Consider the following 72,089-nt stretch of genomic DNA (forward strand, 5'->3'; position numbering starts at 1 on the left):
CAGTAATTTGTATCGTAATGTGGCATGATCTCATGGACAAATGAATTAGCGAGAAATGATAAGGTACATGCCCATATTGTGATTGAGGACCGTCGTCTATATTTTCGAAGAACACTTGTGGACTAAAATTTAGAAAATAGGGTCTTTGTTATTTAGACTTCTTTATTGGACTCCATTTTATGTGTTATGTGGACTTCATTTTAATTTTATGAAGCTCATATAAATAGGTGTCTGTATAACATTTGAGGAGGGGTAGCTTTTGCTAATTTGAGATATTGAGATTTGTAATTTGAATATTAAAACTTCACTTTTGGGTTTTGACTATTGAAATTTCATATCACTTTTTGAGCTTTTATTTTGAAATTATCGGTTTTAAATCACTTTGTTGTTTGAAAATTTTTATTTTTCCAGTTTTGAGATTCAGGAGGTATTTTCATTTATCAAGATTGGGCCTCAATTTTTTGAATCTAATTGCAACTTTGTTACTTTGATATTGTCTGTACATGGTTCTCACCATGAGTGATTGTACTTAAAATAACTTACGATAATAAATGGTTCATTGATCATGTTATTTTTTAATCAGTTGAGATATTGCGATTTGGCCTATGATGGCCATGAATTGGTTTTTGTTCTTTCTAATAGCATCCCTTTTTCCTATTTGCTGAGCGTTTCTTCTGGCTTAATTTTGTTGAGTTCATTTCAAACTTTACTGTGATTAAGTTATTATGATTTTTTTTGGGTGGGTAGGATTTGATTTAGAAAAAAAATGCATGAGAAGGATTTTTAAGGGTAGTCTTATGTTCTTTGTTCATTATAAAATTCAGGAGTGTTATTCATTTACCAAGATTAGACTCTAATTTGTCAAATTTAGTTGCGCTTTCTATTACTTACGGTTTTTAAACTCTGCATGGTTTACTTCAAAACTCATTGTACTGGATAACATATAAATAGCAAAAGGATTATTGATCGTGCTGAATTTGAATCATTTGAGTATAATATTTTGGCTTATGACTGCCACAATTTGTTTTTTATCCTTTTCAACAGTCTCTACTTTGTTTAGTACTGTAGTTTCATTTGAATGAGTTCATTTAGAAACTTTAGCATAATGACTATTGAATTATGGATTTTAGAGTGGCAAGCCTGACTCATACCCGAATCACCCATGCAATACCAAGCTTATAACTCTATACAAATTGATTTAAAAGGCCTACCTGAGCCTGAACCTCATTGTCAACTACAAGGGACACTTGAAGCGTCCAGATCCTAAGCAAACTGGACTTTAATTGATCCAAGGTAGACCTGACAAGAGCTGCTTGTGTGCTACCTTCAATGAGTCTGATAATGATGTCTTCCAAATACACTTAGACCAAATTTGGATGCGTCATTTTAGAAGGGATTTCGTTTTGAAAGAGGATTTTAGATTTTGAGAATTGAATTGCCTTATTCAGGCAAAAGACGAGGGAGAATTCTAAAATGTTTGTAGGATTTTAAACAAGTGTTTTAGAGACCTAAAATACATGATTCATTTTGAGGCTGAATTACACAGATGCTTCATTCTTCATGCTGCACACCAAATAGTATGATAGAGAAACTCTCCCTTCACTGGATTCTGACCTCCCAGCTACCTCTCCAGTCAGCAACCTTGTCCTTTAATGATAAGTGGTGTCTTCCTCTCTCTGTGGCAACTTCAACCAATATCCAATTTGTATATTTCTCTCTGTTTCCAGTGACTTTCCTAGCAAAATCACTTACTCTTATTTCTGGTGTGTCTCTTTCCTACTCTACCTGTCATCTTTCTCTTTACCTTTCTTTTCTTACAGATTTGCATCTTAAGCATGGGAATTTTGATTGTTTTTGTCTTGATTTTGTGGAGAATATGATGGGTTTTCTTTGGGTCTTGGTTTGAGGATTTGAATGTGGGGGTAAGGTTCACAGATGCCATGGGAGAGGATGATTGTTGGATGTTTGATGGTTTAGAATTGGTTTTAATCGACATCATTTCTGAAGACCATAAGGCGGAATTCTATTTGGAAGAAATACCAGCCAAAGAAACAATTTACCATTCTAGAATTTGCAAATACTGTACTTTGAATTGACTTCATTTTAAAATTCTATGGTGCTTCATCCGAACACACAGGTGGGATTTTAACTTTCTTTGTTCTTTCTATAGTTTTTCTTGTGCAGAGAAACATCTTTTCTGGAAGAAGGGGTTACATGTTGTGGGATCTCAGTGGCTGGAGGATTGCTTAGAGAGGGGACAAAAGTTACAAGAAGACCTATATAGTTTGAAACTCAGTGAAGTTGAAGAAACAAACTTGTTAGAATGGTTGGTGCAAGTACACTTTAAATTCATTTGTGTTCATGTGCTTTAAACATGCTATTGCCTTGTGATATGTATTTAACTTCTAGATATGAATGTTGAAAATTTTCCAAATTAGATAGTGCATAACTTCTGTACTAACTCTGATGAGATGAGATATGATTTGGGGAGATAGGGCTCTCAGCAATATGAGAAATAACACTAGCAAGTTTTGCATCTGTCTTAATATACATAGCCTTTGTTCAAACAAGTCTTTCCAGAGTTGGTAGAATCCAACTCAGTCATACTTCACACGAAAACCATATGAGATAGTGTGGTATAACTTGGATAATGAGAATATATCAGTCATTTTCACTCTCCACACCACCAATCTTTTCTCCGCTTACTCTCTTCTCCTTTCCCCCGAACTCTTCCTTCATAGAAAGAGTGGGTGCCACAAAGACTAGTATTATTGTATGATACTTGTGCTCGTCCCATGACAGAATCTTAGGATGAAACTTTTGGCTTTGTAAACTCTTTGGAGTGAGCCTAGATTGGTGTTAGATGTGTATGGGTGATCCCACAATGCAAATTACCAGCGAAAATGGCAATCAGTTGCCAATAAGGATTGAGGGTAACATAGTTCTGAGATCGAAATGTTAAAATTGACCTTATTAATGGCTGTAAGGCTTGTCTTGATTGCTTGGCATGGTTGAAGCATTCATCTATAGATCATGATGTTTCTATCGGATGGTCTGTTAAAAACAATAATGTTTTATTAGTCATAATATTTCTGCAAACTGGTCACCAGAAACCAGTCATCCAAGGAACTGCATGCATTATCTCATTTACTTGGAACTTTTGAATGGACAAGGAATTGTATGGTTTTGGCTTTGTATGATACCTTGTTCACGTGCATCACATACGTTCCGATATGTTCTAATGAATAATTGCTTTATGTTATCTTTTTGCTCAGTGAATTAGACCAAAATCTGAAGGAAGCCATACCAGATTTCAACAGTGTTCAAAACCAGGTTATGCCTGTTTCTTGTGAAAGTCCAATAAAACAGAGAGGCTGCAAAGTTCACCTGCAAGAATCAATGCCATTGGTCACTCCTAATTATGGCAACAGGAAAAGAAGACCTGCTGGCAAGAATGCAAAGAAAGGAAAAACAGTGGTAAGCCAATGTCGAAGGGTACCGAGACGTTGTGGAAAGATGTCTGTTAAGATAAATGAAGATGAATCAGAAGAAAGTGGTTCTGACGACAAAACAAATGTGGAAGAGATAGAAAAGGGTGAAGGGAATACTGAAGGCTATGGAATCGTTGGTAGGGAAAATTCTGAGATTCGACGAAATCAAGTAGCAGAAGATATAGAATTATCATGCAGCGCCAAGCCAGTTGAACTGGAGGCTGCAGAAAATATGAGTAAAGAGTGGTCTGATAAAGCTCCCGAGGTTGAGATGTGTGAACCAAATAATGACCAAAGCTGCAAGAAAGCTGAGAAGTACGACCTTATGGAACTGGATCAAGAGAATTGTGGTGCGAAGTCAGAAAAGCTAGAAGTTATGGTTGATCCGGTTCAGGCCATGTTACTGGACATGATACCAAGCCTCGGGATCAAGCATGTTGAAGCTACAAACTCATTCGTTGAGAATGAAAAGCCACCTGCAGATAACAATGCTGAGATTCCAGTGGTAGAGGATGATAAGCTAGATGCAGATTTTATTGCACCGCCAGTAAAGAAAAAGAAAGTAAGTTACAAGGATGTCGCTGGAGAACTACTCAAGGATTGGTAAAAGGTTGTGCTTTGCATGGTTTTGTACATAGCTGTCTTATCAGTCCGTGTGCAGCATGTAAATCGTGGGACGACAATAGTTTTGTGTTATTCCAACCTTACTTGTACCCTTCATGTGGTATACTTATTCCATGTGTATGCTTGCATTCCTAATCATGCTAGAGTGCTAATCAGGTTTTTGGTTAATATCTCCTTCCCGGAAAACAAGGGAATGTGCTTCCCTAGGACGAGGTGGGACAGTAGTTTTTTTCAAGCTGTGGTATTAAACAAGACAAATTTGCCTTTCGGGCATCTTTACTTGTTCCAAATGTTTTGACAACTTAGATATGGAGAGTATAGCTGGGAATCTTAGATATGGAGATGCTTGCATTAGGTATAGCTGGGAAAAAGTGGGAGAGAAACACTTTTACTTAAAGAAAATGTTAAGAGAAAACCTCTTTAACTATCTCCATATCTAAGATGTCCAGCTATACTCTCCAAAACATTTTGACAATTACGTATCCCTATATATTTCTCCCTATCACAAGAATTCTTTTATATTTTGACAACTTCACTAGGAAAGAGTGCTTGCATTAGGTGAAGTCTCATTGGAAAAACTTTGCGTTACTGGAAGAGATGGATAGTTCTACTAGCAATCAAAATGCACTTATATTTCCACTTACATCCAAGACTTGATGAAAATGATCAAAGCTTGTCAAGAGAGGATGCCAAAGTTGGAAGACAATAATAAGTGAATAATGGAGACCATATCTCAATTTGTATCATCTACTGCCACCACTTTTTAAGCTTAAATTGCACATCTTAATGAGAATGCACTTGATGCAGACACTCTATTGGTTGTAAACACAAATGGGAATGGAGGAAATAGAGAAAATATTATTGATGTGATAGGTATTTGAAATCCCAATTTGATCAATGCCTTTGTGATAGTTACGCTAGCAACTACTTCTACTATAGTAATCACAGTAGCCACTGCTCAAGGTTTCATGACAAAGAAAGAGCTCCAAAGGTTACTAGATCAAAAGAATAATAGTTTAAACCTTTCTAAATTTGATCTTAAGTTGTCTTACTTAGCTAGTATAGTTGCTAAGCCATATACTAAGGATTACATTAGCTCCAAGTTCAAGCAATTCAATGGAAAGACTGTCGATGCATAGGAACATGTCATGAAGTTTGTGGAGACCCTTGGAATAACAAGATTGGATGATGACTTGAAGTTGAAGGAGTTCTCCAAATCTCTCACTATAAAAGTTTATACATGGTATGTTAATCTTACCTTTAGTTACGTAGAATCTTGGAGTTAAATGTGTTGGATGTTTGAAGAGAAGTTCTTCTTTATTCAAGAATAGGATGTTTGGAGTTAAATGTCACTTTCAATCTCTTTCACATTAGGTTTAGTGTTAACCACCCTAATGTAAAGTTAAGAGTTCTCTTTTGGTCACATATGACAATGTGAAGTGCAAATAGTATGAAAGATGCATATAACTATAATATTATTATTAAAAAAAAAAATTTGAGATATGATATATCAATAACAAAATGTTAGCTCACCCAAGCTTACAAGATAGAAAAATAAATAAATTAAAGCAATAAAAAAAATCCGAGCCAACTATGTGATCCCATGAAAAGGAGTCACTATTCTTAAAATTGATAAAGGCATATAATTTTCCTCGCATTTTGATCTCATGGTTTCTTAATAAAGCAATCTTTGCTGCAATATCTTCTAACTTAGCTTTCAACAAAGGTTTTTCATCCTCTACTTTAAAAAAAGCTCTAACTTTAGACACACAATCACGAAACACTCAAGTTTGAATTCAATGTTATAGACATCATCTATGTACTGTAACATTAGTTTCAATCTTTAATGAAGAAATTATCCATGGAATATGGACAATCACTAAAATTTTACTTAAAATCTCCATCATGGAAGAAATGGCATTTATGCTTTTGAAAGTGCAGGTACTTCAAACTTCCCCATCTATACTGCAAATACACTTTAAATATTCCACATGTTGCAATGAAACTTGAAAGCTGTGGAAGTCGACTTTTGTACCGCTCTGCTCAATATGTGCCATATGAGTGCCAAAGCACTATTGACATCTCTATGCTTTAGTATGAGGGAAAAAGAAGCACAAGGATTAGGATCAGCATTGGGAATAACCTTAACTTCAAAAGTAGATTCAACATCCTTAGTAACAGTTTCAGCACCAAGAATAACCTCAACATCAAGAATAGCCTTAGTGTTAGGAATAGCCTAGCTTGAGTAGCTATGTGGAGCACGAATAGTGTTAGTTTTAGAAATATTTGGAACAACATTAGCTTGAGTAATATTTCAACATTTTTCTGCTTGATTTATATTAACATTTCAACATTTTTCTACCTGATCAATATTTAGAAATCTTTAACCAAGTTGACTTCTACCCTTGTAGGTACTATTAAAAATAGAAGAGAAAAAAAATGAATACAGTAGAAAAAAGAAGCAAATGGTAAACTTACTCCTCAATACACATATTTCTCTTTTATTCAATGAGTAAAAACAAGAAGAACAATAAAAGTTGTAACTCTTTCTTCATCTTCTTCTTTATTTACATTTTTGTTCTTTCGAAGAGTATCAAGCATAAGGATATGTCATTGTTCCCAAGGTGAGGAGTGTAAAGATGAGCTTTGGGATTATCTAATGGCATAGCAAAAGATCTTTATCCCTCAACAGACTCCTTCTAGTAAGCAAACCATCGAGAAGTATGAATACTAACTATATTAAAACCTAGGACAGTATTCTTTTAAGTTTATCCAAACAAAGTTGACATCTTGCCATGAGAAATAAAGAAACATAAGAAAAAAAGCTGATAAGTGAAGAAAGATCAAGTGAAGTTGATTAGTCGTACCTAAATTGGTGCACCACTGTATAAGGTGAATACACTTCTACAGAGAGTGAGTCTTTATCTCCACCTGGACTAGCACTCTCAATCATAGAAGGCAATAAGAAACTATGAACCCATACACTAAAGTTAACTCCTCGTGAGTTCATTATTCTAGATTACAATGGATGGCGGACATAATAAATCCCAAGATCACCAAATCCATTATTAGGTTACACATAAGGTTTGGAATTGAATTCTTTTGTCACAACTATCACTTTAAAAAATTATCCTTTGAGGTATGATTATGTCATGCTTAAGATCTGTAGTTATTCTTGGATAAAAAGTTATTCATCAAACAAGATGCAAGAGGGTTTACATTAGGCACAAGAGTGCAACTACTAAACCTTTCCCATAGACACATTTGAATGGAAAAAAGCATCCACATTAAGCTAAAATTTTGTAATGCCCAGCTAATTGTGCAGTCTTGAGTTAATACAAGTCTAACGTTTTATACATAGATTCTAAATACAGTAGAGCTAGAGGAAAATTCATTCCTTTGGCAATCTTCATTGTGAAAGCAGTTACTTCTAAAGAGATCTCATCATCTAGACGCCTTGAAAATACATGTTGAGCCAACCACAAATTAATAAAGTCACTAATTCATGCTTATGGTTTGGGCATTCAAAAGGGCTGTTCTTAACTCCCTTGATCTTGAACTTCTTATAAAATAACCTGCCCAATTGGATAACCATGCAACCTTCAAAATTTTATTCAAACTTTTGAGTAGATCAAGATAAAATTCTCAAACACACTCCAATTTATCAAAAAGCTTGATAGAGTGAAAATTATTTTTCCCCATACAAGTAAATTTTAAGAGAATACACACATCCTCCAACTTCAAGGTAAATTCCCTCCATGATGTAAGCATAGTACGAGAAAAAGTGTTTCACCTTGCAAGAATAGCATGCCATATATCATCCATCCTTTTCTCTTTATAAATGTTGAACTTGGAGTTGACCTATACAGCATTAAGCACTCCCACAGTTGAAAGAATTTTAACATAAGTAGGATTCTTCAACATCTTGTTTACTTACTCATCCCATTCAAGAACAAATTGAGAATTGGAGTCAAATTTAGTAACAGAAAGTTAAAAGTCACCATGTTCAAACCTGAACTTCAAAATTGATTGCCCTAGAATACAAAGTCTTTCATAAAAAGGTGTTTCAAAGCATAAGTGATTCTAATCATATCCCATGGGTTTAGAAGGATGTTCATCAACCTAACTAGCATGAACTTCTTCCTAAAATAATATTCTCCTTTTTCTCTAATAACTTCATCTTCTCAATTTTTAAGAACATAAGGATTTCAACTAATCTTTCCTGCTCGAATCTTTTTGGGAGGAAAAACTTTAAAAGCAATATTCTTTCTTTTATGTGTAGTGGTTTTTTTCTTTATTGCAACAAAAGCATCCTAATTAGGTTAGCATAATGGATATTTGGAGTGAAATGTATTTTAACCATAGAGGAAGAAGAAAAATGAGGCATGTGGACATAGACAAAAAATGAGATAAGTACACGTGCAATAATATTTTTATTAGCATAAATATTTATTATAAAAACTTATCAAAGAAAGGTTTTTTTTTTTAAAAAAAAGGGTTTCAAAAACAAAAGATTTTAAAAAAAGGCCATTCACTCATCAAGTCCCTTGCATAGGTGATCTTTGCTCATAAGGGGACTTCCACTCGACAAGTCTTGTGTGTGTAATACTTTTTCTACATGCAACAATTTGTCAAAAGAAAAAAAGAAAAAAAAGGGCTATGTACAAACAAAAAAAGTATTTGATCATAAAAAAAAACTTCATGCAAGTAGCAACCAATGAGAAGTGTTTTTTAAAACAAAAACGAAAATGTTTCGGTCCTAATGATTTTAGATCAAAAAAATTTAAAACTTTTTTATAATCTTATCAAAATAAAAAAATTGAGAAAAAGAAGAAAAAAAACTTACTTGCTTGAAAAGATCCACAAAAGATCAAAACCACTAGTTTGCTTTAAATTTTTCTTTACTCTAAATTTCAAAAAGAAAACCACTTTTTAATTCTAAATTTTGCTTTACTTTAAATACTCCTTTAGTCTAAATGAAAAAAAAGTAATAACAACTTTGTATTTATAGGGCATAGATCAAGGTTTTTATGAAAAGATTCACTTTTCTTTTACAATTAAATAACTTTTACCTTGAAAATCTTATTTTATCTTATGCATGGAAAATATATTATTACGTAATCAATGAATTATTATGCAACACATTACACAAGACATTAGTATGTTACTATCTAAGGTGTACATATTACACCGGTATGACTATCATGCGCAAGCCATTACAAGTCCTTAAATCAATACATAAAAACTTCTCTAGCAAGAATTCTTATGTAGGGAACAAAATATGAGACTTGATTTTGGTTACTAATTTATTATTTTTTTGATAATTGTTTTATAAAAGGTGTACGTTTATATGGAGAATAATGAGAACAACTAATTAAAACAAGTGGAACAACTGTTTCACATAGATAAACATGAAATTAACTTGGAAAAAGTGATAAGGTTCATGGGTTATTTTTACTTTAGGATGTTCTATAAAGTTTGATTTGATAGCTTAAATACGGAGGTAGTTAAAAGGTATTTTTCTTAACCTTTTCTTGAAGTACAAGGTTTCTCCCTCTTACCTTATTCTCTTATACTTTTTCTCATACTTTCTCACTTTATTAATGGTCAGAAAACACTTATTACTTCAATAGCGACATAATGGATTTCTAATTGTTACTCATTATGTACAATGAAAATACTACTTCAATAGTCACATAATGGGTTTGAGTAATTGTTACTCATTATGTACTTCAAATCTCTCTCAATATTGTTACTCATTAAGTGCATTGAAGCCCATTCTTGAGTAACTGCTTCTTGTGGCTCTATATATAGAGTTGTGACAATTCATTTTGATAAAACAAAGATTTTCTTGAGCTATTGCAAACATATTTTCACTCTTATCTTTTTTCTCTTATTTTCTTCTACTTAGTTCTTCTCTACCCTATTCTTAGTTTTACTCAATTGTTTTGACAATACTATTACTTTGCTACTTGCCTCTTCTCTACCTATTTTCAACCATTAGTCTAATACCTGTTGGTATATTTTCAAAATAAACGATTGTCTCTTCAAATCGAAAGCTATCTTAATTCAAAGGTTATGTCATATAGTGTGACTATTGGATTATCAGTATGTCTTTCATGTGAATAGTTATATCTTTTAGTAAAGTGACGTGTTGAAAAAACATCTCTAAATCCAAAGGTTATGAGACAACAAAAAAACCACAACAACTCAAAAGTTTAGATATAAAAAGTTATATTTTCATATTATAGCTCAAAGATTATATCTTATGTAATGAATGGTTGTCCTTTTATAAAGTGATTATTGAAACAATAACTTTATCCAAGGATTGTGCTTTACAAAAATGCAAAGGTATCTTTAAGACAAAGAGGTGCCTTGATGAAATGGTTGTGTTGTTAAGAAGAGACTCTTGCAAGCCTATATAAAGGACTTGTTGCTAACCATTTTGACACACAAAAAGACAAACAAGGCAAGTAGAAAAATCAAGAGCAAGAGAAGTGTTATGTTCCTAAAATTAACATAAGCTCTTAAGTTTCCATCAAATACCAAAGGAGTCCAAATTCTTTTTAATCTACTTCCTGTAGAAAGTAGGCTCTAAGGTTGAACAACATTGCAAACCCTTGAGTGTATCCAGTAGTCTACTCTCGTATAATGCATTTACAAAGTTAGACATTAGTTTCATTGTATCTCTAAGGCTATTCGTATAATTTCCTTTTTGTGTACTAAGTGTTGGGGGCAAAAGAAGTCTTAAAGATGGTGTTTATTGAAAGGTTTGTCTTGGAGTCAATTTTTTCAATTCTTTGAATTCCATTTAAATTCCATTTGCACCAACACTACCCACCTATTGTCTTCCATTTGCCACAACGCTCAGTACTTAAAAGATTGCTCCAATCTTCCTCTTTGTTGTCTCTAGTACATTCTTTTACTTATTTGCAACGTTTCCTTTCTCCTTATCACAAGATTCCTTTTATAATGTGATAAGAAAAAAATGCAAGTAGTATGGATCACATAAAGCCTTCTAAAGGAAGAACATTCAACAAATAAACCAACAAACCACAATGTAAATATAAGAATCCAACATAAAGAAATTTGAACTCATTGAATTTAAAAACTTAATAATTCAACTTGTAGGCCCTCCATTCGACTATTGTGACAAAATCTCACTAGTTTTGATTTAATTGCTACAATTAGTACATTAGTACCTTGACAAACAATGAACCTTCTATAATTCTTTGATATTTTGAAAGCAATTATGATTAGATTAACTCCATTTAGTCCAAAAAAACAAATATTTTATAAGTGAGGACATAGAAAATGATAACCAATCCTATTTGACCGATTTTAGGATAATCTTGTGACAAGTGGTTACGTTTCAAGTTTGTTACGATAAGCATTTTTACAACGATTCTTGGTTTTGAACACTTATCCACAGCCTTAGATCGAAGGGTCGAAAACAGCATGACCAAATATTGTTTAGATTCTAAAGTAACAATTATTTAAAATTCCTATATAAAATAAACTAAATATTTACACATATTAAGACTCAAATCCATAATAAAAGGATTATTGTTCCAAGCTAAAGAGATATTTATGTTAATTGTTAACTTAAAACATTTATATCAAATACAAATAATAAATAAAAAATTACCAACAAATTAAAACAAATCAAAGAAAATATTAAAAAAATTAAACAAACGTTAAAATTTTGAAATAAAACCTAACAATAAATTAATAATAATGTCTATGTATCACTTTTTAATAATATTTTTGAATTTGGTAACTATTTGATTTTCATATACCATTATGATGATGATTGTAATTATAGTTTTTTTTAATTATAGAATCAAGGGTTCAATCATATGAAAAAAAAAATGTTACCTTTTTAAAGATTTTGATCACTGAACTAATTAAATAGTTATTTACATTAATTGTTAACTTAAAACATTTATGTTAGATACAAACTAACAAACAAATAAAAAAAAACTACCAACAAAACACACAAAATTAAACAAAATATTAGAAAAACACTAAACAAAAAACAAAAATTTTGAAATAAAACCTAATAATAAATTAATAATAATGTGAATGTATGATTTTTTAAAGAATATTTATTTGAATTTGATAACTATTTGATTTTCATTCACCTTTTATTATAATGGTTGTAATTATAACTTTTTTTAATCATAAAACCAAGGGTTTGATCTTGGATCACACCAGAAAGTAAGTTCAATTTTATGGATTAATGGATTGATTGATTCATGATCTAAAATTTTTAAGATCAATCTTACACAAGTGGTTAATAATCTGATAAAATAAAAAACCACCGTTCTTCCTCTCTCTCACTTAAAACCCTTACTGATCTTTGCTTTATCTCTTTTTGTTGTCGCTCCACTACTGGCCGATGTTGAAAAACCCTTTTTTCTTTTCCTTTCTCTACCATCTATATTTCTACTGATTTGTTTTCTTCCAAATCCTCTCTTTTCCCCTAAAAAAGGACTAAAACTGAAGCATCTTCCCCACATTTCTTGTTGCAATCACCGACTGCCAAGTAGGTATACTTTTTTCTTTTCTTGTTTTCCCTTCATTCCATAATCCATTGGTTGATTTCCACCAGAATCAAATTACCTTCTTTCCTTATTTGAAAATTTGAGACACAAAAATCCCCTAATCTCACTTATTCCTTTTTATTTTTTGATGATATTTGGTTTCTTGGGGTTTTCATAAAAATGATTTAGAGTAAAAGTCATCTTAATATATATAAAAAAAGAGTCTCTCTAAATTGGAGTTTATGATAGTGGTGTCCTGTTTTTAGAAAAAGTGTTGGTTAGGGCAAATTTCATTATTCATTGGCCTTTAGTTTTTTATTGTGTGGTTTGTTTATTTTGAATAAGTTGTCAACTCTGAATTCATGGAGGACATTAATGATAGTTGGAAGAAATTCAAGTTGTTTGATGAAGAAGCAGACTTTGTTAGGTTAGGTATTAGAGGAGGTTTAGGCGCTTCAAATAATCACAAAGAATTTTGCTTGTTGGGAACTGTATGGTAAAGATGAAAAGTCAATCTACACGTTATGATCAAAACGTTAAGCTCTTTGTGGACGATTAATGGTTAAGAAAATTAGAGATAATAAGTTTTTATTCAGTTTCGATGTTAAAGAGGACTTTGAGAGAGTCAAAGATGGAAGGCCCTGGTCGTCTGAAAGATGTTTGGTGGTGTTGAAAGATTTTGATGGTGAAATTATGGACCCAGAAGAAATCAAATTTGGAATGGAAGAATTTTGGGTTCATGTTATCGAATTACCGCTTAAATTGATGACAAAGGAGATAGTTGTTACCATTGGCAAAAACCTAAAGGTTGATGGTGAAGGAGAGAATCTCAAGGATAGTTTCACGCGTATTAAGGTTTCCATTAGTTTGGTTAAGCCATTGAGATGAGGCCTTATGATCTCTATGGAAGAAGGTAGAGTTAAGGTTGGAATTTCAATATGAAAAACTACCATGTTTTTGCTACAGGTGCAGTTTGATTGGGCATGTTGAGAATATTTGAGAAATAACTCGCATTAATGATTGTGGAATAGAGGTAAAAAGTCAATATGGTAACTTTCTTGTAGCTCCAATTTGATGGAAGAAAATTGTGGTGATGATAGAAGGGGTGAATTAGAAAAAGAAGACAAATGAGGAAGGTAATTCAATTGAAAGTGAAAATCAGACGAAGGGGAAAGAATATGAAAAGTGTAGATTCACATAAAAAACTTTAGATAAAATTCTAGAGGAATCAAACGTACAGTCCAGTTGTGCTAAGTTTAATGATATATTGCGAATTGCTCTTGAGGTGCAAGATAATTTTGATGGTAATAAAGTTAGTAGTAGACTTGAAGATCTTCATGGGCTATCAAACAAGGATGGTCCACCTAGTAGGAACCAAGAGGTGTCATCACCTTGTAACATAAAAAGGTCTGACTATGTGTAAGAAAGATCTGCTAAGTTGGTTAAAAAATCGAAAAGAATGATTGACTAGCTAGAGAAAGTATTAATGGGACTAGAAAGAAAAGCAGAATGGAGAAAGAGTTTATTAATGAACAAGAGGTGCCAAAGGGTCCAAGGGACGTATACCACTCATTGATATGAGATTGGTAAGCTAGAATTGTCGAGGTCTCAGGATTCCTCGTACAATTCATATGCTTCTCGATTTTTTGAGGAGTAGAAATACCCATGTGCTTTTTCTAATGAAAACAAAAAAGAGCACAAACGAGAAGGAAAAGTTAAGAGTTGTTATGCATTTTGATAGCTGTTTAGCAATTGATTTGGTGGGGAGAGTTGGTGGCCATTTTATGGAGAAAGGGTGTAATGGTGGATGTTAAGTCCTACTCAATGAACCATATTGAAGTGAGACTAAGACTAGGAGTTTTAGGTGGCGTTTGACTGGTTTTTATGGGGCACCTAAATAGATAGATAAGTAGGATAAATGGGACTTGATGTTATTGCTTAAATCAATATCATTGTTACCATGGATGTGTTTTTGGAGATTTTAATGAAATATTTTTTCAACATGAAAAAAAAGGTGGAGTTGACAGATGTAAAGCCCGCATGAAAAACTTTAGCGAGACATGTGAATGTTGTGGGTTAAGAGACCTTGGTTTCAGAGGCCCAAAATATACTTGGTGGAATAATAGAGAAGAAGGTAAATTTATCATATGCAAGTTGGACAAAGCACTGAGAACTTCAAATTGGATCGATAATTTCCAAATGGTGTTCTAAACAAAGCTCTAGGAGTGTCTGATCACTTGGCAGTATGTGTGGACCTTTATTATTAGCAACGCATTGAGTGGCATCACGAGTTTCACTTCGAACAAGCATGGCTTGAAGATAGTGCTTGTGATAATTTAATATAAGAAATTGTTAGCATGATAGAGTCAAATCAACTAGATTTTTTGCAGATGGTGGGTACGATTAAGAAAAAATTTAAATCAATTAAACTGAATCCTATACAAGACTTAAGAAGAAAATTGAAGTGGAAAAGACAAGAACTGCAATAGCTTTATGAAGGAACTAGTCACTCGTCAAAATTAAATCTATTCAAAATGAGATCAATTAATTGGTAAAAGTGGAAAAGATGATATGGAAACAGAGATCCAAGGTAACATGGTTGAAAGAAAGTGACAAGAATAACAAGTTCTTCCATGGGAGAGCAAAGGAGACGAGGAGGAAAAACACCATTTGGGCCTTGAAGAAAGAGAATCATGAATGGACAGATTCTGCAAGTGAATTGAGTTTGGTTATTAATGACTATTTTATTCGCTTGTTTTCTTCAAGTCAATTATAGATAGATACAGCCTTGATTGGAATATAGTAAAAAATAATGGGCCAGTTGAATGTTGATTTAAATGCTAGTATTTCAATAGAGGAAGTGAACAATACTTTGTTCTAAATGCATCCTACAAAGGCTCTTAGACCAGATGGGATACTTGCGTTGTTTTACTAGAAATATTGGCATAAGCTTGAGAGCCATATCCATAAATTTGTCATTGAATTTCTGGAAGGTCATATAAATTCCTTTGAGATTAATCATACTCATATTGTGCTTATTCTAAAGGAAAATCAGGCAGAAAGGGAAAGCTAATTCCACCCTATTAGTCTTTGCAACATCCTCAATAAAATTGCATTTAACGTACTTACAAACCGTTTGAATGGTATATTGCCTCAGGTGATTTCTACAAACTAGAATGCATTTGTCCCAGGGAGATTGATTTTGGATAATGTGATAGTAGTCCAAGAATTTATTCATTACCTGTACAACAAAAGACAGGGCCAATATGGTGATTTTGCTTTGCAGCTTAATATGAGCAAAACATATGACAGGGTTGAGTGGAATTTTATGTATCGAATTATACAAAAACTAGGGTTCAGAGGTATGTTTCTAATTCAATTATGAGAGGTATCTCCTCTGTTTCTTACTGAATTCTAGTTAATGGAATTCCAAGTGAGTCTTTTGTGCCATCTAAAGGGCTACGTCAAGGAGATCCCCTATCTCCATTCCTTTTTGTTATTGCATCAAAAGCTTTGTTTGGTCTTTTGAATATAGTTATTGTAAATAAGAGATTAATGGGTTCGAAGGTTGGAAGGGGAGGTCCTAATGTCACTCATTTTTTATGGATGATAGCATGATTTTTGGCAAGGCAAAGGGACAAGACGCTTTGGTTTTAAAAGATATTCTAGCGACTTATGAACAAGCTTCTGATCAGAAGATTAATTTGGAGAAGTTAGCTGTATTATTTAGCAAAAATATAAAGGCGAGTGATGTCCAAGAGGTATGCAATATCATGGGAATCAATCAGGGATAGTTGGGTGGAAATTATCTAGGTATGTCGTTGATAAGAGGAGGAACGAAAAAATAGATTTTTGCTTATGTCAAAGAGAGGGTCCTAAAACGACTATCAAATTGGAAAATAAACTTTTGTCAGTAGCAGGTAAGGAGGTATTGATTAAATCAGTTGCACATGCCATTTCTACATATGTGATGAGTTGCTTTAAGCTACCAGATTCTGTTTGTCAAGATATTGATTCTACAATTGCTAGATTTTGGTGAGAGGCGGTGATGAAAAGGATACAAAGATTCACAAGAAGAATTGGAACTCAATGTGCAAATCTAAATTTTTTGGTGGAATGGGTTTTCGAGATACACAAAATTTTAATCTAGCGATGCTTGCAAAACAAGGTTGGAGGCTACAAATGAAAGAGCCCACTCTTGCGTACCAAGTATTAAAGGCAAGGTACTTTCCTAGGCATGAATTTGTTGATGCTCCAATTGGATCAAATCCTAGTTATAGTTGGAGAAGTATTAAAGAAAGTCATATGGTAATCAAAAAAGGGTTGCTTTGGAGAGTAGGGGATGGAACTGATATCTTTGTCAAGAAAGATAGTTGGATTTCGTATGAGACACCGAGACCAGCATTAATGTGTCATGGTGAAGTAACGGTGGTAATGCGAGTATGCGACTTGTTCGATTCAAGTACAAAGTTGTGGGATGTAGAAAAAATTAGTAGACATTTCTCACCGTTTGAATGCAATATGATTTTATCAATCCCAATAAGTAAAAAGCTTCCAAATGATAGAAAATATGGTTTGATAATAAGCAGGGTAAGTATATTATTAAATCTAGCTATGGACTACTTTTGTCACGATCCAAATTCTGGGCCATGACCGATGCATGGGCCCAATGGACGTATTCCACTAAGCCCAAGCAAGCCTATTAATCTGACGTGTTCATCATTCCATCATAAACTGCTAAGTCACATCTCATAACTTATGGTCAAGATAATATTAAACACTTGCCACCTCATACTAGCATACCAAACAAGTGTACATACATTATCTACAACATGTATCTTAATAATTTACATTAGGTTTGTCTATACACAACAAAAGAATACTCAACTTCCAACGGAGGGACTTGGACGAATGTACAGCTACTGAATGTCGAGACACCTACCAAAAGATGGATACAAGTCTACAAGGACACCTCATCCTAGTTACCGGCTGCCTCGTGATCTGAAAACATGAAGTTAGAAACGGTGAGTATAAACCCAGTGAGTGAACAAGGAAGGGAACAAGCAACATTAGGGAAAAATTTAAAATCATGATGCATTTGTTTTAAAACAATGCAATTTAATTTCATTCACATTAAAAACCCCTTATCAAACCCTTAAATGATTAATCACTTGGTAATAATGAACCCACACATAACAATTAATTTGAAAAATGAAGGTTTCAGTGATACGCAAACAAGTCAAATGCGACAATGAATCTTCACTGCAACGGAATGGCATTCTAGCTGCAACAACGTTGGGATTTAAGTTATTAGCCAAACGAGGGCTTCTCAACTGGCCAAGGGTTTCTCATTAAACCTCCTCATTTTAAACTTAAATCATTTATTCCTTCATGTTGGAAGTCCATGCTCAACCATGGTATCAAAGAGGTGGAAAATAGGGCAATAATTGATCAAGATGTGAAACAAAGCAGAAAGTTTTTCAATACAGCGAGAATGAATCTCAATGAAGTGAAGTTTCTGCCCCAAGACAGAAACTTTCTCGCTACAGCGAGAATGCTACAGTATTTTCTCGCTGCAACGAGCTTTCGACCAATCACCCCCTAAAAACCCGAGAGTTTCTCGCTACAGCGAGAAACAGTGCACCAATGAAAAATTTCCCTTCCTCCCAAAGAAAACCACCCTGCTGAAATGTCCAAAACCAATAAGAAACACATAACAACTTCCCAAAGTTTAACATATCGAATTTCACATACATTACAACCATATACTATTACTCATAAATTTCTTATAACACACATGTTTACATATGTATATATATACATATACCCATCATCATCATGCACACCATCCCGTCATCATCATGCACACCATCCCATCATCCCCAACTCATGCGCACTTCCTACTCACACATGGCTAGGTCATCATCGGGTTATACGCACTCCCTACTCGTACATAACCGGGTCATCATTGGCTTATGCGTATTCCCTACTCGCACATAGCCGAGTCAATATCATTACACAACAATGTACTCATATATATATATCAACACAATGTGGTGGTGCATGAATCAATAATAGTCACATGTCACAACATGGAGACAATTTATCAAAAGCTTGTTCCCAAGGCACTTGTTTTTATGAAAAGCTAGATAATCCATTCAAATGTTTAGCAAATACATTATATCCCTAAAACAAGTTTTGAATGCAGTTCACTCACCGATTTATTATTGAGCCTTTAGCTGACTCTAATTCACTTAGTGATCCAATTGAGGTGATGGGGCTTCGTTAGAACCTAAAATCACATTAGTAGCAGCAATAGGTCAATTCACATACTATAAACCCTAAAAACTATCTCTTAGCTAGCTTTCAATTGCTATATTAAATGGCTATCTATGTTCACTATCTTAATCACTATAAAATGAATGAACATCCTCAACAATAAAACAGCTCATAATCTCAATTACTAGCCATTATCCACAGCTAAAAACCAAGCTTAGTACATCACTCACCTTAGGGTTTCTTTGTAGTTGAATTCTCTTCCAATAGCTTCCAAACAAATGGGGTAATTCTCTTTTTCTCTCTCTAGAATGCCCAAATAGTGAGAGAAAGTATGAAAATAAGATTTTTTTAAGGGTTTTAAGGAGAGAGAGTGGAAGAGCACAAGGGTTTATGGAAAGGGTGCACCAAAAGCATGAATTTTGGAGCTATTTAGGGAAGATTGTGGAGCTTTTTTTTTCAAGCTTGCATGGAGGTGGAGAAGCAACGTGAAATGAAAGAAGAAGAAGAAGGAAAGCTGCTGGAGAATGTAGAAGCTGTTGGAAAGAAGAGATATTTATAGCCCATGCTTATCCATTTCACTTAAATTACCAAAATCCCCTTCCATGAATTAACTTACTCTCCTCCAACCCTTTATGCAATCTTTTTACTCCTTTGACACTGGGACAAGGTCCATAATGGTCTAGACATACTCGGGTTCATGAAAACCTAAAATTCTAACCCGAGGTGAAAAATGACCATTTTACCCCTACCGTGAAAATAATCAAAATTTTTGTTTCCTTGTCATTTTACCCATATTTTCATCATTCATTTATGCCTTAGGCCTACTTAGGCCATAATATTGTTTAAAATCTTACTTTATGGGCTCACTAAGGAAATGACGAAATTATCCTTGATCAGGGATATCGCGTATATTTCTATCTACGAGTCTATAAAGGTCAAGGTCTCACAACTTTGTTTTATAACAAGCAGTAATGATGGGGCAAACTCCTCAAACAATTTTTTTGTAATTCGAAAAAAATTTTTGGAATTTAAATATTCTTAAGAAAATACTCTTGTTTGCTTGGAGAGCTATGAGAGGAATTCTTCCTACTAGGGCTGCTTTATGTAAACAGCATGTGAAAGTGGATATGCTTTGGCATTTCTATGGCGATGATCCAGAAATTGATTTACATTGTCTATGCAATTGTTAGTATGCTCAAGCAGTGTGGTTGGCCTCGAGATGGGGATTTAGAGATATTGGGTTCTAGTTTCATAATTTATTTCAATGGATTTGTTTCCTCTGTGATCAAATTGATAACGAGAATATTGAAGAAATTCTTTGTGTTTTATGGGCAATATGGAAAGCTAGAAACTTGCTAATCTTTAAGGACAAGAAGATGGAACCACGAGAGGTTGTGAATATGAGCTTGACTATGTGCTGATAATATAGGGAGGCCAATTGTTCTACCCTTAATATGCAACATATAAATGCTGTGTTGTGGACACCTTGAGTAGACCTAATGGTCTAAAGTTGAACTTAGATGCTACTTTATTTGTGAGGGATGGTGAAGCCATGATGGCTGTGGGTTTTGTGGTTAGAAACTCTATTGGTGGCGTGGTACTCATGGGTGCAATAAGAATGTTACACAATTCATTTGCTTATGATGCAGAATTGAGGGTTGTTACATGGGTGGTGCTAATATGTGTCACGACTCGGAACCTCCCTAGGGCCCATTACAACCGTCGCGACGTCCCGATTTACACTCATTACTCGGAATGCTAATCGAAACCTCGCAAGGCTTACGTATCAGTTTCTTGCCTTTCTTGTGAGCAATCGTTGTTAAACATTCCGTTTTAAACAATTACCAGTCATTTCCGGCTCAAGTAAATCAAAAGGCAAAATCATTTTAAAAGGATTTATAGACAAATATTACTATTCAAAATATTGATTAAAATATAGTATTTTTTATAGAAAACAATATTTATAGAAACACGTGTAAGTAAAATAAATTCATACATACAATAATTTACAAAGTTATGATGTACAATAATAATTACAATGACAAGTGGCCCATAAATACACCAAGTGTTGGTGATAGTAACCTATTGTCTGTGAGATAGAGGGGTGAACTGGAATCCTCGACAAAATCGGGTATCTATCAGCTACCACAGGCCTGAAATATTTGGAAAGGAGGTGGGTGAGATTTTGCAATCCCAATGAGTAAACATACATTATTATAAATATCTAAAGGCGAGTAAAATGGAAGCTAGTTTAAACAACAAATCACAAACCATTTCATAAGGTTTTCAATTTATTTCTTAAACCATAAAATATTTGTAATTTACCAAAACAGTTGTTAAGACTTATGACTTTTATTAAAAATAGGGCTCAAGCCAAAAACTAATCCTCGGGGATACCTTGGTCGAGGCATCTAACTGAGTCCGCCAAGGTTGTTAAGATATTTACATGTTAAACACATATTAGTTTTGAAAACAAGCCGTTTCTTGGCGTTGGTTGAGTTACACATTCACGTGGGGGTTCGACGTGAAGTGAGCTCTAACACTACCCCGGGAGTTACCCTCCTCGCCTCTACAACCGGAGTAACTATATAACCGGATTTACCGTGCCCCTCTAATAGGCAGTCCACGAAAACCCATGACTGCAGTGACTAAACCCACCAATTTTAATAAAATTTCGACAGTATAACGTGGTTTTTATTTTTTTACCCAGCCTGCATAGTAAAAGACAGCTTACATAAATTCCCAATGCAATTATAAAATATAGCCACATATACTCATATATCATAAACCATTCATAGGAAAATATATTTTTTAAGACAATTGACAGCCTCCCATTTACTCAATTTCATAATCAAAAGTTTCTTATTTCAGATAATCAACACAATAGATTTATTTGTCACATTTATTTTTAAAACATCAAAAGTCTCATTTTAATCTCATTTTCGTTTCATATAATACATGAAGAGCATTTAAAAATAAACTCTAGATAATTTACAATAATAATAGGTTTACTCACCGTTTGTACAAATTAAATGCTTTCTAGGTGCCCCGATCACTGTTCGTCGGGTACGACTTCCTTGCTTTTACCGGAAGGCTCTCCTCCTAGACACATTGCAAAAATTACACAATTCACCACATTGATGCTAAATCACTATGTAATTGACTTAAATCCTATACTAATGCATGGTATGAAATGCAATAGCCTAAAACGGCTTAAACGGGGTATTAACCTATTTTTGGCACTTTACCCGATAAATTACTAACTCGCTCCATTTAAACTCCAAATTAATTTTTTTCAGTTTCTATACCTCAATTGCACCCAAATTAACTTAATGTCTCTCAGTGTGGTGCAAATTATCAGTCCCCATAGCAAATTATGAAAATACCCCTGTGGGTAAAAATTCGTATTTTTACTCTGAAAATTCCTATTATTTTTCTAGGCTTCTAATTCATCATAATTCCTCAAATAAACATCAAAATCAGCAGCCAATATTCCCCTAGAAAATTCGGCATAATGGGTTTCAATGGGAGAAAATTATTTCTCTAGCTTATTTTTGCTATATTTCAATATAACCTAACTAAAATCACTTAATTCAATTAAAATCAACCAAAACTCAAGCTCAAAACTCATCTATGGAGGTTTGGCCAGCATGGGTGTCCGTACCCACTTTCTAATTTTGCATGGAAATGAGAAAAAAATGCATGGGTAGTGAAAATCATAAGGAAAATAAATGAAATTTACCTTTTTAATGCTTGATTTCTTGATTTCTCTCGATTTTCTTCAAATTTTTCAGCTAGGGTTCTTATTTCTTTTCCCCCTTTTCTCTCCTGGTTTGGACGGCTTGAAGAAGATGAGAATTCTGGAATTTTGACCTTTTTAAAGGCTAAAATAATATAATATTATTTTATTTATTTTTTTAATGTTTTATTAATTCCTTAAATTCTAGCCATCCATTTGTTTTCAAATTTTCACCATACACTTGTCCCACATATCCATAGCTTAGATAAAATTCTCACATTTATCCAAAGTCTTGGTGGAGTAATTTTTGAAATTTACACTTTTACCCCCGTAAAAGTTAAAAATTACATTTTTGCCCCAAAAACTGAAAAATTGCTCATAGACATATTTTTCATCCCTTATACTCATACCATTCTCCAATTTGTCAAATTTGATCTAAATTCTCTCAAAATCTCAAATTTTGTCCGCGAGTGGTAAAATTACGATTTTGCCCCTACACTCCAAAAATCACCGGAATTAAACTTTTTCACTTCCTATCATTAAATTATACTCCAAATAGTTAATCTTGATCAAAAATTTCACTTCATGATCAAATTATTATCTTAGGTGGCAAAATGACGATTTTACCCCTGAATATCAAAATTTTCAATTTTTTCCCAAATGAACCCTCGAACTCCAAACAATCATTTTTAGTCATTCTTGGACTGTAAAATATTAAATTTCATCCTACGATTTTTATTTGAACTAGTTCGAGGTTAACTCATCTCAAGTGTACCATTATGTACAATACCGGATTTCGTCTATTCTTAGGGACTTTTCTAGAGTAATAACATGCTACTCAGTACATGTATATCATGACATGTGTTTATAGGGTCGGGTTTTACAATATGTCTGAAAAATAATATTATGCTTGAGGAGATAGAAGTTGACAACCTCTTGGTGGCTAGATGGATTTCAAGTAAAAATTTCAAAAGGGCCTCGAGTTTATTAGTAGAGGATTGTGTTATTTTTTTGGAAGGGATGGCAACGCAGATTGTGAAGCATGTGCATGGGAAAAGTAACGTGGTGGCTCATATGGTAGCAAAGTTTGCTAAGAATATGCCAACAGATCAATCTATATAAAGGGATGCTTCTCTTATACCAAACCTATTTAGAGATTATGTGATTAAAGATGCCTCATTGCTCAATGAATTAAAGAGTGTGTGGGCTTAGATTTGGTTAGTTTTAATGCATGATTAGCTTGGGTATTCTTTTTTTCTTACCATGATTTTTATCCCATCGAGTCTTTTCATGATAATGTTTTTAATAAGGTTCATCTTCCATGCTTTATGCAATTCTGTGAGTGGTAATTACTATATATTTATGTGAAGTCGCTCACAGTGTATTGATGCTGAAGTAATGAAATATTCATCTTTCTTCCAAAAAAAAAAAATTCTTATACAAGTGGTTTGCGATCTTTAATTTAAAATCGTCCACGCAGACCATATCCGTCCCTAATAGAAACAATGAAATGAAAAGCAAATCTCTATTCATAATTATTACTAATGCTATCTAATTTGCTTTCTACTTATTATTATATCATGTATGGATCATTTTATTCTTATATTATAATGTAATAAACTTATATGTTTATTTATATGGTTAAGATAATAAATATACTAATATGATTTTTAAATAGATTAAAACCTAAATTTAAAGTGGCCCAAGATCAGAGTTCAATAAAATTTTCTGTCAATTTCATACATTCTGAAGTTCTCTGCTTAAAATAAAGATATCTTGTAAAGAAAATTTCTTGACACCAATAAATAATGCAGCTTGTAGAAATATTAGTGTAGATAATTAACACAACTTTTGAGACAAAAAGGAAACAAGATGTAAAGGAACTACCACCAATTACCATCCTACTTCATATGGGTCAATTTTACAAGATCACCATCCATACTTGGCTTGTGTTTCAGCTTTAGTGAGCAAGCCTCTAGATCGCCTCTCCTGCAGCTCCATCTCCTTTTGCTTCATATCAAAGTACAGAGAACCAATTTGATGCTTCCTCTTGTGAAGTTTTGAAGGTTTCCCCTTTGTCGCAGCCGGCTACAAACACAGAGAACAAAATAAATACCATAAAAATAGGATCATATAATTTACCACAGCTATACACATTGATTCAGCAACAATTAATCACACATAATTAGCTCCATCTCGCTGCCACTTTTCCAGACAACTAAAGCAAAATAACTAAAACCGCGCTATATATATATATTCATATCAAGATCTATAATCTTGCAAATTAAATATTCAAGTTCCCCACATTCAATTGTCACCTATATAATCCAAAAGACTAATGAAGATAGGTAGTCTAGGTTGTGAACCGTATCAATGAAACAGTTAAGGTTTACATTTGATGGTCACTTTGGATGCGATTGGTTAGAATGTAATTGATGGCTCAATTTAGGACCAAAATTTGGTACAAAACAAAAAACTAGACATCAGAGTAGAAGAATGAGATCCAGGGCTTAACATGTAGGGTCACTGTTGTTTCAGATAATTGCAATTTGCAAATATAGCATAATAGCTGCTAACATTCTCATATTTGTTCCCTAAAAAAGAAGTTACAGGCTCATCTCATATTTGTTCCCTAAAAAAAAAGTTACAGGCTCATCTGTTGTGTCCTAGTGATTCTCTTCCTATAAGGACCTGAGATCCACCAAAATTGACAACACTTTAAACTATGAATAAAAATCTGCTATTACTAAACTACCTCTGACATTTGAAACTAAAGGAAACAAAAAATTCTATCCTAGAGAAACATAAAAATATCACTTAATAACATACTTAACATGATTATTAATAGCATATTAGTATTGATATATTGGCACATTTGAAAAAGAACAAAACATGACTTCAAAAGCTCACTGTTGCTTCTTTCCCCTTTTTGGTAACTTACATTGGTCATGCATAAAACCTTTAACCTCAAAGGTTATAGTGGAAACCTTCAATTTTCAAATTGGTATAATGCTAATTCTCTGTCTAAGTTACAGCTAAAGGTTACACAACCACAATTACCAAAATATGTGAGGTGTCTGCGCAATGGTTTTCAAATTTAAATCACAGTTTTGTCTTTATACTTTTTTCCCCATTGATTATGACATTTTTATCTTTTATTTTTCCTATTTATTTTCTTTTGTTTCTTCAATCCTTACGCTCTGCCTTCTTTCTCCAATATTTCCTTGACCTACAGCCAACCACTCCTCTATTCTTACTTACCTTTTCCTCACTTGATTGGATCCTTTCTTACATGAGCTTCTATCTATGCCTAGAGAAAAATCTAGTCAAATTAGCATTCAGTGGAAAATATGTGAGAAGTAGCTTCCAACAAGCCATCTAATTCCAATAGCAAGTTTAATAAGTTGACATTTGCTAAAAATTCTCTTCCATTGGAGTAGCAGAATTAGTTAGATTAAAACTTCAGATTTCAAGTGCTCACTCTTTTCTAGCCTTTGATCGGTACCTCCTGATTTGGACTTCCATGATCAAACTGGAGCTCTCCTGATTTTATCAGGATTGAAAAATGGGTTAAATTTTCATAAATTCTACCTTTGCAAATCAAGTAATCATTAGTCTTAGATGATGCTCAATTTTGTAGTGTAGTACTTTCAAATATAGTTCTAAATCAACTTTATCATGACCCTTGCTTTGTAAAGGTGAGCCTTTTTATCTCCATTTTTATCTCCTTTGGTTAGAGATTCAATCAGAGAGAAAGAGCAGGATAAGAGAAGGAAGAACTCATTGGGGATAGCCATGTGTTGATGCTGTCCACCATGCTGGAGGGGAAGATTGGTCAGAATGTGTAGGGAGAGAAAAGTTAGTATGAGATAATAGGAAATCCAAAACTAGAGCAAAATTTTTTATATTCAAAAACTTAACCCAAGCATTCACCTGCATGGTGTATGTGTCACGAGACCATTACCCTCTCCCCAAAAAGTTAACCTGATATGGTGTGCAATGCCCATGTTTATAAGTTTTTCAAGATCTCCCTACCCACTTGATGTGGAATTAACGCACCCTACCTACTTCCTTTGAAGCGCTTGGCATGACATTCACCCCCACCTAATTCGACGACACCCTTGTCGCCTTGCCTCCCTCTAGAGGTGCTTGGCATGAGTCAGGTCTAATTTGGTCCGCTATAATACCACTTTGCCATGGGGCAATTACCTTTCACAAAAAGGTTAACTTGATAACGTGTGCAACGCCCACGTTTATATCTAGGATCTCCCTACCTACCCGATGTGGGATTGAAGCACCCGACTACTTCCTTTGAAACACCTGGCGTGACATTTATACTTCTTTGTTACCCTTACTCATGATCATTGAAATAAGCAATGCATTGGAAAATTATTAACATCAATATTTAAAATGATCCAAAATTCACAATGCAGAGTATCTTTGAAGTATATATCTCTAGTAGCTTTCCTAGTAACTTTGCAATATCTATGCTTGCTTGAATCATGAGTATTTATAACATCAAACACTAAGAACTAAATTTAAACAACTTGACTTACTATCATATCAATTCTATGCCTAGACAACCTTTTTCTTTCCCAAGGAAGAATATCCTTGATTGGTCAATTACTTCCTGAAGATAAGCTACTGCAAATCTAAAAACCCTTTACCACTAACAACTATCAGGTGAAAAATCAGTATTCAATGAAAGTAATACAAAACCAAGCGTATATTAGACCCAAACAGCAAACGCAAATGTATAATAAAGCAACCCAAACCAAATATATAAAACTCATTAGATAAAAGTAAAAGAACAAGCTGAAGCATTAGATAGCTTTTAAGTTCAATACCTGGTAAGAAGGGCCAAAAGCAATTCCAGTCATCTTGACCTGGTCTTCCCTCGGCCGATTTTTCATAAGCTCATCCTGCCTCACCTCAACAATCTCTGTAGGTAACTCATTCCTCCCTCTCTTTCCTTTAACTTTAACCCCAATTTCAGCCATCCCTGTGATCTCTGGCAACGTAGTCGCAGCTGACCCATCAACCCAAGTATTCTCATATTGTCCATGGAAATCCCCGCAAGTCCCATAACTAGTAACCCCACCAATGCTCCCAATATTTGGACCACTACTCGATTGATAGCTACCATAATCAGCATAAGTTGCATAATGGCCAACATTTTGGTCAACAACTGATTCATAGTTTCCATAGTTGCCAGCATTATGACTAACACTCGATTGATAATTCCCAGAGTTTCCAGCATTTGAACCAATACCCGATTCATAATTCGAATAATTGGGTACATTTTGATTAATACTTGCCTCATTTTTGTCTTCAAAAACGGCTGAAGTCGATGTGGGCACTTGGGTTTCGATAATGGATCTTCTCCCTGAACCTGAAGTGGGAGCAACACCCAACGTAGTCGAGTTCCTGGGCGCTGGAATGCTTGATAGAAAGGATTTTACTGAAGGACCTTGAGCCAGGGTTTCGGATTCTCTGCGCCTTCGTCTTTCTTTCTTTTCGTCATCGTCATCCTCATCATCGTCATCATCGTGATTGGTGGGGATTATGGGAGGCTTGAATTGGACAATTCTTTTGACATTGGTTGGTTGTTGTTGCTGTGGGGCTTGAGATTTGGGTTGAGGAAGAGAAGAGAAAAGGTTGGATGGGGTTTTGGGATGAGGAACAGAGGGTTTTGGAATTTCGACATCTTCTCTTTGGTTAGCATGGTCGATTGGGATGTTGGGGGCTTGGGAGGTTTGTTTTGGGTGCGGAAGAGAAGAGAAAAGGGAAGATGATTTGGGTTGAGGGAGAGAGGAAACGTGAGAAGGAGGAGGAGGAGGTTGTCGGTGTTGTTGCTCTTCCTCTTCGTCGGAGGAAGCATAGTTGGCTAGCAAAGACTCCATGTGAGAGACAGAGAGATCAAACCGGCCTATGTTTAGGGCACTGAATCCACCTTACCTATTTTTTTTGCCAAAAAATATACAAAGGGCCACCCAGTCAGAGATACCGGACCAGGATGATATCCATGGCCTTGAAAAATTTTTAAAATTCAACTTTGGCTTGGCAATTTATTTTTGGAATTCTTAAAATAAATTTTTATTATAAATTTTTATTTATATTATTTATATCTAGTTTTAGATATAAATTAAATTAGATCAATATTAAGATTTAATCCATCTAATGGCTTAGTATTATCTTCATCTTATAAATTCTATCGAGATAAGAGATTATTGGCATATAAATAGGTCTCGTCACTTCATTTGTAAATACACATTTGAATAAATCTTTTTACACTTTCTAAATACTTTCTTTTATATTACTCTTACACTTCTTCTTTCAGTTATATTTTTCATAACAATTTTACTATTTAAAATCTATATTACTATAGTTCCACTCTCTAACCATACTAAGCTCACACTTAAAAAATTTATATTTAAGCTTGATTCGACCCAAGAGGCTTAAGTGAGAAGCTCTGGAGGTGTTAATTGGGGGTTTTAAATCAAGTTATCTTCAGGTTTAGGGTTCGGCTCATCTTGGTTTGGATTATTCAGATTTAGACTATTTTAGGTGTAAATAATTTTGGATTTACATTGATTTGAGCTTATTTTCGATCATCTTACGATACATATAACTTATAGATAATTTAGTAAATTCGAATGCTATAAAATTTCACCTTTCAAATCAATGTTAAGTCGATATCGTTAATTCATTTTATAAAATTGAATATAAAAATGTGATAGAAAAATTGAAATTCCAACAAATAATAAATATTTGTATAAATATAATTAATTTTATAGTTTTATCGATACAATTAATATCACTATTTTATATGCTATTTATTTTTTATCTTTTTAAATATTATAATTTTTAATTTTTTTTTGATTTAACATAAATTATAAACACTAACATTAGATATAAACATACAGTTATAAAGACAAATAACCAACTAGAGCATTGAATATTAGATATTGTTAATCAGTATAAATTTTTTTTATTATTAAATGAACAAAACAAAAAACGTTACAGTCTAATCATTCATGGGAAGCACACCCTCATAACACCATTCATCAATAGGTCCCAAGCTCTAAGAGAAGGAGAACCAAAACTAATAAATTCCTCAGCCGAAAAACAATTTTTTTTAGCCATAAAATCCACCAAGGCATTACCTTGTTGAAAGACATGATGGATACCAACTTCCCATTGACAATGGAGATCTTGAATAGCTTGAATCAAGTCCAAGTTGGAACATGGATGAACAAGAGGAGAAGTAAAGGCCTGCATGACAAGTTTGTTGTCAATTTGAAGATTAATTTTGCAAAGGCTTGAGTACCGTGCAAGACGTAATCCTTGAGATACCGCCCAAAGCTCCACACAATACGCTGTGCATTTCCCTAGGCAAAATGCAAAACCACCCCACCCTTCACCTGTAGAGTTTCGAATAAAACCACATGTTGTTGTGAGTTTTGTAGATTGACAATAGGCATCATCTAAATTCAAAGAAATCCACCTTACAGGAGGAGCGGACCAATCAATGAGAACTTTTTCTCTTTGGTTTGAGAGATATCCACACACTTTAGGTTTTTCGAACAATAATGATGCACCGGAAAAAGACAAGTTGTGAATCAAAACATACGGCTAACAGCCTTGTCTTAAAAAATGAGAGAGTTTTGCCATTTCCACAGGAACCAACATGTGACTTCTATTACAACAATCCAAGGAATACCATTAGCATAAACTCTTTGCTCGCTAAGATTAAACGAAAACCAATCTAATGCACCTGACGAGAAAAAGTTCCCATACTTTCCCTAAGGAAAGAGCCTTGTCCAAATAGCATTTACAAGGGAATAATCCCTTAACACATGTAAATTTATTCATTCTCTAGATGACTCTATGTGCAAGATGGATTGTTCGGAAGATCACGACAAACTCTTTCTTGATTAGTTAAAAAGCGATCCTAGAGGCAATGGATCAAAAACATTTGAATGCGTTATGGACTTTCCCACTTTCACCCCAAATTCCATAGAGCCCTATTAATTTCAGTCTCTAAAGTAGAAATCTCCCACAAACATTCATAAGCTAAATTCACTACGAATTGACTAGAGGAAGAACGGGCCCATTAAGATTTATTATTCAACGAAGGAGAACGAGGGGGTGGAGAACTAGAAACGAAACTCAACCTTTTTATTAGAGGACAACTAGAGAAAGAACTACAATCCTATTCCTTATTCAAAAAACTAAAGCTATTCACATAACTCTAATCTTTAATGTCCATGCCCATTGTTTGAGCAACATCTATAAGAGAGTGTTCCTTCACCCAAATATCAGTCCAAAAACATGTCAATTGACCACCACCAATGGCCCAACGAATATTATTCTTAAATTGTTTTCAAAGGCGACTAAAAGGTGCCTAGAGCATAGAAGAACCTACACGATGTATATTCTCAAAAACCATGATTGTACTTCTCTCACAATACTCTCACCTAAGGTATGTCTGTCTTAGTTACAATATGCCAACATAATTTAAAAAGGAATGCATCATTCATGATTCTTAAACTATGAATACCCAAACCTTTTTCATCTTTAGGCTTACAAGCATCCGTCCAGCTCATTAAATGCACTTCCCTAGAATTGGAGTCTTGGACAAAGGACCTTAATTCACTTACAGGTATCTGCAGGAATAGCAACAATCTACATCGTAAAATATGGAATCATAGAGAGAATAGATTTAATTAAAGTGAGTTTACCTGCGAAGGAAAGAGTGGAAGCCTTCCAAGTACTCAATTTGCCACATATCTTCTACTTTGATTGTCCAAAAAGATGGATGCCCTTACGCCCATGTAATAGCGGAAGTCCCAGGTATCGACCCATATCCTCCAAATAGACAAAACTTGAGTTCACAGCAAGATCTTTAACGAGGTCCTTTGAGACATTTTTTTTAGCAACCAAAGAAGGATTTTTCAAACTAACTTTTTCACCTAAGCAAATACAAAATTCTTCCAAAACTCCCTTAATCACCTCTATTTGGGAAATTGAAGCCTTTGTAAATAAGATTAGATCTTTTGTTTAAAAAAAAAGTGGGTGAAATAAGGACCTTGCCAACAAAGTTTAATTAGTTTCCAAAAGCTTTACGAGGCCGCCACTTTGATGCCATGTGCTATACGTTCTATGCACAAGAAAAAAAAGATATGGAGACAACAAATCTCCTGGTCTCACCCTTCTTGATGGAACAAAACTATATAATAGAGTTCCATTTTCAAGAATTTGAGAGCTACAACAATTCTAGCTACAAATTATGATATTGATCACAGACTCGAGAATATTATCTTTAACTAAAGTATCATAAATAAATTCCCACCGAAGACAATCATATGCTTTCTAAAAATCAATTTTAATTATCATCCATCTCGATCTACCTTGATTTTTTTGAAGGAGTGTACTACCTTTTGATCAATAACAATATTATCTGTGATCTATCTTTCTAGGATAAAACTAGATTATGTTTCTACTACCAAATGACTCATATATGGTTTCAAACGATTAATTACCATTTTCATTAAGCCTTCAAAGACCACCGACAAAATACTAATTGCCTAAAATTGAGATATATGTTCCAAAGATTTGACTTTTGGGATCAAAGTAATAATCGACCTACCCAATTCTTAGCACACATTCGCCTCTTCAAACACACTATGAACACATATAATGAGAGATAAATTGAGATATGTATCGTGTATCGAAATTCGATTTTTAAGTATTGAGTATCAAATACCGTATCATATCGTAAGATATGGTATAAAATTTTAAAATTAATTATAAATAATATGTATACAACCACTAAATGGAAAAACCTATAAATATTTACCTACTAATTCAGATTGACTAAAACACAAATAATATATATATATATATATATATATTACTTTTAGAAGAATAAATTAAAAACTCTATTTCAAAGAGCTTCAAAGTTTGACAATGGCTTTTTGCTAATCGTAGAGAAAACAAAAGGCCAAAAAGATGTCTTCAATTTTTTTTCCTTCAACTCATAAATGTTGAATTACAAGTACTAGTATAGTATGGTCTTTCAAAAAAAAAAAAGTACTAGCATAGTTTGCTTCTAGAAGCTTTAGTTAACTTAAAGCCCTAAATAAGCTATTAAAAACTAAAAAGTCCATTGGAAACGATTTGTCCTTTGTAAAAGTATTCAAACTTCACTTCATCATATAGTCATACTTTAATAAAATATTTTAGACTTGGACAGGATAAAATTGAGCAAAACTTTCCATTTTACATAGATTTAACTCAAAAAGTCAAAATTGAATCCAACAAATTGAAAGCATAATCTGTTCATGTGTAAAAAAGTCAAGATGAAGTGTATTGTGCATATCGTATTTGTCATATGACACACTAATGAATTGGATGATATACCTTTGATAATCAATTAAATATGATATATATGCCGATGCATATCATTTTTGTCCATATCATATCATATCGTACGATATGTATTGTGTATCGTACGATATTAATAACTATGAACATGAGAAATCCATCACCACATGGAGCTTTAAAAGGCTTTATCTCAAATAAAGCATCATGAACCTCTTGATTTTTAGCTGGCCTCGCCATATTAGCTTGGGCAGTTTGATCAAGCAGAAGAAAACACCCCCTAATCAAAAATAATGAGAAGATTACATCATCTTTGGAGTATAGGTTTTTGAAATAATCCACCATTTGAGATTTCAACATTTCCTAGTCATCACAGTAATCCCTTTCCAAAGAGCAAATGCGAAGAACTTTAAGCTTACTTTTCCTACGTGTTGTCCAAAGATGAAAATATTTGGTGTTACAGTCACCCAATTTCAACCAATTTGCCTTAAGACTTCTACATCCATTAAATTTCTTCTCGACGCAGGGCCATCTCATATTCTAGACGTAAGCTATATTCAAGATCCTGAAGCTACTGAGAAAGGCTAGTTTCCAAGGCTTTCTCCACTCCCCCTAGATGCGCAAGCAACATTTTCTTCTTATAAAAGATTTTATAAAAGATTGCTTTATTCCATTGTTTGGCTTTTGTAGTAAACCTCAAAAGGGCTTTTTGGATGCCTAATGAACCCTCCCACGAATTCAACACAAAGTCACCACATTCCCCATGGGTTAATCATGCTGCTTGAAATTGAAAAAGAGTGTCTCCATGCAGACCTCTATCACCACCCAACTAAATCAGAAAAGGCCTAAGATCTAAAGTAACTCTCCATAAGTGTTGCAAATAGGCCTCTTGAAACATAAGGCACCAACTAACGTTACAGATATCTTTATTCAGTCTTTTAAAGACTAAACCTATTCACCTAGTAAATGTAGACCCTTGAAACCTGAAATCCAATATTTTATAATAATTCATAAAACATTGAAATAACAAACAAGGATGATAGCCAAGTTTCGAACCATTTAATTTTTCATGGGAGAACAAGAAAGAGTAAAAGTCCCTCATAAGAAGCCAAAGTCTATCAACTGAAGTTGCAAAAGAAGAAAATTCGTCTTAAATAAGGCATTGAATTTCTATCGTGGGATGATCGCAGATGGTAGACAGATATTAAATGGAAACAGATGAATGATGGACAAAGATTTACAAATATTAATAGTGGTTGCTGTAGACACCATATTTTGTCCGAGTCGATTTAAAGCTAAAATGTTTAGTTTGCCATTTTATTTCATTTTAGTTGCTTATTTTCATTTTGTTGTTCAGTCTTTATTTTTATTTTTGTTTGCTATTGGGTTGGAGCAAAATGAGTTCTTTTGTGTTTTAGAAGCCTGAAGATAGTCCAAGAGGAATTTTAATTTGGGTCTTTTGAAGCACAAAGGACATTTAGTTCAAATTGAAGAAATTTAAAATAAAAAATTTTAAAAATTTTAAACAAAGGAAAACTGATTGTTGCAATCAGCTTTTCCCTTATCTCCTACACTCATCTCTCTTACAATAACAAGTCTTGCCACCATCGCCATGTTGCATACCATGGTAGGATGAACACCACCACCACTCTTTGCTCCATTCCCCTACCATGCAACTCCTCACTTTATTGTTAAAAAATATGGACAACCAGGAAGAAAAACTATTTTTAGAAGAGAGAAAACCCTAGAGGGCTAGCCAGAGAGAAGAAAACTTAAAAAGATTATTGAAAAATAATACAACTTAGATCTGTAACCAATCAAACGCAAACCATAAAAATAATTTTTTAGCCTCATTTTTCTTAGATCTAGAAGAAAAGGAGAGGATTTCAAAAAAAGTAATCTGATTGAAGGGTAAAAGAGATTGAGAGGAATTTTTGGTGAAATTTTGGGAATTTTCCAATGTTAGTGAGTAGCGACCAACAACGATGAATGATAAAAGAGGTGGCCAGTGATAGTGGCCAACGAGGACGGGTGCTCGATCATTAAAGAAGAAGATGAGGAGAGAAAAAGACAAGGAAAAGGGCAAGGAAAATGACAAGAAAGTGCTTTTATAGTTAGGGTTTTTAAAGAGTATAGGAAAACCTCAAAACGGCATAGTTTTGGAGAAAGAAAAAAATAGAAAAAGGAAAGAGGAGAGAAGCGAGAAAGAAAAAAAAAAGCAAAAAAGAAAGAAAAAAAAGAAAAAAAAGAAGAAAAAAGCAAAACTAAAAAAAAAAGTTAAAAAATAGGACTTAGGTGTAGTGGTAGAGGTTTTGGTGTGCTTGTTAGAGGTTCCAAGTTCAAGCCTTAACAATTGCATTTCTTTTTGGAGAGAAGAAAGAAGAGAATGGGGAGCAAGCCCACCTAGCAAGATCGACCCACCAGAGGCTAAAGCCTAGCATGCAGTCCAAAAAAGAGGTTTAACCATACCAATGGCTTAGAGAAAAAAAGGAAACCTAGTAAAAAAGAAAAGCAAAATAGAAAAAACAAAAGAGAAGAAAGCTTATTAAGGTCCACGGTCTAAACCTAGTGAAAGCTTAGGTTTTTATTTGACCCAAGCAAAGTATGTTCCTTGGGTTTGTTTTCGTTTTTAGTAGTTTTATACTTGGTATTTTGTTTAGGTATTTTAGCATGGCTAATAACCTTTTTTTTACTGTTAGAAAAAATATATACCATGAAAATGATAAATTTGATGCTTAGGAAAATGGAGAAAAACTTATAAATTAGGTTATTACATAATGAAATAAGAAGATTACTTGAATTAAGCCAATGATGGAATCTTCCTTTGGAATGTGAAAAGTTATAATTCTGGGTTAATTTTCTAGGTGAGGAATTTGATTATGACTCTACTAGAATGATGGGAGGGTCTTAATTCTATGTTCCAATATTTCTTAATTCTAGTAATTGTATTTTAAGTAAATAAAATTTCTAAATTAAAAAATATGACTATTTATAAAAGTTTAAAAATTATAAAATTATTAAAAGTAAAGGGATAATAATAAATTTTGAAAAAATGAATGCATAAAAAAATAATTGATAATTTTTTTGCTCATTATGTATCAATAACATTCATTCATGAATTGCATTCATTTTGATTGTATATTTTTTGTAAATGAGTGAAATCCCAGATGATGAGACTTTTCTCAAAAAGCTTGCAAAGATAAGTTCTCTCGATGAATTCTCTAGGTGAGGAAGTATTCTCAAGTTCCACCAAAAGGATGGGAGGACTCAAGTAATGTTTTTAATAAAAGGTTTCATTTGTTGTTTAATAAAATCGAAATTTGCATCATCCATTCCATAATTGATCTTGTACATGAAAAAAAATATTAAAACAGGATATGAATGATAATCTCCAATGATGGGACTCTCTCAGGAATCTTATAAAGATAAACTTTCTTGAGAAATTCTCTAAGTAAGGACAAATTCTTAAATTCCACCAAAACGATGGGAGAGCCTAAAGGGGTTTTCCAATACAAGGGTTTCATTCACGTGTCGACAAAATGAAGATTTAAAAGAATTGAAATAAAAATCAAGAATTAAGGTTAAAATAGAATAACACATGATTAATTGGTACCATTCTTTAAACGGGTATCGCGAGGGTGCTAACACTTCTCTTACGCTAACCGTACTCTCGAACTTTAAAACTATTTTATAGACCGAAGTTTATTTTTTTTAAATGAACTTAGGTTAAGTTTAAGGTAACATTTTAAAGAAATAGAATCAAATAGGTAGCCAATTGCACCTTGACAATAAAGATTGGTGGCGACTCCATTTCATGTTGAACAGTAAGGTTCTTAGACTCACACGTTATGACAGTTGCAGCTAATTGAGACATGAATGCCTTCCTTCCATAGAACCTCAATGCCACCAAAAAATACAAAAGCTTCTACTTTTCGAAATCTATTAAACCCAATATTCCTAATAACTTTATTGGCAAAAAAACCCCACTAATATGAGGTTCAACTAAAACTAGCACCGTAAGTCGATATCGACAAATGAAATCTTTTATTGTTCTAACGAAATTCCTACCACCAGCACTTGATAATTCTAAAAAAAAAATCTCAAACCATAAAAAATAAATGACAAATAAAGAATAGGAGGAACTTACTAAGAATTCCCTATACCATCAACCACCATATCTATCCCAAAACCAGGATTGCACCTAGAGACAATGGCCAACTTTGCCTTAGTTCTTGAAAAAATAATCCCTAGTTTCAACCCATCTTCAACTAATAAAACAAATAGAAATCTCTATAATCTTTAAGCACTAAGGACTTTGATTTAGCCCTTTTTTAAAGCATCACATAGCCAATTCGAACTACCCTCTTTTATTTAAAGATTTTTTTCCTTTTCCATGAATAACAACACCTCCCATTCTCTCAATTGTAAGATGCGACGTCCACTATGTAATGAAGGCATGGAAGTGGTGGATTTCAAGTTTGAAGGGTCAACTATCTTAATTGTAGAATGTTTTGAAGAGTCTTGTTTATGACATAACATCTTCACCTTGCATGAGTTGCATGGGTTTGGATACGGTTAACATTTTATTATTGTTTGACAATTGGAGAGAAGGCTTACTCAACTTTTCAATAATGGCAAGACTTACCTCTTTAGAGACCTTATTTTTGGGTTGAAGATTTAATTCCTTATTTTACCCCATGTCCAAGTTAACTCTTTTTCCTTTAGCTATGGACTCCAAAGTCGGCTAAGAACCATCTATGGGTTTGTTTATAATTCCACCTTTGGAGCCCTTGGAGGTATTTCCCACTTGTTTATCTTTGTCAACAAAAAACCCTTACTTTATGTGAGACATTCAAGAGTAGCGAGATTTCCCATGCTGATTAGGATTATTCTCTTTGCTAATCTCTTTATGATTGGTCCTAATAATTCTCTCTATGAAGGAAGATTTTCCAACAAAGTCAACTTTTCCTATAGTTTCAATTTCAGCCCCATCTTCATCTAGTAAAACCGTATACCAAGATCTTTGGTGAGATTGCCTTCCAAAATTTGAATTCCAATTAATGCCCTATTTAATTTCCCCTTCACGAAATTTTTTACGAGTCATTAGCATCCGTGGCCCAAATGGTGATTCCTCCAACAATAGCACTATTGTTTGTTATTTTCCTTTTTTAGCTTTAGTTGGGTTTGGATGTTTACTAGTGTAAACTTCTTTTGTATGACCATAAATTCACATATGAAGTAAACACGAGTAAGCCCCTCATATTCAATTAGTTGTAGTTGTCCATTGAGGAAGAACTTAAGCAAAAGTGGTTTAGAAAGATCAAGTTCAACTATTATACAAGCAACTTTCCCACATTTCTCTTTGCATATATTATAATCAATCTTAAGTAAACACCTAAGAAGAGATGTGATTTGTCTCAAGATTGATTTCTAGTACAAATGTAGAGGGGCATGATAGGGAAACGAACCCACATGACCATAACCTTTACATCTTGAGTCCCTTAGGAAAAAGATAGAATCGAAGGATTCACTGTTAAGTGATTACCATCTATTACCGAAAGGTCTTCAAGAAGTGCATTAAGATAATCTTCTTTGTTCGCAAAGTTCACCAAAAAATTCTTATCATCCAGATCTACCACACTACAATTTCTTTTCAATGCCCATAAAATTGTGAGTTTTTCACACAAAGTTTTGTACATGATGGCATACTCTATAAGTTTTACAATCACAAATTTCTACCATTATTTAGCTAGTTCAATTCTAGTTTTAAATCCAATATTTTGATCAACAAAATACCATCAATCATATCAAATAAAAAATCATTTGGCTTGTTTAGTTCTTTCTTGAAGCCTTTCGAATCATTAAAATTACCATTCTCATCTCCTTCCCATCTTTAGAATCCATGTTCTCGCCTGAAGGTTAAGCATCACCATCCAAATGCATCAAAGCATATTTGAATGAAAGGTTTGTTATGCACAACTATCGAATCCCTTAATAAGGTAGAACTAGAATTCTCACCAATTAAACTTGCTTGTGGGATCGATCATCTAGAATTGCTAGTAGCGAATTTTTTCGGAGAAAGCCCTCAGTAGACATGTTTCCTCTTTTATGTGCTCTCTATAGTCAATAACTTAAGCAAAATTCAATTTCTTGTTAGTCGGTATTAATTAATTGTACTAAACAATATGTAATAGTATAACATTAGCTATTTTTCCTTGTAATAATAAAAGATGATGATATTTAAAATTAAGTGATATGGTATTGTTCTAATTTTAACATTTTATCATTACTATAGTTTTGACGTTAATGAAGAATAAAAATGTCTTAACTTAAAGAACAACTCAATAAATCTAATTAATCAATTAATTTACACAACATTAATTAAAATTTACAACAAGAAGAAATCAATAATCGTGATATTGTAAATTAATTAATTTAATGTTGATTTGCTTTAACCATTTACATTTTAGTCCTTAACAATTAAGGAATAATTTAATCATCATGAATCTGATGTACATACCCTACTTATAACACGACATATGAATTTTTCATTTTTAACGTTCTAAGAGACAATTTTGGGTTTTGAGTTCTTTTTCTTTCCTTCTTCTTCATCTCGCTCTTTCCGCCCATGCTTGTTTCTTTTTTTATTTCTTTCTCACTCCTTCCACGTCTATCTTTCTTGGTCCCCTTTTTCCCTCATTTATGGGGGTGTTCAAGTTATTTTATAAGGACAAACATTGGGCTCGAGAAACTTCTTCAAACACCTGGCTTTAGCTTGCCAAAGAAGATCAAAGATTTTTTATAAGAAGAATCAAATGATTTTAGACAAGAGCAAGAAAGATGAAATGAAGGAGAGAAAGGGGACTCAGAGCCTTAGAGGAAAAAAGAAAAGTCAAAAAGGGTTGGAGAAGAGAAAAGAGGATTATCACTTTAGGAGAGCACAATGAAGGAGATGAGAGGTGAGACATTAGTGTTTGACATGGATCCCATATCTATTGTTGGTGTTGGCGTTAAGGTTGTCTATGGTGAGGATTATGCCACTAAGGATCAGCTCATCAACCCTTAGACTAATGCTATCGCCAGGTCACCTTTCTTCTTCTTTTTATTTTTCTTTCTCTTATAGTGTGTTTTCATGTGTGATCAGTGATTAAACACCATTCCACTTGGTTTAATTTACTTCTATTTTTTTATGGTAAATAAAATGATCATTAAAACTGTTAAAAAAGCATGGAAGAAAGTCGTAAAATAATTTTTTATTTTGAGCCTAAATTTTAAGTGGTTCTATTATGTTATAGGGTTTTTTTTTAAAATATCCCTCATATATAAGGTGTTTTTGAAAATAGCCCTCCCTATAATTTTAACTGTTTTTAGCCAAGAGAAATTAATTTTAGACAAAATTGCCCTTAATGAAATTGACCCATATGTTTGGTCCTTGCCTCAAACTGACCCATATGTTTAGGTCATTTTTTTACCATTATAATTTCTCAACTTTCCTCAATAGACCATTCATTTCCGAAGAATTCCTCGCTAGGAAGAAAAACCTTGAGCATTTTTAGCATTTTGTAGTGGTTTTCGATAACCAAAGACAAACCTATGAGCATTTTGAGCATTCCTTGCCAAATAGGCATATTCGTTGATTATGTTGTTAAATGGAATATGGTATGTTGTTTGAAGTTGTTGATTTTGTTAAATGAAATTTTGTAGTTTTGGTGGTTTTTAGGTTGAACATTGACAAGGCATGCGTGATTGGTTGATAGGGCATGCGTGACTAGTTGTAGGAATTAGGTTTAAGGGTTTTAGGCATTGCGTGACTTAAGGTTTGCATGATTGGTTAATAAGGGATTGTGTAACCAATTTTTAGGCATTACGTAATTGGTTTTTAAGACATTCCCTGATTGGTATGTAGGCATTGCATGATCCATTTTTGCTATTGTTGACTGGTTTTTAGGGCATTGTATGACTGGTTTTTAAAGCATTACATGATTGGTTTTTAGGCATTACGTTAGTAGTTTTTAGGCATTATGTGACTGGTTTTTAAAGCATTACATGATTGGTTTTTAGGCATTACGTTAGTAGTTTTTAGGCATTATGTGACTGGTTTTAGTCAATGTGTGATTGGTTGATAAGGCATTATGTGATTGGTTGAAAGGGTATTGCATGACTAATTAATATGCATTGCATGATTGGTTTTTAGTCATTGCATGACTCATTTGTAGGGTATTACATGGCACGTTTTTAGGCATTGTGTGACTTAGGCATTGCGTGATTGGTTTTTAGTCATTGCTGACTGGTTGATATGCATTGCGTGATTGGTTTTTAGGCATTGCGTGACTAGTTGATAGGGCATTGTGCAACTAGTTTTTAGGCATTGCGTGGCTGCTTGATAGGGCATTGAGTAACTGGTTTTTAAGGTATTACATGACTGTTTTCTAGGCATTGCTTGGATATTAATGCTTTTTTGTTTTTTCTCAACTTTAACGCTTGTATTATGTATTTGTTTTGTTACTTAATAAGCCATGCTTCACACGTGCTTCATTTATTTTCTTTTATATATGCAAAGATAGTAAAAACTAGTTCTTGTTTTTTAATCTTTCTTGATCATATTTGCTAAATGGATATGTTATTTGCTTCAGTTGCAGATGGCCAAAATAGAGCAGAAGAACCTAGAAGCTTTGCTTCATGATTCAAGGGACAAGTACGGCTTTAATGCTGGCATTAACATCAACTGTAAATGGACGTAACTGCATGTCATATGCGAGGCGCTATAAAAAAATAAGTTGGAGGTAGTGAAGAAAACGTGCTTCGAGAAGTTGATGGACATAGAATAAAAAAAAAGCTTATTTTTCACCAATCTAGTGCACAACCTATTGCTGCATAGAATCGATGAACTTGGCGCCATCGAGGGTGAGTTATAGTTTGCCATAGGCAATACCAAGATGCGCTTTTCTAATAATCAGTTTTACCTAGTGACAGGACTAAAGTTCGACCCCATGCCGGATGTTATCTCAAGTCCTTAGGAGGTGAAGCTCTAAGATGTGTTAGATATGATCGAAAGAGGTTAGTTTGACTATGATGGAGACACAACAAGGATGGCTTTACTCTTGATTGTGAATAATATTTATTCGGTGAAGACTATAGATTATTGGTGACTTCATGGCTGTTGTCCTTATTCGAGAACATTGACTAGTGGAAAGCATTCCCATGAGGTATTTATGTGTGGAATCTGACCCTAGACTACATATCAAGGGGTTTCCAAGTTTCACCAGTGGAGACATCTCAAAAGAAATGCTACCACTTATACAGATTTGTATGGGCTCTATAGGTAGTGTGCTGTAAGGTTTTCCATTTTCCTCTTCACATAAGATTTTATTAGGTGATTATAATGTTTACAATTGACTTGCAGTTCTAGGTGTTGGATGCCATTCTTGCTATCCAAAGCTACTTTGGATCTCTCTGCCAATCTGAAGACATTTATCCATGAATGCTTATATGGCATTGCAATGAATGGCCCACAGGCTTCTACAAGATCATTACAGATTTAGAGAGTGAAGACAGGGTGAGGAGAGAAATGATACTATTTTTTTTAATTTTTTTTGTTGTCATATGTCAACTATCTTTCAACCTAATAGCAATGTTTGTTTTGGTGCAGTTGCACGCATTACGGGCCTTGAAGCCAACCACAGAGGAGAACTTAGAGGCATACGGGGTCGACATTGATGTCCTTCTATCCTAGGGGCATCAGTACGTTCCATTATGGTAGTTGGCAGGTTAAGTAGCATTTGGTCCAGAACAAAGGCAAAAAATCATCACCCGCAAAGAGAAGAGAGTTGCAGGAGCCATTAAGTGGAGGGGCATTATGGACGAGGAGGTTGATGCCCCTCCTACTGCTCTTGAGGCTTTTGTTACTCAATCCCTGCATGATGATCAGATGCATATGACGTTGTGTCTTCAGATAGTCAATGCATACAATCTTAAAGTGTCGGTTGAAATGGCTGAAGATGTAGTTGAAGAAAAACCTACAGTTAATGAAGCTGGAGATTTAGTAGGAGATCTAGCAGGAGATACAGTCAACGCAACTAGAGATCTAGCAAGAGATCTAGGAGTTAGAGGACCGAATTGTACATCAGTTTCTCAACCATTTTGAGGTATAAGCTTCTAGTTTTTTTTTCAGTTTCAACATATAACATTTAGGATGTATTTGATGTTTTAATGTATTTGATTTCTATCACTGTGTAGAGTGGGTCTACTGATCAATAGAATGGTGCGCACAATGATGATGGCCCACGTGGTTGATGGTGATGAGCCAACTGGTATGGATTGGAAGACAATTGGCGATGGGTTAATTGGTTCGGATTTGCACACAGGTGGTGATGAGCCAACTAGTTTGGATTCACATATGAGTGTCAACCAGTCCTAACCAAGCTTGTATGTACCTTTGGCTAAGAGCACACTTCCTTTTGTGGCCCCAAATCATGCTCAGAGCTCACCTCTTCCTAGTTAGTCCACAAATCCTCCTGAGGCCCCACATCATGCTTAGAGCACACCCTCTTTTGAGGCTCCACCTCCACCTTCAGTTAAAGATGCACGATTGAGGATGGCCAGCAAGTACCTGAGGAGCTCTTATGTTAACACCTTATTAGTCCAACGCAAAGAGAAAGACATGTTGAAGGACAAATACGAGTGCTTCAAGAATAACGAGCACGCTAGGTAAAATGAAAACATTACACAATATTAGGCATTAAGATTTGAAATAATTGAATCCAGCGACCTTCTGATGCTAATATATTATATGTGCAGGGTTAACATGATGGGCATCAAAGGGCAAGAAGGCCTTGAATTTTTCAAGTTATTGGAGAAACATGATGAATGGATGAACAGCCAACACATAGATGCATGCATCAACGTCATGTGCAAGCATAGTCGTGAGCACCATTCCCCATTGTACAAGTAGAACATATGCATTATTGACATGTTTTTCTATGTAAGGACCTTATAATGAGTTTTAATTATTAAAATATTTGTTTAGGGGTTTAGTTCATGGCGTCTAACTATTGAGCATAACTTAATTGATAGGACATTTTGCATGCCTTGTGCCATGAAATGGACCCTAAACCTTCTTATCCGAAGTTCAAGCTGAAGAAGGTGGTTTTTCTTGAACTTCTATTTACTTATGTGAAGGGTGAGAGTTCTCCATAGGGGAAGCCATGGCATGGGGTCTACTTGATCCTAGCAACATGCCATTTTAACGGCCACTGGGTTGTAGTGCATATCAACTTGGTCAACTAGGGTATAACGTTGGTGGACTCCTCATATGGTCGTTTGGATGTAATTAAGTCCTTATTGCGCAAGGATCAGATGCTTCCCTTAATCACGTTGATTTTCATTATATGCCACTAGTTCGGGTACTTATATAGAACACGTCATAGAAAACGACCTTAGATGCAAATGAGCTAGCAATTAAATCATTCAACCCCAGAGCAAAAGAACGGGAGTAGTTACGGGGACTAGGTAATCATTGTAATGGAGTGGCTGATCGATATGCGCGACACGATCCTGAAGAAGGACGCAATCAAAGGGTTGAGGAAAAGATATGCATTAGAAATTTTTGTTAATAGTATTGAGATTGATTGATTGTGAAATGCAAAGTAGCTTTGTTTATTTTTTTGATTCAGACTTAAGTTTGTAAAGTAACTTTGTTTATTATTGCTCTAAACCATTGAGTTATAAACTTTTGAATTATGTATAGCTTTACAATTGTGGAAATCATATCTTTTGTGGATAGATTACATAATTTACAATCTAGAGCTAAACATAAGTATAGCATATGGGCATTACGTGACTTAGTCATCGTGTGACTAGTTGATAGAGCATTGTGTGATAAATTTTTAGGCATTTCATGATTGGTTGTTATGTATTGCATAACTTAGGCATTGCGTGACTGGTTTTAAGGCCATTATTAGCCATTGCATGACCCCACATCCGACATTGTATTACGTGACTAGTTTTTAGGTATTGCGTGACTAGTTTTTAGGCATTGCGTGACCCCACATCCGACATTGCATTATATTGAACATGATTTACTTGCAACTTAAGGCTTTTCAACACCCAAATTAAATGTTTGTCGACTTGAATCATCAACATTATTAGCAAAATCGTAAAAAAGAAACTGAGAAACTGGCAATTTATTCCCATATTAAGCGAACCAAATTGACAAAAGCTTATAATGGTATTCCTCCCATTAACATTCTCATCCTCTATTCTAAAATTAATCAGTTTCTATATAAGGCTAGCTTCCCCAAGAAACAAAGGACTAAGATTTTTCTTGAAAATAATGGAAATATATAGCAGCATGCTTTTTTCCTTTTTTTTTTTTCTCATTGTCATTTATAGTTTGGGATTTAATTACCAGATGCTTCTGTCAATGGCAAGGCAAAGAAAACTAATCAACAAATATGTTCACTGATTATATTAAGCATTAATGAGACATAAGAATAATTAACATGTATTGAAAAGTAACTAACAATGATGTTACATGTTTAATCTGTCAATGGCAATGGGCCATGCATACTAGGATAAACATCAAATTCATAAACAATGATCAAAATATCATAACAAGAGTATTCTGACTCAACTAATTAATTAGCATACAAATCAAGGTATATGTGATACACTTCATTCTGAGGAGCCACTGTCTTCGTCTACGAGACCCCATACATTCTCAGAGTTTGTCATTCACATTGGACAACAATTGTGTTTGTGCTCAAGTTGTCTACAAGTTGAATATGCTTTCGGTTGTCATCGTCGTTGAGGCACCGACTGACTAGAAAGTGGTGTTGGATTTGTCGATGGAACTGTGTTGTTTAATTTTCTACCCATGCAAGTATACGTATCTCAAAAATAATATTATGATAAGTAGCATGTCGATCCCACAGGGAATTGAATTAATTTTTACTATTAATTACTAAAATTGCACACCCTAATTTTATCTAGACACTCAAATTTGAATTAAAAAGAAAAATAAATCAAACTTAAAAACTAAAATGAATCTAAATTTACTCAGCAAAATTATTTTTTAAAATTTGATTGACTTTTAGACCTAAGATTATGATGTCCCTGATTATTATCTCTCTCTTTCTCTTAACTTAGCTTAGTGGATTAAGCTGCTAATGTAAAGTCTTGAATTATTTACAAGTCTCTGTCAAGCTTCTTATAAAAATATTTCTCCCAATTAATTTACTATACGTCTATGCAAATTAAATTGAAGAAAGATTCATTAAGTTTGTGCACTAATTTTTGCTACGTATGGCTTACAAGTGTATGTCTACCTTATATGCAAATCAAACCACCTAATCAACTAAGTGTATTCGATCGTACGTTATTCTATTCAAGCTTTACCTAAATATTCTTCATCAAGGGTTAACCTAGGTCTTCAATTCAATCTAATTGGTGATCAGGCAATTAGAAGCATTAAGAACAGTACAAAATAAACAACTTAAATCCATCAATTATAAGCAAAAAGATATAAATAAATCAGGTTACGTATTGAGTTCAATCATAATCTTAGTAAATAAAATAGTTCCCTATTAAGGCACACATCATCATTAAATTAGAATCCCTTTTTTGAACGGTTCAAGCCTTGATCAAGTTAAGTAATTTTCAAGATTTTTAAAATCGAATCCATTTTTGAATGGATCGAGCCTCGATCAAGTCAAATAGTTTTCATATTTTTCAAAAAATGAATCCAATTTTAAATGAATCAAGCCTTAATCAAGTCAAGAAGTTTCCATATTTTCAAAATCAAATCCATTTTTGAATGGATTGATCCTTGATCAAGTTAACCAGTTTTCAAAATTGTCAAAAATTGAATCCATTTTTTGAATGGATTAAGTCTTGATCAAGTCCACGTGGCTTGATAAATTGATACATATCATATTTAAAAGAACATAGAAAACCTAAACAGTTCCATTTGAGTGCCACATCATTGAATTATAGCATATTTTAATGTTAATATTAAATTTTTTAAAAAATATAAGGACCCAATTTATATAAATTATGGTTAATGGATTAAATTCAATATTTTAACATAATAGAAGGACTAAATTCAAATTTTGACTTTTTTGTTAGGGATTTTTGTTGGCTGTATAAAATTTTTTTTTGTAAAAGAAATTTAGAGCGTTTCTTTTTTGGATTATGATATTTTTTGGCATAATATACAAAAAAGCCCCTAAACTAATCAAGAAAATTCAAATAAGCCCTTGTACATTTATTTTGAGTCAAATAAACCCTTATATTTTTATTTTGAGTCAAATAAGTCCCTATAACTAATGATTAACTTAGTCAAAATATCATTTGTTATTCTATATCATGTGACATTGATGTGGCATGCTAAAATATTATAATTGATTATGATGTAACATGTTAGTATATCATAATTGATGATGATATGATATACTAATTTGACATGATAACACAACCATGTGACATTTTTCACTTTGTACATCAATCTCATATCAATAACATATGAATATAAAATGATAAGTAATATGTTTATTAATAGTAATTAGTCAATAATTAGTTATAAAGACTTCTTTGATTCAAAATAAAAATACGGAGACTTGATTAAACGTAATAAAAGAATAATGACTTATTTGAATATTCTTTAATAATTTAAGAGTTGATTTGAATAGTTTAAAATTTTAATTAAATGTAATAAAAAAATAAAATTGTTATTAGGGTTTCGAAGGTGGTGCTTTGAGCTGCAGGTGCTAATTTTGTGGGGTTAATGTGAGTGCTAATTTTTGGGATTTTTTTGTACTGCTTTTTTGCTGTAAGTTTTCCCTTTTTGTTGGAATTTTCAAATTTCTGCTTCTCTCTTCCGACTAGTGTTTTTGGGTACTTTTAAGCTAAGAGATTGGGTAATTGATGGTGCAGATTAAGTAACATAAGTTGTGGCGGAGGGCTGAGCTGGTGGTGGTGAAAGGTGCCACACGACAACCAACAAGGAGAGGAAAAAGTGTTATGATTGGTACTGTTCGACCTAGAAAGTTTGGTTTTGGATGGCAACAGCGACAGAGGTGAGTTGGAAGAGGGGGCCAATGAGAGGAGGGGGATGCGCTACATCTCCAATTTGATTTTTTTGTATTTTTGGATTTTTTATTTTTGAATGTATATTTGTATTTTAGGATTTTCTGTATTCGCAAATTTTGTATTTTTTTCTTTTTTTTTAACTTTTTTTGGTAACTTTTTTTATTTTTTGTAAATTTTTTATTTTTATTTTGCAATCTTACATTTTTTTTCAATTTTTGTAATTTGTAATGTTTATTAATTTTTAAGAGCTTCCACAATTTGGGCCGAATGGGCCCAAATGACCAAATAGACTATGGTGCTTAAATCCAATAAGGTGGCCCAAATTTGAAGATGAAAAAATAAATAGGAAAATTTAATCAAAAAGGTTATGGGAATATTAATTATTCTAAAAAAGGGTAATTAATTACTCCACCCATTCCAAATTAAATGTCTATCTTTTGTTTTTTGAATGACTCAAAATTATGTTCCTTTTCCTAAACACCTACAACTCTTTCTTTTTATATGTTCCAAATTAATTTTTAATAATTCCTCCTTCTTTTTATGTTAAAAAATGATAGTTTATCAATGCCATAAATATTTTTAAAAGATGTTAAAAAACACAAAAGTTAAAGTATTTTTCGTAAACTCCATGCAAGTCAAATATGGACATTTATTGCAGTGTTTATATTATCTTGCACACAATAAGACAAACCTTTTTAAGTATTGGTTTTTGCTTAAATATGAACACATATATGAGGTCGAGCATATTTCCATCAAGCTACATCAACTCTCTTACACGAGCAATGGCTTCACATGCGAAATACCTAACTAAGACGAAACACCATCTTTTTCATTTTGTGAATGAAATACAATCTTATTAAGTATTTAGAAAGTAGCCCATGAGGTAGGAATGTGGTGAAATTTGACTAAAGATATTAGGTTGTAGCCGTAGGGTTCCTTAACGAATCAAGATGAGGTAATCATGCCACATAAGCATAAGAGGTTGTATAGTAATCAGACGTGAGAGTTGAATTTGATGCTTAAGAAAAGATCAAGTTTGACACTCATGTTAGTGTCATGTAGTTGCAGAAGATGTACATGATTTCCTAATGAACAAGGCACGTGCTATTAAAGGAGAAGCTCCATTAGAAGATGTGATTCACACACCTCAACGGAAATGAATGCATATTAATGAGTGTTTCCCTCCTTTGCTGAGTTCTTTAAGCCAAGACAAATGCCTTAACTTATACACTGTGACTTTTCCTCTGTGGCTTGAGAAGCCAAGTCAATATTTGCTATCTTAGCATGTTACCTTGGCTATGGTGATTCGATTTATGGAACATGTCTATGAAAGTGATTGCATTAAAATTATGAGCATAAGTGTTCCTGTGTTTGAACATTTTCAACAATAATAATGGAAGAATGAAAGTAAAAAAATTCTTTAAATAATTATGATTGTTTAAGAGTTATGTTTGTTCAAACAATTAAGTTTGTTCAAATAATTATGTTAGAAAACAACAATTATGTTTGTTAGAAAATAGATAATTGTGTCTACTGGAAATAGACAATTGTATCTGTCAAGAAAGGGCATCTTTGCTTATAAATAGCATATGCCTCTCAAGGATCTTGGTAATCATCTTCGAATAGAAGAAGATTGCTACAACCAAGATGAAGTCACAAACAAGATAAGAAGGATAAAGATCCTAAAGTAAAGCATCTCGAGTTGGAAAAGGTCCATGTGATAGAAGATAAGCCATCAAGGTCCATGTGATAGGTGGACATTTGACATTTCTATTACACATTAAGCTAAAACGAAGCCAATATGTAAATACCATCAAGGCCCACGTGATGGAAAACAAAAGGTGGGCATGTGGCACTCCTATTATACATGAAGGTATAATGGTGTCAATATGTAAATCTAATGTCTTTATATATGATGCATTCTTATTTTATCATCGAAGGTATAATGGTGCAAAATAGATATTCAATATCTTTGACATGGCATTGTTATTTTTGAATAAAAGGCACAATGATGATTATGTGAACATATACCTTGATGTATTAATTTGACATTCCGATTGTACATTAAGGTACAATGTTGTCAACTAAGAAAGAAAGGAATGTATATAAACTTGTAAGTCTTTGTATAGATTAAAACAAACTCTTAAACAATGGTATCAAAAATTTGATGAGATTGTGATAGCTAATAGCTACAAGATAAATCAATGTGACAAGTGTGTTTATAGTAAGTTCCATAATGGTAAAGGTGTCATCATTTGCCTATATATGGATGACATGATAATATTTGGTATCAATTAGGAACAAGTGGAGGACATAAAAAGGTTCTTTTCTAAGAAGTTTGACATGAAAGATAAAGGTGTGGCAGATGTTATTCTTGGTATAAGAATAATGAGAGACAATGATTGCATAACATTATCTCAATCTCATTACATTTAAAAGGTTGTAATGAAGTATATAAGTCAAATAGTACGCCAATGTCTATGCTTTACTATTCTAACCTAAGGTTAATACCCAACAAAAACAAGCCAATAGCACAAATAGAATATGCAAAGGTAATTGGATGCCTAATGTATGCAATAACATGTACAAGGCCAGATATAACATTTGCTATTGAAAAGTTAAGCAAGTACACAAGTAAACCAAGTATTTTACATTGGCAAGCCATAAATAAAGTACTAAGATATTTAAAGAAAACAATTAATTATGGACTTTGCTATAATGGATATCCATCAGTACTAGAAGGATATTAGGATGTTAGTTGAATTACAAGTTTAAAAGATCATGCTTCCACAAACGGATGGATCTTCATGCTTGGTGGGGGTGCCATTTCTTAGGGGTCTAAGAAACAAAAGTGNCTTGAAGCGGATGGGGCTCAGGCTCATAAATTAAAAGTCCACCATGGTGAAAACTCGACTCAATGTTTGGTATAACATCAAATCTTGAGTTCAATGAGACAAAGTACACTATCTATATATGGTTGCTAGTACAATAATATGATGTATTATATTTCATCCTATATACAGAACTAGATACCTATAACGACAAGGAAAGAATGAGTTATATACTCTTAATAGACCCATAACATAAATTTGTTAGAAGGCTTTAGTTACCGGGCATTTTTGATGGGTCTATCTTTGTAAGTGTGAAGTGTGGCTACTTTTAAAAGCTTAAGAGCTTAACTCTAATAGCATTCATGAAAAGAAGATGTAGACACATGGTGATAAATATGTCGTCGGATAATATGCATCCATTGGTGTTGAAATCTTGTGTGAGATGTGTTCGATTAACCTAATAGAATAGTTGGTTCAAAGCATAGTCTACCATGCAATTTCTATTAACTTTAACATGTTTTCACTAAGTAAAGGTTCAATCAAAAGATACCGTCATTTGTGCAATGGATTTCCAAGATTATCAAAAATCTAGATTATTTTGAAAATTGTGGGGGATTGTTGGAATAGTTTCAATAATAATAATGGAAGAATGAAAGTAAGAAAGTTATGTGAATAATTATGATTATTTAAGAATTATGTTTGTTCAAATAATTATGTTGAAAAACAAACAATTATGTTTAATGGAAAATAGACAATTGTGTCTGTTGGAAAATATGCCTATACATAAGACTTTTAGGGTTCTTGAAGATGTATGGAAAAAGGCAAAAGAGAAACAATTTCAATCATTTTCTCCATTTTCTTCAAATTCTTCTTAGAATGCTTTTATAGTGTTTTGCTGCAAAAAGACTCTATAAGAGTTTGATTATCTTGTCATACCCTGGTGAATGCTCAGTGGATTGATTTCATTTGTGCAAAATATAGTTAATCACTAGGCTTCATTTTAGCTTCAAGGTTTATACATCGATAATTCTTTTATACACTATAAGTGGGGGCGAATAAAACCTTAAGGAAAGTGGTATTGTTACATGCATTGAAGCAATTTCTTTATTTTCTAGTTCTGTGATCCAACATCCTAGGCTTAGAGTAACAAAAATAAAAATGATTTTATGCAGGTATGCCCACATTAATGTAACAAAAATGATTTTAGGGCATATAGTAACCAATGTATTGAGATGGATATAAAAGCTTTTCATCTGCTGTTGTGATCCATTATTATGAAAATTCAAAGAAAGGGCACATGTTGTCAAGCCCAGCCCTAAATTATCTGTCAGGTTATACATATAGTTGACATCATGCTTGTGTACTAGAATATCTCGGTAAAATAGGTAAAAGTCGGTATTGTACTTAAAAGTACAACTAAGTTAATTTATACCTCGAACTAATTAAAATAGGAATTTTAAGATGAAATTTTAAATTTCACAGTCTAGGGATTTCTCAAAACAGTGATTCGGAGTTTGAGGTCCAGTTTGGAGTCAATCGGGAGAATTGACCGATTAGGGACAAAACGATCATTTTGTCATTTAAGGACAAAACGGGAATTTTGCACCGCCAACACGTGTCAAATTTGTGAAATTTAATTATGGTGGGAATGGATAAAGATGGAATAAAGGGGTGGTGGAAAATTAAAATGAAAAGTCAAAATTAAAAAAAAAAAGGGCCAATGACATGATGTCACGTGTCATGTCTTTATTAATATATTATTTTTCTTTTTAAAAGGCACAAAAACCAGCCCATCTTCCACCCCATGGTCGGTCAAACCAGCAAGAAGAGAGAGAAAATAAAAACTAAACCCTAGAGAGAGAAAATCAAAGAAAAAGTGTGAATTTTTAAGGAAATTAAGTGAAAAAGGTAAGATTTTTTGTATTAAGCTTGAGTTTTCTTATTCCCAAGCATTTCTCCTTATTTTTCATGATTAAATTGCATGTTTTCATGGTGATTTCATGGTTGGTCATATGGGTCTAGAGAGAGAATGTAAAACCCGACCCTATAAATACATGTCATGACATACATACATTGAGTAGCATGTTATTATGTTAGGAAAGCACCTAAAAAAAGACGAAACCCGATATCGTACCTGACGGTACACTTGAGTTGATTTAACCTCGAACTAGTTCAAATAAGAATTTTAGGATGAAATTTAATATTTTATAGTCCAGGAATGACTAAAAATTATTGTTTGGAGTTCGAGGGTTCATTTGGGGTAAAATTAGAAATTTTGATATTCAAGGGCAAAATCGTCATTTTGCCACCTAAGATAATAATTTGATCATGGAGTGAAATTTTTGACCAAGATTAACTATTTGGAGTATAATTTAATGATAGGAAGTAAAAAAGTTTAATTCTGGTGATTTTTGGAGTGTAGGGGCAAAATCGTAATTTTACCACCCACGGACAAAATTTGAGATTTTGAGAGAATTTAGATCAAATTTGACAAATTAGAGAATGGTATGAGTATAAGGGATGAAAAATATGTCTATGGGCAATTTTTCAATTTTTTGGGCAAAAATGTAATTTTTCACTTTTACGGGGGCAAAAGTGTAAATTTCAAAAATTACTCCACCGAGACTTTGGATAAGTCTGAGAATTTTATCTAAGCTATGGATATGTGGGANAGAAGATGTGATTCACACACCTCAACGGAAATGAATGCATATTAATGAGTGTTTCCTTCCTTTGCTGAGTTCTTTAAGCCAAGACAAATGCCTTAACTTATACAGTGTGACTTTTCCTCTGTGGCTTGAGAAGCCAAGTCAATATTTGCTATCTTAGCATGTTACCTTGGCTATGGTGATTCGATTTGTGGAACATGTCTATGAAAGTGATTGCATTAAAATTATGAGCATAAGTGTTCTTGTGTTGGAACATTTTCAACAATAATAATGGAAGAATGAAAGTAAAAAAATTCTTTAAATAATTATGATTGTTTAAGAGTTATGTTTGTTCAAACAATTAAGTTTGTTCAAATAATTATGTTAGAAAACAACAATTATGTTTGTTAGAAAATAGATAATTGTGTCTACTGGAAATAGACAATTGTATCTGTCAGGAAATGGCATCTTTGCTTATAAATAGCATATGCCTCTCGAGGATCTTGGTAATCATCTTCGAATAGAAGAAGATTGCTACAATCAAGATGAAGTCACAAACAAGATAAGAAGGATAAAGATCCTAAAGTAAAGCATCTCGAGTTGGAAAAGGTCCATGTGATAGAAGATAAGCCATCAAGGTCCATGTGATAGGTGGACATCTGACATTTCTATTACACATTAAGCTAAAACGATGCCAATATGTAAATATCATCAAGGCCCACGTGATGGAAAATAAAAGGTGGGCATGTGGCACTCCTATTATACATGAAGGTATAATGGTGTCAATATGTAAATCTAACGTCTTTATATATGATGCATTCTTATTTTATCATCGAAGGTATAATGGTGCAAAATAGATATTCAATATCTTTGACATGGCATTGTTATTTTTCAATAAAAGGCACAATGATGATTATGTGAACATATACCTTGATGTGTTATTTGATATTTTGATAGTACATTAAGGTACAATGTTGTCAACTAAGAAAGAAAGGAATGTATATAAACTTGTAAGTCTTTGTATAGATTAAAACAAACTCTTAAACAATGGTATCAAAAATTTGATGAGATTGTGATAGCTAATAGCTACAAGATAAATCAATGTGACAAGTGTGTTTATAGTAAGTTCCATAATGGTAAAAGTGTCATCATTTGCCTATATATGGATGACATGATAATATTTGGTATCAATTAGGAACAAGTGGAGGACATAAAAAGGTTCTTTTCTAAGAAGTTTGACATGAAAGATAAAGGTGTGGCAGATGTTATTCTTGGTATAAGAATAATGAGAGACAATGATTGCATAACATTATCTCAATCTCATTACATTTAAAAGGTTGTAATGAAGTATATAAGTCAAATAGTACGCCAATGTCTATGCTTTACTATTCTAACCTAAGGTTAATACCCAACAAAAACAAGCCAATAGCACAAATAGAATATGCAAAGGTAATTGGATGCCTAATGTATGCAATAACATGTATAAAGCCATATATAGCATTTGTTTTTGGGAAATTAGTTCAGTACACAAGTAATCCAAGTAACTTGCATTGGCAAGCAATAAACAAAGTACTTAGATACTTAAAGAAGACAATCAGTTATGGTATTTGCTATAATAGATTTCCATCAATGCTAAAAGGATATTCATATACTAGTTTTGGAATATCATGCTTTTACAAGCGGATAGATCTTTATTTTTAGTAGGGATGCCATTTCTTGGGGGTCTAAGAAATAAACATGTATAACTGATTCCATCATGGCAATCGAATTCATTATATTGGTTGTTACCACCAAAGAAGCTTAATAGCTAAGAAATTTACTCTTTGGTCTACCTTTATGGCCTAAACCAAGTTTCCAAGTTCTATCCATTGTGATAAGTGAAGCAACTCTAGTACGAGCATATAGCTAAGTATATAATAGAAAGTCTAGACATATTGGATAAGACATAGTTATGTCCGATAATTAATTTCAGATGAAGTGATCATTATAACTTTTGTGAGATCTAGTAAAAACTTGGCAAACCCTTTAACAAAATTCTTACTAAAGATCATGCAAATATGGGCCTTAAAGGGGATGGGGCTCAGGCTCATAAATTAAAAGTCCACCATGGTGAAAACTCGACTCAATGTTTGGTATAACATCAAATCTTGAGTTCAATGAGACAAAGTACACTATCTGTATATGGTTGCTAGTATAATAATATGATGTATTATATTTCATCCTAAGTACAAAACTAGATACCTATAACGACAAGGAAAGAATGAGTTATATACTTTTAATAGACCCATAACATAAATTTGTTAGAAGGCTTTAGTTACCGGGCATTTTTGATGGGTCTATCTTTGTAAGTGTGAAGTGTGGCTACTTTTAAAAGCTTAAGAGCTTAACTCTAATAGCATTCATGAAAAGAAGATATAGACACATGGTGATAAATATGTCGTCGGATAATATGCATCCATTGGTGTTGAAATCTTGTGTGAGATGTGTTCGATTAACCTAATAGAATAGTTGGTTCAAAGCATAGTCTACCATGCAATTTCTATTAACTTTAACATGTTTTCACTAAGTAAAGGTTCAATCAAAAGATACCGTCATTTGTGCAATGGATTTCCAAGATTATAAAAAATCTAGATTATTTTGAAAATTGTGGGGGATTGTTGGAATAGTTTCAATAATAATAATGGAAGAATGAAAGTAAGAAAGTTATGTGAATAATTATGATTGTTTAAGAATTATGTTTGTTCAAATAATTATGTTGAAAAACAAACAATTATGTTTAATGGAAATAGACAATTGTGTTTGTTGGAAAAGATGCCTATACATAAGATTTTTTGGGTTCTTGAAAATGTATGGAAAAAGGCAAAAGAGAAACAATTTCAATCATTTTCTCCATTTTCTTCAAATTCTTCTTAGAATGCTTTTATAGTGTTTTGCTGCAAAAAGACTCTATAAGAGATTGATAATCTTGTCATACCTGGTGAGTGCTCAGTGGATTGATTTCATTTGTGCAAAATATAGTTAATCACTAGGCTTCATTTTATCTTTAAGGTTTATACATCGATAATTCTTTTATACACTATAAGTGGGGGCGAATAAAACCTTAAGGAAAGTGGTATTGTTACATGCATTGAAGCAATTTCTTTATTTTCTAGTTATGTGATCCAACATCCTAGGCTTATAGTAACAAAAATAAAAATGATTTTATGCAGGTATGCCTACATTAATGTAACAAAAATGATTTTAGGGCATATAGTAACCAATGTATTGAGATGGATATAAAAGCTTTTCATTTGCTGTTGTGATCCATTATTATGAAAATTCAAAGAAAGGGCACATGTTGTCAGGCCCAGCCCTAAATTATCTGTCAGGTCATACATATAGTTGACATCATGCCTGTGTACTAGAATATCTCGGTAAAATAGGTAAAAGTCGGTATTGTACTTAAAAGTACAACTAAGTTTATTTATACCTCGAACTAATTAAAATATGAATTTTAAGATGAAATTTCAAATTTCATAGTCTAGGGATTTCTCAAAACAGTGATTCAGAATTCGAGGTCTAGTTTGGAGTCAATCAGGGAAATTGACCGATTAGGGACAAAACGGGAATTTTGCACCACCAACACTTGTCAAATTTAGATCGGAATTTAATTATGGTGGGAATGGATAAAGATGGAATAAATGTGTGGTGGAAAATTAAAATGAAAAGTCAAAATTAAAAAAAAAACGGGCTAATGACATGATGCCACGTGTCATGCCTTTATTAATATATTATTTTTCCTTTTTAAAAGGCACAAAAACTAGCCCATCTTCCACCCCATGGTCGGCCAAACCAGCAAGAAGAGAGAGAANTGAGAAAAGAGAAATAAAAATAAAAAGATATAAAAGAGAAGAGTAAAAGAAAAAGAAAAAGAAAAAGAGGTACAGAGAAACTTAAATTAGGGTAAAGTTAAGTAATTTGTGAAATTGTTTTATTATTTATTATTGATTATTTATATTAATTATTAAATAAAAAATTGTTTTGAGTGAGCCATTAAAAATATATAATAAATAAAAATTTTTGAAAAATTTGAGAGGGTGATTGATAAGATATATATAAGAAATAACTATTTTTAAAAATTTAGGGGGGCCAATTGTTGACTTAGCCTCCGCCCCTGACAGGAATATACAAAGATTTGTTATTCATATCCATGCCATGTTGTTTTCTACGTGGGTATGGAAACACTATACCATTTCTTTTACTTTATTTCTTTCGTTTACTTTATTTTAGAAATATATCAACATACCATTTGTGGGCAGTCAAACTATCCCAAATGTGACAAAATTAAAATAATTAAAGATGTCAAGCAATTCCAATGTTAAGACTTTACCAAATGGATTTGCAAATCTGGCTTTGCTTCAAAGTTTTGAAACCTCTGACTGTTAACTCAGTTGGCATCTCTCCTACAAGCAATTGTTGCTCTCTCAAAGCATTACAGTATCTGGAATTTTCGGGCTGTCCACTGTTATTGGAGATATCACAAAGCAAAACAAGTAAAACTGATCAATGATCCCCGAGATTTACCTTGATGGAAAAGAACTGTGACCTCAACCGATATGGAAAGAAAAGTTAATCCTCTGTTTTCTTTTATAGGTATGGCATGTGTAATGGGTCCTTTTGATGTGCGGTCAGGTAGTAGTGTGGCAGAGGGATGAGATAGGAATAAGTCTAGACTTTTTATTAATATTTATAAATAGTGGATCCTTTGATGTTTTTTTTTTTGAATAATTTGAAAATTTCAAATAATGTCAAGAGAAAGAATTTGGATAATTATTTCTTTTTCATATATATATATAAATATAGACATATATACACACATTTTTGGATAATTAAATCATATATCATTATCTAATTTTTGATACACATGAACCAGTTAACCATCAATCATAAGTCTCTGCACACATCACAGATTCACACGACCACATAACAAATCTCGCCATGGACGACCTTCCTAAAAGTCTGGAGAGATAATACGAAATTGTGGATAACAAGAACAACTACGTGAACTGACTTTCCTTAGAGTTGTAAAGATAAATCGGAAAAGTCTGCTGCAATCAACAATGACTATACCACGTCTGACGCCGTCGTCGATCTTCTGCTCAAGATGTTGCTGAGAAAAATTATAGTTTACAGATGCAAGACATACAGGAACAGCTCAAATTATCTGCAATCGAAGAAAATGAAGTTGGGTCATCGCCCCCCGCCCGCAAACATGTTTTTCCCTGTACGTTGAGGTAATAGGCCAAAACAAATTTTAATGGTGTACTAGCTTTGTTCCTTTGCTGGCCGCTGAATATTAACGCAGCAATCTGTCAGAGCCTTTGGTATGTTATCTAGCTAGCTAGCTAGCTAGAGACGTTGGACACGCTATCGCACATTCACTCATACCAAACATAACTTAGAATACGCCAATATCGGACAACCTTTTGGCTGTGTTATCTGCATGCAAAGGCCGAGGAATGGAGACTACTATCTTGCCTTGCTGATCACAGGGCTATCACCGGCGTTGCATTGCTCGTTCCTTCACCAATTAATCACATTCCCCTGGAACTTGGTGCTGTGGATCTATTTCTTTCTCAACCAAAAAGAATTTATTAATAGATCAGTAACTAGAGGACACAAAGTTTAAAACTATAGCAGATAGCGAAGTTTTCTTTGTTTGATAAAATGTAAATAACTTGATTGAGAGGGTTCACCTTAGAGATTATGTGTGGTATTTGTTTGATATTATATGTGTCTGAATGGTCGTTAAACAAATCATAATCTTTACAGAAAGCCTCTCAACTGAATTATTTGCATTTTTTTTAAGAAAATAAGAATATTTTGTCGAATATTTTTATTTTATTTAAATGGATATAATTCCATTTTAAATCACGTTTTAGATATTCAAATTTAATTTCGATTTCGAAATATGCATTTCTCGCTTAAGTACTACATTTTGGTTGAATTTGAAATTTTTGACGAAAAATGACCAAAATGCCCCTATGAAGTGAAATTTATTTTTCCACTGTTTTAAATCGAAAAAAGGCTTAAAAGCCCCTAAAATACGACATTTGGCAACGATTAACCACAAGGGAGATAAGAAACTGATACGAAAGCCTTGTGAGGTCTTGATATGGTATCCGGGGGATGAGTGCCTATCAAGACATCGCGGCGGTTGTCACGGACTGAAGGATCGTTCCGGGTCGTGACACATGTTGTACAGAGTACGAGTTTGCTTTTGATAAGATGATGTTCACAACTTTCAACGATGAAAGAGTTCATTCCGTTACATGCAAGTGGGTGAATGTCGGATGTGGGTCCAATTTTTATACCCATGTCAAGTAGATTGATCGTCATCCGCAAAATCCAAAAATATCTAAATGTTAAATAAACTTCTAAATTATCTCAAATTTTTCAAAAGAAATCTCATTTTTTTATTATAAATAAGTCCTTATTTTACAATTTATGTTCAAATAAACCTTTATGTCAACAAAAATATGTCATGTGACATTAACGGGCATTAAGTTCATCGTTTAGCCACTATCTTCTACACTTATGACAAATGATGTGGCTTTCTCAACGTAGTAAATTTGACTAATTAGAATGACAATGTTTTAGATGGAAATCTCTCCCATTCAACCAATTTCACCACATCAAGAAAGTCACATCAATGTTCATATATGCAAAAAATCCTAATTGACTATGGATCTAACGATCGTTAAGGTCACATAATACACATAATATGTTTTTGTCAAAAAGTTGCAAAAGCATTTTACACATTGGTGGTGTTTGACACTTTACAATGTAATATAATTACAAGTAATGTGATTGCAAGTAATGTAATTGCAAGCAATGTGATTGCAAGGAAGATATCATTATAGTGTTTGGTATATAAACAAAATAATAATTAAAATGCAGAGAAAATAACATTGCAACGTTTGGTTTTCAAATACTTTGTTGGGAATAAAATGTCCATTTTTAGAATTACTTCTATTTATTAAAATGCAAGTTTAATATACTTGTATTTTTTTTATTACTAATTTTTATATAATATCATCTCTTAAATATATTTTTAATGTCATATATTTTATTTTTATTTCTTATTATAATCTTATAGATTTTATTTTCATTTCTTAATATAATTTTCTATATTATATATTTTATTTTAGTTTTTTTCTTTTAAAAGATAATATAAATTTTATTGATAATCACCATGACTACCAAGTATAATAAAAAAAATCCCTTGAAATCTATATGTAAAAAACAAATTATAGCATTACAAAATGTTTTCAACAAAGTAACGAAGTTGAAAGGCAACAATGTCTTTAATAATATTGCAAAATTTAATGCAATCTAATTGCATTGGTTTTAGATTACAATCACATTACATCCATTGGTTGTAATGTGATTGTATTGCAATCTTATGTTGTGGTGGTTTATTGCAAAACAAATATTATAATGTAATTTAATTAGATATATTGTAGAGAATGTGCTCTCACTTCCCTCATACCAAAGGCTACCCTTCTTAATCCTCGAGTTCAGAGTTCTTGTTCCCATCCATTTGAAAATTTAAGTGAAACGACTGGTTGTTGGTAAGAATGAAAGAAAATTCACTAAAGATAAAACACAAATTAAAAGAGCATGCCTAAGTTGTATTCTTGACCTTAAGTTTATGGTTTAGTCATTCATCTCACGTCCTTGTGACATTCATATAGGCTTTTTGTAATTAAACTCATATAATATTTATAAAAAAAATTGTAATTAGTGCATTTTTTATTTATTAAGAAAAGTGCACTAAATGAAAAACTATTTTTTTAATGTATAGGCACCAATTAAGGTGATGTTTATAAACAAAAAATTTTAATTGATGAATCATCTCTTCGTGAATTTAATGATAAAGTGAATTTAATAAAAAGACTTTTTTAAAATGATAATTTTAATTGATTTTAACAAACAACTATAAGCACAATTAATCAAATTCTTTCTAAAATAGCAATTTATTAACTGGGCAAGTCTTTATAAAAACTCATTAACACTGCAAGAAAATAGACTTTTATTGACGGAAAGAAATTCATTGATAAAATTTTGTCAACAAATATCGAAGGAAAGCTGACAGAATATCAACGGATAACAAACATGCTCTATTCTAACAAAACATCGAAGAACTACCAATAGACTTTACTAACAAATATATTTTTGTTGGTAATTGGTCAGCAATTATTGGACATATAATATAAGCAAAAGGCCTGAAGAACATCAACGGATGTAATCCGTTGATGTTAGTAACACCATTGCCAACGAACATTCTGACGGATAATCCTTCAGTAATGGCTACATAAAATGTCAGGGGAATTCGAACGTCAAGAAAATACAAACGGATATTCTATCAGGGATGGCTAAATTTAACATCAAGGGATTAAAATCATCAGGAAATTACTAATGGAATATTTCCATCAAGGATGGTTACATAAAACGTTGGAGAGATACCGATAGAATTTAATATGCAGATATCGACGAATATTCCCACAGGGTTATCTAAATAAAACATCAGTGGAATCCAAATGTCAAGAATATTCCAACAGAAATGTTGACAAATATTCTGTCAGTGATGGGTACATTGAACGTCAATGGTTTATTAATGGAATTTTCATAAATATCGATGAAATATCCATCAAGGATGGCTAAATAAAACATCAATGGACTACCAACAGAAATTTCATCGATAATTTCATCAAGAATTTTGTCAGTAAGTTGTATTATTTAAATGAAGTGGGCTCCTTCGCCCCATTTCCCCCTTCTATTTTCCATCTCTCATCTCTTCTTCTACCTTGAAGCTCCCAACCCACCCTCTTTGCCCTTTTCACCACCGATTGAAGGTAGGCCAGATGTCACCCACTCTCCACCAAGCCTCTCCACTGTCGAACCCACCCTCCCCACCGTCAAACCCACCCTTCTTAGTGTCGATTCCACTAGTTTTAACCTAGACCCATCGCAAATTTGTAAACTCACTACCGATTGAAAGTTGTTGAAATGTCACCTACTATTGATTGAGCCCTTTCGTCGTCGAACCCACCCTTCTCACTATTGATTCCACCCATTTTAACCTAGACCTACTGCAAATTTATAATCTCGTTGCTGATTGAAAGTTGGTCGAACTTCACCTACTACCGACCCAACCTCTCCGTCGTCGAACCCTCCCTCCCCGTCGTCAATTCCACTCCTTTTAGTATTGTTGAATTATTTGTGACTATCCACAATTTAATTTAAAATGTACTTTAGAAATTAAATCAAGATACATGCTGTGTATTGAAATTTTATTTTTTAGTATAAGATATCGAGTATCATATCATATTATAAAATATAGTAAAAAATTTTAAAATTAATTATAAATAATAAGTATACTTGTAAAATAAAAAATTTAAAATTGTTATATTTATTAATAAAATTGAAGATTATATGATATAAATTAAAAAGATTATTATTTTTTATTTTAAACTCTCAACATATTTTTTAATAATATATTTTAAATAAGATATGCTTTTTACATATTAATTTATTAATTAAAAATTAAATAATATTTAACATTTTTTTAATATCTTTAAAAAATAATTTATTGTGTCTAAAAAATTTAATATTTAAAAAATATATCGTATTGTATGATATGTATCGCACGTCTCGTACAATATTCCTTCGACATTTAATTAAGATGATTAATTAGTATTAATTAGTATCATAGTATATTGTACAATAATGATAATTTTATTGTGAACAAAATAGGAAGAAATAGAATGCTCAAAAGAAATTTTTTTGGTTTACGAAATGGAAAATGTTCCAAATCGCTGAAAAAGAAAATGATAAAGTGGACTTTGATAAGACAGCTGCTACAGATGTAGTGAAACGGACTCGACACAAGATGTTACAAGAAACGCCTCTATTAACGGATACCTCTATTTTTATTTTCTTTATTTTTTGTTAAGAAAAGCGAAAGCTATTATTATTCTGCTGAATTCTTAAACACAGAAACTTTGAAGCAGACAGTTATTTTACAAGGCCATGGACTAAACTTACATTTCAACCGTGACGATTTCCCAAAGAAACCAAAAGCTAAAGACTCCGATGCGGGAAAAGGAAGATAGGAAAGTAGCAAAGGCCATGGTGCAATGGAAATACTATCCATGAATGAAGACAGGACGATCTTAGACTTGGATGTGGGTTCATTACATGCTCATTGGACTTTGCGGATCGTTAAGAGCTGCAATGGCTGTTTCAATCTGTGCCTTTAGCTCGTCTTTCTCCTTTTCATCAGCCTGCATATCAAGTTTAAGAGCAATTAAAAAAGTGAATTAGCGGCCAGGAACATTGGTTTCCAACCCTTGTATGATCAAGACCAGAAAACACAAGCATATCTAAATCACAAAAAGATTAAAACAATACAATTTCTACAAGTTGATTTTGATCTTCATCTGGTGACAGAAATATTCCAAGCAGGAAGGGAAGTTGCTGATTTTAGACTTTTATGTCCAAATCCCAGTTTTAACGAATGCTGCTCAGCCAATTTTTTTTTACCTCTTTTGGACTACCAGATGCTTCTTAAGGCCCTGCAGTCTGCTTGGCTTTAAACAGAAACATGTGTTGTGACAAATTGTGAAACAACAAAAGAGATTACCATGCAAAAACAAGAAAAGGGTTATTTCATGATTGGAGCCAAAAAGGAGGAAGTTGAAAATGCCAAAAAGGGGAACTTTATGGTCCTTGTTGTATCTCTTGTTAAAATGCATTATATCCTAATCATACTACCATGAAACTGATAAAATGAAATTTGTCTGAGAAATATAAAAAAAAAAAAAATAGCATGAAAGTTCACAACAAGTATGGTGTGGAATGGCTACGGTATAAGTATACATGGCAAAAAAAAAAGAAAGGCTAGGGCTAATTCCCAAGTTTTGGGTGGAGTGTAGACATTTGGCACTATTCTTATCTTGTGGAGCCGAATATACCTGGATGACAGAAGACTGCTTAAATTAACATTCTAAAAGATTCATCATATCTTTCTCAAACATAAATAAAGCATTAACAAGATCCAAAATGGGGGGCAAAGCATGCTTTTAAAATAAACAAACCTTAGCCTCCATGATTGTTTTCGGAAGATTCTGACAAAATATGTTTGCTGTCAACTTGCTGACAAATTCAATCATTTTTTAGTTTAAAAAATTTGATGATATTTCAATTAAATAATTAATTCTTGCAGATATACAGAAAAATAAACTAACCCAGAAAATCTGGATGGCTTGCTAGGGAAATGATCAATGATTAAGGCCCAAACCTAACACTAACCAACGCTCTCAAGTGTCAGCCGCTCCACCTAAATTTGATGGTGTGACGATTACATAAAACAATATAAATTAACCAAGGAAAACTCACATCGAGAGGGTTAAAAAGAAAAACCCCACACCTGTTTATGTTCTTGAATGAAAACGATACAAGAGTGGGATATTTATAAGAAGCGATTACCCACGTTGTAAAAATGTTCACATTAAAAAAAGGTGTGAGGATGACATATGAAACCACATGCCATTTCTTATTTTATCAGATTAGACAAATGAGAACACGTTTTGAATGCAAAATTTTTCTCCTTTTTTCCTTGTTCACACATGAGGTTTCCATGTAGTTTCTAGGCTTTCGGAGTTTTGTTTGTTTCCTGAGATTTTACTGAAAAATTTTTGACAATATGAGAAACATGGGTGTTTTGTCAGTTGGCCCAAAAGGATTGCATCTAACAAGTGGGGACGAAGTCATGATAATCAATCACAGGGTGTTTGGGACCCATGAAAGTTTGGATAACATTTGGCAGCTCATAGGAATACCACATAAGCATAAGAGGTTGTATAGTAATCAGACGTGAGAGTTGAATTTGATGCTTAAGAAAAGATCAAGTTTGACACTCATGTTAGCGTCGTGTAGTTGCAGAAGATGTACATGATTTCCTAATGAACAAGGCAAGTGCTATTAAAGGAGAAGCTCCGTCAGAAGATGTGATTCACACACCTCAACGGAAATGAATGCATATTAATGAGTGTTTCCTTCCTTTGNGAAAAGTGGGAAATTGTACAACTTTATATGCCTTGGCTCCCACAGAAACATCACCATTTTATTGCAGTGGCCCATGCCTATGTTTATTTATATTAATTTCATGGGTCCTCCTCTCACATGATAGTTAATTTGAAGAAACTTGATAAGTCTTTCGTTTTCTCATAGGTATCTACCTATCTTGTTTCATTAGAGATATCAACGGATAGAATATTTGTTATTTTTGAAATACCTTAATTTAAATTCTATTTAATGATAGGATAGTTAAACTTTATAAATAAGAAATTAATTTTTTGAATTATTTCTCAAACTTACACCCGAATATCCTAAACACTACTCGTTAAATAGTTATATTCGTTAATTATCTAATTAAAATAAATTAAAAATAATTTTTATCTATATTTTTAATAAAAATTATATTAATAAATTAAAATTAATTCATAAAAATAAATTAAAATTAAAAATCTTATTTAAAAGAACTAATAAATTTTATTAAGTATTACATTAATTATACGGAGTTTATATTGACCAAAAAAAATTAAAATGAATTTATTAACAAAAATAATATATATGTAAAACCAAAATTTAATATTAAAAATTCTTATTTATAATCAAATTCAAATAATGAGTACTATAATCCTACCCGAATCCATAAAGGATAGTAACTTTACTACTCGAACCTAATTATAAGGTACCTTAATCTTACTTAATCAAATAAGATAATACAGAGTACCTAATTACAAGATACCCATTGAAATCTTTATGCCTTACCATGTAATTTTTTCTTTGTAGAAGAGGCACCATTATGACTTGAACCTAAAACTCTCTATTCATTCTTAACCTCGCCCTAATTATAATTTAGAGTTTATGCACAAATGGCTACATGCCATATACATACATACATATATATATATATATATATATATGTATATATATTATATTCATCCAAAAGGTAAACCTATATTACTCAATGCCAAAAAAATAACTTTTATGAATTTGCTTAATTTTATTTTATTAGTTTGATTTGGGATATATTGATTTAGTTTAAGTCAGAAAAACTACTATTTAATTAAATTACTATTTTCAAAGAAATGTTTTAGTACATATATTTTTTTTAATATTGTGATTGTTCTGGTATGTTCTATAAAAATTAATTTGATGGTGATATCTTATCCCACCTTTGTACTTTTCCTATTTCTCTTATACACAGAAGAAAAAAAATGTATTTAAGGTTAACATAGGCCAAGTGGGTGCAGTAGAGACATCCAATATTTATTATATATTGTCTGATGTCAACCAATTGATCACATGTCTGAATTTCGTGACTATTTTGAGTAAAAACAGAACAAAACAAACGACGTGGATGATATTGATAAAACATGGTAAACTTGAAAAGGAAAATAAAAAAACTCTGAATTATAATCAACTCTTATAAAGAAGAATACTGCTAATTTAATTTATCCGACATTCATAAATTACAAAAAAAAAACAATTTATAAATACTTTATTTATATTAGTAATCTGACAATAAGGCTATTACACATTTTAAGATTTGTTTAATTTTGATTGTAAGTTAAAAAAGGAAGCAAATGAAAAGAAGAAGCTGAAGAATGATTTTATTATTATTATAATTATAAAATAATAATAAATTAAAAAAATATTAATAGAGGTTTAAAGCGGAAGTGAGATGGGGTCCTTTCTTTTGGTCACTTTAGTGGTCAGGGGTGGGTTTTATTCGGACACTCTGGATTTCACTTACCCCGTCATTGCCCTAAATTGCATTCATCATGATGGATCATCCACTTTATTAAAGTGAGTCTATCCGTTTTCTATCCTTTAGGCCCCACAGCCCTTGGCCGTTTTTAAAATTGATACCCTTCTAACTATGTACGCCTCCAATTTCAACAAATTTATTACCCAATAATTAATGCTCTTAATCTGCAGTATATATTGTAAAGTCCGACTCTGTTAAATTATTAAATGTTGAACATTTATAATTAAATATTTATCCAATATATTCATGTCTGCATAAATAATAATGAGGGAAAAAAAATCATAAGACATTATTACGATGATTTTAATTTCTTTTATTTTATTAATTCATGTTTGAAGATATTTTTTTTAAAAAAAAGCAGTTTTTCAATAATTTCTGACAACTGTTTTATAAAAAAATATAGAAATAAATAACCGTTTTGGATCTTGGAATTCTATAGTTGTTTCAGCGTTGTTGAATTTATTTTGTTAAATAAATATATAAATAAATATTTAAAGTTGCAGAAAAACCCCCTCTCAAAACAATCATTAAAATCAAAAATTAAAAAAAAAAGCAAACAAAATAAAATAATTAAAACCAGAAAAAAAAAGTCGTGAAACTTTAAAGTGGAAAAAGTAATTTCTCTGTTTCAAAAAATACAATAAAATAAAGAAAAAAGAGTAATTTCTCTGTTTCAAAAAATACAATAAAATAAAGAAAAAAGAGTAATTTCTCAAACTTCTGTAATTATAAGCACTGACGGCGAAAGAAGGATATGAATTACTAGAAAGCTAATGTGGAAAAGCAAAAGCAAAAAGAGATTGGATAAATTGTTTTTACCCTGAAAAAGAAAGAAATCCAACAGAGAAATCTTGTCTGAAGACTACTTAATGCGCAATAATGCTGGGTATCCTATGATTAAATAATCAACCACCCCTCCCTTAAACATGGAATTTAACCCACTTAATTAATTACCCATCCATCCATCTTGAACTATCCTCTTGCTTGATTCGAATTTTCTAATTTTAGATTAAAAAAACTTTATTGTTTATACTGAGTAGGTTTTAGCAGTAATGTTGGCGCACCTTACCAAAAAATTCCCTTTTGTAGCTTTTATATATATATATATATATATATATATATAGTACGTAATAGAATATTGATAGTACTATTGATCAACAATGAACCATCAATCCATCTGAGATGTTAGTANTTATTATATATATATATATATATATATATATATAGGCTAGTAATGGTGAGACATGGAAAGGGAAGAAGAGAAGAGTAGATAAAAATAGAAAGAATAATAATGTTAACAGTGTACAATGTGTGGATTGTCGGAATACTCAACAAAATCAGTAATATATCATATGGTTTTGTGAATAGTGGAACAATGACAAAATAGTTGGAAACAAGACAAGCAGGGATAGAACAGAGAGCAAAGGGCATAAAAGAAGTAAATTTGAAAGGACTGACCTCAATGAACACGGTTTTCAACAGCCTCCCCGAGACAGCAGTGATATTCGCTGTGATGATTTTGAGCTTCAAAGACTCAAAAACCTCACACAGTTTTACCATCGTGTCTGTCCGTTTGCTACATGTTATGCTCACCACCACTGTCTTCTCTCCCATGTGCGTCACTTTGAGCTGCAGAAAGGATAAACAAAGTTAATTTCAATTCGAAAACAGAAGAAATTTTCAAAGCCAACAATTACTCCACATCAATATATATAGCAGCAGAGAGGGCTTACTTCAAGAACTTCAATAGGGGAAGTTCTTGATCCCCCGGAATCAAAAATGTTTTCCAGTTTGGTCTTCTTGGATCTCAGCAACACCGGCAGCTCTTGGTCAAACTCGTACCCCGGATTTTTCTTCAGTTTTCCTGACTCCAGTTCCAGTATCTCAGCCTGGATTCTACTCTCCTGCTCATGTAATTCCTGTATGTAGTCGATGGCATCCTTGATTATGGAAGCCTTGTCCATCTGGAAAAACATACCAATAAGATCAAACTAATTAACAACCCAAAGGATCCCATTTCTTTTTCTCTAAAAGGATAAAAAAAGAGAGAGAAAAATCTTAAGAGTAGAAGTAAAAGAGAAGCAAATGGTGGTGGAATTTTTTGTTTATCATCCATCACCTTGCTGATATTTGGGACAACTGCTCTGAGTGAAAAGAGCCGTTCGTTAAGCTTCTTCCTCCTGTTTCTCTCGGAAACGATGTTCTTAGAGGCTGCAGACGAGGCTGCCCCATCAGGAGAACTCGAATCGTAGTATCCGGAGAACTCATCAATTGCCCAGCTGCTTCATATTCAAGCAAATTTCGTTTTTATTAATTCAATTGTCTACAGTTGTACATAGATACTAAGTGCAGCCAAAGGGCTAAAATGGGTAGAAAGAAAACAAAATTAATTTAGTTGGTAAGTTAACAAGGTACCTATATTCTTCGTTTTCCAGGAAATATTTGGTTTCCCAATAATTTTTGTACTCATCACCGATATTCTCAATATTCTCCATGGCAAGCATATGTTGATTTTGTTGAGGAAAATTAAGAGAGAGAGACAGGGGACAGAGAGAAGACTAAACTCGTTGAAAGGAAAGGAAGCAAGGATTCTTTCTCACTCCAGCTGGGCAAGAGAGAATTTATAGGGACCGATTTGGGAATCAGAGGGACCGAGTGAGAAAGACCCAAACGAGAGTTGAAAATGTTTTTGAGAAGGAGAACAAACCGAACGGGTGAGGCACCATTTATACCATGTGGGATGCCATGTTTAACGTTTGTTTACCTTCGTAGAAAGATCAGAGCCGTCCAATCGGATGCGGTCTACAAGGACGCGTATGAAAACACCAGGTAATGCAACCGCTCCTCCCCCAATCTCTCTCATGCCGTTTGAATCCACACGCCCCGAATAATTGAAGCTTTTTCCATGGGTCTTCACTTGTCACTACCATGCTCTATTATTTTATTCCAGGTGATTTTCTCCAAAGCTCTCTCTACTCGTCTTTTCACAATTTCACATGCCAAAAAATAAAAACAAAACTAAAGGTTAAAGCTATCAAACATTGTAGTGCTTTTGGCTTTTGGCTGCTTAAAAGTACTACTATCATATTATATATCATTTTTCACTTTGATCTATATCATTTTTCACACTGAAGATCAAAGTTATCAATCTTTTGAATTTTGATTTCTTACTATTAATTAAGAGGTCTAATTATTCTCTTCTGTCACAATTAAACACGGTAAATCATGATCACTTGATTAATGCTTAGTGACTTTGACCTACAATAACAATTTTTTTTTTATATGTATGATCTTACGTTGCACGATAAAAAAGATAATATTTTCCAGTCTTGTAGACTCGTCATCTCATGATTTGAATTCAAAATCCCTATATGATAGTCTTAAATTTAATTTAATCAATCATAAATCTTCTTACCAATATAGCTTGTAAATGTATTCTATACGTGCAACCACCAAGGAGTCCCCTTGAAGCCTTTTAGATATCTATATATATGTTAACAAAATCTCTAAACAAGTTTGGTGTTACTTCTTTTAAGTGATATCAACTCTGTTAATGAAATTACATAAAACTCAATTTAATTGGTAAGATTACGTAAAATTCAACACAATATAATTAAAAATATAAAATTAGGGTTGCACTTTTTTGTTTTTAATAAAAGTCGTTCTTATTTTAAAATAACTTATTCTTTTTGAAAATAAAACTTCTCTCTATTTTTTTCCTTGAAACACTAATTTTTTTTCTCTTTCCCCCACATAATATGTATGTATGTATAATGAGTGTAAAGGATGACAAAACAATCAATCTTGTAGATGTACAAAAATAAAAAAGAAAAGAAAACCTAGCTTGCAGTCCCATATCTTGTAACTAGGGTTGATGGTCAAATTGTTTGAAAAGGTCACAACTCCTGGATCCAAATCATGTGCGTCGAGTGTGATATGTATATATATTATATTTAATTCTCGTGTCACGCACGGATAATTAATGTTATAAAGTCCTACATTTGTGATGTATGTTTTTTTTAAGAGATTTTATTTTCTTAGGCAATAAATAAATAAACCTCTATCTATTTCTTTTTTCTTTTTTTTTTTTTTTTGGAGTGGGGGGGAGGGGGGTGGTGGTGGTGGGGAGATGTCTACACGCATTGTTGTGATTACGACATAAGAAGAGAAGATGCTTGGTGTAACGTCTTGTTGATTTCAAACTATTTTTTTAATTAACAAGGGAGATTGCTGACAAGCTACCCTTCAACCACGAACTACTTGATTAAATTATGTGAGTATATTAAATATATGCAAACAGGAGGAAGTTTGTTTTTATCAATTTATACGTTGGATTGAAATTTAGATGAAACAGAAAGGAAGTTGCTACTATGTATTTGGTCACACACACTTTTTTGAATTCATCGATCTGATCAAAAACCTTTGACTGGGGATATAGAGTGGATTCCATAAACACATTTGAACAGTTAAAACTTCAGTTTTTCCAATGAAATAGAGGAAAATATCTTTGTTCATGTAGTTCTGAAGGTGAAATGAAAGGGCAGTGCATTTAATGAACGTGATAATGTTGTGTTCA

At 33.0% G+C, this 72,089-nt stretch overlaps 3 protein-coding genes across 4 annotated transcripts in view; 1 reads left to right on the forward strand and 2 right to left on the reverse strand.

The window, feature by feature from the left end:
- Positions 1-4,394, forward strand: part of LOC18589404 (DNA ligase 4) — an 18,040-nt gene extending 13,646 nt beyond the window's left edge. Inside the window, exons 25-26 of the mRNA XM_018127878.1 lie at positions 2,171-2,326; positions 3,276-4,394. Of these exons, the coding sequence (XP_017983367.1) occupies positions 2,171-2,326; positions 3,276-4,098 (979 nt within the window). The 3' untranslated portion in view covers positions 4,099-4,394. The remainder of the gene's footprint in view (positions 1-2,170; positions 2,327-3,275) is intronic.
- Positions 24,394-28,694, reverse strand: LOC18589407 (proline-rich protein PRCC). Its single transcript, XM_018128434.1, has 2 exons — positions 27,527-28,694; positions 24,394-24,767 (listed from the first exon to the last, which is right to left on the reverse strand). Exons 1-2 carry the CDS (start codon positions 28,580-28,582, stop codon positions 24,609-24,611), a joined length of 1,215 nt encoding a protein of 404 aa, XP_017983923.1. The 5' UTR covers positions 28,583-28,694; the 3' UTR covers positions 24,394-24,608.
- Positions 63,493-70,230, reverse strand: LOC18589410 (transcription factor bHLH35). 2 transcript variants are annotated; one of them, XM_007014374.2, is made up of 5 exons: positions 69,929-70,230; positions 69,633-69,792; positions 69,247-69,477; positions 68,972-69,142; positions 63,493-63,959 (listed from the first exon to the last, which is right to left on the reverse strand). In XM_007014374.2, the coding sequence occupies exons 1-5, from the start codon at positions 70,015-70,017 to the stop codon at positions 63,870-63,872; spliced, it is 741 nt and encodes a 246-aa protein (XP_007014436.2). In that variant the 5' UTR covers positions 70,018-70,230; the 3' UTR covers positions 63,493-63,869. The 2 variants fall into 2 exon arrangements, with proteins under 2 accessions (XP_007014436.2, XP_017983886.1); XM_018128397.1 differs by having other exon boundaries at positions 69,633-69,795; positions 69,929-70,216.

Source organism: Theobroma cacao, chromosome 9, assembly GCF_000208745.1.
Source record: "Theobroma cacao cultivar B97-61/B2 chromosome 9, Criollo_cocoa_genome_V2, whole genome shotgun sequence".
NCBI classification, from domain to species: domain Eukaryota; kingdom Viridiplantae; phylum Streptophyta; class Magnoliopsida; order Malvales; family Malvaceae; genus Theobroma; species Theobroma cacao.

Bases quoted from the DNA above. Each gene is read 5' to 3' on its own strand.
- LOC18589407 (XM_018128434.1), bottom strand. From the start codon at position 28,582: ATGGAGTCTTTGCTAGCCAACTATGCTTCCTCCGACGAAGAGGAAGAG. The intron at 24,768-27,526 runs GTATTGAACTTA...CTGTGTTTGTAG, and splicing joins CTTTTGGCCCTTCTTACCAG to CCGGCTGCGACAAAGGGGAA.
- LOC18589410 (XM_018128397.1), bottom strand. From the start codon at position 70,017: ATGCTTGCCATGGAGAATATTGAGAATATCGGTGATGAGTACAAAAAT. The intron at 69,143-69,246 runs GTAAGCCCTCTC...TCCTTTCTGCAG, and splicing joins CCCCTATTGAAGTTCTTGAA to CTCAAAGTGACGCACATGGG. The intron at 63,960-68,971 runs GTCAGTCCTTTC...CTTGATATGCAG, and splicing joins TGAAAACCGTGTTCATTGAG to GCTGATGAAAAGGAGAAAGA.